This window comes from Athene cunicularia (assembly GCF_003259725.1).
Source record: "Athene cunicularia isolate RWA chromosome 13 unlocalized genomic scaffold, athCun1 chr13_part1, whole genome shotgun sequence".
Classification (NCBI taxonomy): domain Eukaryota; kingdom Metazoa; phylum Chordata; class Aves; order Strigiformes; family Strigidae; genus Athene; species Athene cunicularia.
This window is the reverse complement of record NW_020799117.1, coordinates 8,613,549-8,675,024: the sequence shown is the minus strand read 5'-3', so window position 1 is coordinate 8,675,024 and position 61,476 is coordinate 8,613,549. Positions and strand designations below refer to the sequence as shown.

Sequence of the window (61,476 nt, the reverse complement as noted above, 5' to 3'; positions counted from 1 at the left end):
GGTGGGTTCACCGGCCTGGGCGCGGAGCCGGGACGAGGCTCCCCCGCCTGAGCCCGGACAGGGGCTTCTCCTCCGCGGGGGTCGGGGAAGGTGCTGCGGGAGCGGGAGCCCGCGCCCCTGGTCGGGGGTGGGTGAGCCGGGTTGCAGCGGCGGAGCTGCGGACCCCCGCGTGTACGCTGAGGGGTTGTGCGCGCTGCAAAGTATGGAAGAAATTAAAAGTAAACAAGAGAAATTAAAGCCGGTGGTCCTGAAGATATCTCCTCTTACTGAAAGAGACCGTAAGTGCAGTTAATAGAGCAAGGAGAAAGGAGGGTGCAGAGAGCTGGGGATGAGTCTCTTTAAGGAAGTAATAAGCGTTAGGACAAGAGGGAATGGCCTCAAGTTGCACCAGGGAAGGTTTAGACTGGATATTAGAAATAATTTCTTTACAGAACGGGTTGTTGGGCGTTGGAATGGGCTGCCCAGGGAGGTGGTGGAGTCCCCATCCCTGGAGGGGTTTAAGAGTCGGGTCGACAGCGCTGAGGGATCTGGTGTAGCTGGGAACTGTCAGTGTTAGGTTAACGGTTGGACAGGATCATCTTCAAGGTCTTTTCCAACCTAGATGATTCTGGGATTCTGTGATTCTGAGACATTTCCCAAAGCGGCCTGTTGCTTGAAGCATTGGTGTTTATTACTCTCCACATAGTACGATGGCTGTGTGCAGTAGGCTGTAGGAGTGAAGGATGAGGTTGGGGGGCTGAGACATGTAGAGGTCTAGGGAAGATGGATATAACCTAATGGAAGTTTTGTGGTGGGTGCAGGGCTCCCTGCATCATGAATTCACAGAGGCATATTTCTCTGCTGAAGGTCAAGGCCAAGTTTCCCCAATTGACCTTCCTGACTTCTGAGTTGTAGCAGCAAGGTCAGGCTCCAGGCAAAGGTGCATTTGAAAAAGAAGTATCAACAAAAGATGACTGTGTAATGGCAAGGGCACTCTTGTGCTATAAAGTGTTGTGCAAAAGGAGATGGAGATCCAGGACACAGTTTCACCAGCAGAAGCTGTGGTTTAACTCAGGGCTGAATTCCAGCCCTGAGAAAGTCAGAGCCTATAGGCTCCTCCATCACTTAAATTAATTTTATACCCTTTTCTTTTGCTGCTATGTAGTTGGGAGGTCTCACTCATCATCGTGGTGCAGCCCATACTGTAGATCGGGGGCTGTAACTCCCCCATCAACTCCCTACCCCTCTGCAGCCGAAGCCTCTCTTGCTAATATTACTGTGTGAATGTTTTGAAGCCTGTTGCATACCCATGTGTTTTGCCTTCATCCTCACCCTCCTCTGCCGACATCCTCCCTTCCTGCGTTTGTGTGTGGTGGCCGTGTGTACACAGAAACTACTGCCAATACAAAAGCCTTTTCATTGCAGCCAGAGCCATTAGCCAGATTTCACTGCAGGTCAACAGAGATAAGTAAAACCAATAGTTTTTCTTCCAGCAAGCCCACATTTATAGGTAGAAACAGTATCTGGCGTAAGGCAATATAAAGATGCAAGATCTGCAGGATCTGAATGTCTGAGAATTTGCTTTTACCCCCCATAAAATATAGCTCCTATTACTACAGAAATTGCCCTTAGACCATCAAGCTGCAGCACTGCTAGCAGCACTGCACAGCTCCTTCACTCAGCACCTGATCCTATCCCTGTACAACCGTTTTCCCCAGCAAATGTAATGTTCAAGAGTTTTGTGAGTCATTTGATTTTAATCGGGTCTGTTCATCGGTCACAGACCTGCAGGTCACTGGCTGGAAGAGACTGTGCCAGCTAAATCCCACGTCCTCCGTTTTATCACAGGAGCACTTGATAATCAATCAAAATTGTGTGGCACCAGGTTTTGATGTAGGAAATGAAACATAGTGATGTATTAGTGATCTGGGAACAGCTTCTGCTGCTGTTATATATTAAGCAGGCAAAAGGCAACCTGGGAAAGACAATGATGATAGGATTTGGCCTTTATTTAGTAAATTTACTCCCTGATGCTGGTTAAGCTATTCATGCAATGTGTGAACACAAGGCTGACTGCAGAAACCAAGGTGATGGTGGAGTGGGCCAAGCGTTTGCTGTGTTTGCAGTGCTGACTGCCTGCAGCTGGCTGGGGGAATTCATGCTCCATGTCCCCTCGCAGGTGGCTCCGCCAGCGCGCTGTGGTGCACGGGACCACTGTGGGGCTCTCCCCTTTGCTGGGCCTCCTCCAAGACCCCGAGAGCTTGTTCTTAGATAGGGAGTCCTAATGGTGATGAGATTATTGTCAGTTAAACTGCATCCAAAATAATTTCCAAGCTTTTGTGGGTGAGCGCTGTTGACATCTGTGCAGAGTGTAGTTGCCCACTGCGAACACAGAGGTATTATTGAGAAAATTTTTATGGAAGGGATCTGGGGTTAACACAATCCTTTTGGTCATGGTGCAACCTCATAAATCACTGCCACAGCAGAGGGTGTGGTGCAGTCAAAACCAAAAGGCACTTTGGGCCACAACTTTACCTTCAACTGTCAGATTGATTACCCAAAGGAAAAGGCTTATGTGACCAATTCCATGTGTGTTTATGTACACCCTTTCATCCTCAAAGGTATTTGACCCCATGGGACACTTTTGCCAGATTTGACCAAGGAGTAAGATCTCCAAGAGAAGCTGTTCTCTGTTCTGGGAAGAGAGGAACGTGACAGGGAAGAGGTCTCTAAGGCAGGGGACACCGCAGTGTAAGCTGCCTCTGTCAGACATCAGGGAAGGAGCGTGCCTTGTCAGCACTGTGGGAGAAGCTTCAGTCAGATCTTGCAATCAACCACGGGACATAAGTGTGTCACGTATTTTTTTCTCTCTGGTGCAGGGGCTGCGGGGGTGTGATATATAAAATCCCTAAGTCACAGGACTTATTTCATGGATTTAGCGAAGCTGTGTATGGCAATATGGGAGTTAAAAGCCAGGTAAGATTGGCGTGGAATTGCCTACTACACTTAGTCAAGGGCAAGTTGAGACTGATAACAATGAAGCATGGATGCAACCAATGCTTCTTTTATTGCTTCATATCCTCATTTTAATGGGAAGGCTGTAATTAAGAGTATTCAGCTCCAAGCTATGACCTCACTGGTTGATACTCACATCAGATGTTTCCTTAAAAATAACTCAACAGAAATCAGGGAGTCTTGCTTAGCAGCTCATCTTCCAACAATGCAGTTCCTCCTGAAATACTGGTTTCCAGGCCAAAAAACTTGTCTGGAATCCAGGGGGTTAGAACAAGACAGCTTTGCATGCAAATAACCTCTTTAGCAAGATCAAAAGGCTTTTCTTTCCCCTGTTCTTCTCTGCTCATCTGTCTGGAAAAAACAATAAAAAAAAGTATTTGGTATCAATTGTCCTGTGTTACAAATAATGGTGGAAGTATCCTGCTAACAGGTGATGGAAACTTTTGCCCTTGGTTGTCTGCTAGGCACGGTTCCTGTGGAAACTTTCAGAACAGGGTTGCAATATTCTGCTATGGCTTTGTATAGTTTGAAGGCTCCAAGAAGCCGTTTGCTGCTTCAAAGAGAGGGTAAATCCTTCTCTTTCTGACAATGATGTGATTGTGTAGGGGTTAAGGGAATTGCCTGGTGTTCAGATGATTGCACCACTACACCAAAGGATGCTCAAAGCTTGAAAGACTAGACTTTGTTGAGCAGACAGCTTTTAATTCAGCTTATCTCAAGGTAACAGAGTCTGCAGTGTCTGAGGCTGTCATTTTTGCTACAAGAGTTTAGACACCTCCACCAACATGGAGAGTTCCCAAGCTCGTCACACCCGTGGTGGGTTCCCACCCTTGCTGTAGCACCCTCCTTGTGCCAGCGCACATACCTGTGGGTCTGTGCTGTGGAGCAGCTGAGTGATCCGGGGTCATTAGGCCATAAAACACACCCCAATTCATTTCTCCCAGGGTTGTTCAGGTTTTTATCCAGATCAGTTCAGTGATCCAAGTCACTGTGGCCCCATCGACCATGTATGTTGGCAGAACAGGAGTGGTGGGTTGGTGATGGATTGGAGGTGGATGTTCAGTGGCATCGGAGACCTTAGGGCATCAGAGCAGCAGTGGGTGCCACAAGGTGAAGAGACATGTAATCAGCAGATCATTTGTTTGCAGCCCTCTTATCTGCCAGCTGTTTGCATCAGAACTCTAAATCAAGCAAAACTAGATATGAAAGGCACTCCTGGCTTGCAGAAGGGTCACAGAAAGGGTCATTTCGTTATTCTTTTGAAAGAATAAAACAATTATTAATGAACTGTTCTTCACATTGGTGAAGTGCCTTTGATCTGAAGATATAAACATATTTAGAAACATTAGGAAGAATAAAGATGTGGGCCTGTATCTTTGATGCTGGTTCCTTAGGGTTGGTTGTCCAAAATTCAGAGCCTTGGACCCTGATACTCAAAGCAAGTATTGCTTCTGGCTCCAGGTGAGATGATGCAGCCTGTGAGCTCTTGGTACTTCTTAGGGTTGGGGTTTGTACTGGGGGGTCCATGAGAGAGCAGCTAGTTTAAAATTAAGTTTTAAAAAACGAAGAAAAAAAAAAAGTCTTGATGGAGGAAGGGCTGAAAACCAAACAACCTGTCTAGTATCAGTGGCTGAGTCAGGAAGAAAGAACTGCTCTCTTCTCTGCCATTCCCCATTGCAGAACCATGTTGAAATCAGTAAACATTGGGCAACTTTCAACCACCGGGCAAACAGTCCTCCACAGCAGTACGTTACACACAAAGCTGCAGGCACATCGTGTGTTCTGGGACTTAAAGCACATCAGGAAGATCAACAGAGCTGCCTGGTCATGGTGTAAAGTTCACTTCCAATTCTATGTGAAGAATCATTCCATTTTTATTGCTCTTAAGCTAGGAAGCTGTTTCCATGAGGAAACCTTGTGTAGATGCTGTGAAAGGGAACGTCAGCTGCCGTATTTTGTCTAGAGCAGATGAAGCATAGGTACTCCCATTCCCACAGATCCATGTCAGTTGTTTCACCCTAATTCCTCAATGCTCAGAAGAGTCTTTTCCCCTTGGTTCTCACTGCTCCTTCTGCAGTCAACAACCATGGCTGCTCCTTGGATGCTTTTAAATCAAACCTAAAAATGGTTTCAAATGGAAATTTGAAAAAAAAAAAAAAAAAAAAGAGTCTCCTGGTATAAAAAAGCCCCCTTTGAGATGACAAGGCTGTGGTAATGAGAGGAATTAGCTCAGTTTAGCTTTGTTTTGAGTAGATCTTGTCAAATTCTATTAAAAATAATTATGTAATTTTCCCTCCCCCAGCCCTCTTACACTAAAACAAGTTTTCAAATGAAAATTTGTTGTAGAAGGATGTTTTTCTCAAAAATCATTAACTTTTTGATAGGAAAATTTGTTTGTTTTGGTATTGGCCACAAAGCTTCATTTTTTTTTCTTTGGTTTTATCAATAAAATGCTGCCATTATTCCTCTTAGATTTTTCTTTGTGCCAGGTGCAATCAGGTAATAGTTATCACAATGATGATGACACCACAAGGTAAAGTCTGCCCATTTCATGAATGAGCCCAATTTTTATTTCTCTTCATCACAAAAGTCATCCCACATTTGTTGTACACACTGTTGGTTGCTGTGTTACGGGACATATCACCATGTACCAGATGCTTTACTCTTGCAGAAGCATTTCTAATGGAGATGGAAGCTTCTGTTAGCTAAATTTTAGAACAACAGCAAAAAATAATAATACAAAACCAAAATATCATCTTCAGCTGCATAGCAAATATGGATCAAAAATTTAACACTGTATCAGATCACGAGCGTAAATATACCTCACCATAAATAAAATTCATTGTACAAAATAACTCAAGCAGTTTTTCATACAAATATGGTACATTTGACAAGAGTTTTTGAGAATATTTTCTTGGGTTTTTTTACACCTTCAATTCTTTTTTCTTTTGTTCTCAAACACACATGAACCTACTGAACTGGAGTAATGCAGGAGAAAAAGGACTAACATGTTGTTCAATGCTAATAAGTGCTGTAAGAGTTTAAAAGGAAAACCACTGAAGTGCTGAGCTTGAACTAGTTTGCTTCCCCTTTCTATTGTATCATTGGAAGTCAAGTGTAGCATCATCCAAGAAAGGCATGTGCACTGCCAACAGTCACATTTTATAATGTCAAAGCTGAAGGGAACATTAAAATAAACAAGTCTGACTTCATTCATGACACAGGCCACCCTATTTTCCCCCCTGTAATTCCTGTATCGAGCCAACAACTTGTCTCTGAAGTAAATGTTCCAAGTGGTGGCTGGTAAATCCTGGGGAGTTTGCAGACTACTTCAGAGTAAGCAGGGAAACGTAGGTAAGAAAGCAAGCCCATAGTCAGTGTCCTGATAAGGGCTCCACGCTTCCCTAGGAAAAGAATTAGGGGTCTGCAGACTGTAAAAGGCTGAAAACTATAGGGTTAGAGCATATCTGCAAGGAAGACACACAAACTCGGCAGAAAGTCTGCAAGTGTGGAGAATATGCCTGACCCCATGGCAATCTGTTACTTCTAGCCATACTGTTACAAATTTGCTCCCTATTTCCATTAATAACGATGACATTAAAAAAAGGATAGTAGGAAAAAAAAATCCATTTTCATGGACTTCTTTTAAGACATAAACCTGGACCTCTTTCTCATACACAGACAAGGAGGGTTAGAGAACTGAAGCTAAAGACTATTTGCATCCTTTAGATAATAAAAGGACAATAACACCAAATCTCAGAAATGAAGACCATAAGATTATTTCTAGCTGGTATCTCATACTACTTGAGCAACAAGGCAAATCATCTGCATATACTCTACAGCAAAAACACTTTACATTTTGTTCATGCACTTTGGACATTTCGCTCAAAACATTTAATCCCTTTAAATCTGAAGGGATTGTATGTTTTTGCCAGCAAATCTGAGGGCAACGAATAGATTGATCCACTTGTTCTTTCAAGTACATGCAACTGTGTTTTGCAGGGTTTCAGAGAATTATTATGGCAAAACTACAGCAAAAGAATGCAAAGTGATATTCATGTTTAGGTATAAAATATCTTGTGACTCACTCCAGACCTAAACAGATGAAAACAGGTGTTTAAATTCACTTTACTATATCCTGTTTTGTCTAGGTAGCTGAGACTGGGCCGTGTGGTACAGTTCATCCTTTTGTATTAACTTCTTGCTCATGCTGGTTTCTGAGAAGACTCCAACATCCCATAAGAAGACTCTAACATCCCATAACATGTCAGACACAGTAGGACATTTAATTTGTGCTGTGCCCAGAGGTGGCTCTGACAGCTGACAGGGACTTGTGCCACCTTTTCAGCAACACTCATACCAAAATAACAAGCACTTACTATTTAAGTCAGGAAAAATAGGATCTGGGTTGGATCTATCTTCCTTGTATCTTGTTTTCCACAAAAAATAAAGTGCTTGATTCTCCTCTTCCTTTTAAAAATATATATCTGTAGATACCCTCACTCCAGTAGTGTAGAAGTGTTGGAACATGATGGAAAACCAGAACTGATATCCTTAGTGGGAGAGTAAATAGAGAGCAAGAGCCCTGCAGTGTCATTGAGTCCCAGATGCTCTTCTGCTGCTCTTCCTCCCAACATGGAGGAAACAACTCGCCTTGCTGGGCTGGGTCCTTCCTTGCCACTCAAAGATTTCAGCCAGACTTCCTGAGATTTCATTTTACCTTCGATTACTGTGCTGCACAATTCCTCCCTGCAGTTTAAATGTCTGTCTCGTTAATTAAAGGAAACTCAAGGTGTGAAAATGTCCAGCATTTTTCACATGTGGGGGATTTATTGATTATCAGGGGAGTAAGTAGTGACTCTCTGGGAGAACAAATTCACCCCACCCAGCAAGATCTCCTCTTGCTAATAGTAGCTTGCTGGCTGTTGACAAAATACTCCAGCTGGGACATTTATACTAATTAATTATATGTTCCCTCTGAGAGAATAAATGCCCAGGCTCTGCCTTTTTAGCATCTGTAATAGCATGCAGTTTACAAGGCATGATGAAATGCATGACAGAAATATATATTATCACATCTGTATACTGTAACAGCAATTATCTGCTGTGACCTGGCTAAAGCTTAGAAATTAAAATATTGCCAGTGGTGAGGCTAGCATCATTTTCTCTTGGAGCATGTGGTTTGATCTCCTTTAACTTCAAACACAAGCTTTTGTATCACTTCAATGACACTACTGAGGGGAAGCAGGGACGACCATGAGTTATGAAATCCTCCTTGAAGCTCCTGCTGAATTTGTTCTCATTATCCAGAGATCTTGGATAAGCTGAGTGGGAAAAGGAAACAGACTCCAGTGTTCCCTCTTGAATGCCTTTAAACCTGGAAAATTCTGGGTATTTTTTAACGCTTATCCTGTATTTTACCTCTTCTAAACAATCAGTGATGGGAAGTTTCCTAAATCCTGCTGATAGTCACCCTTCTCTGAAGAAAGATTTTTGGTCACTGTGCCACTAGGAATTAATCTAAAACAAGGGAAAACAGCATCCCAGAACACACACAAATTACACACCCCAGCTCTCATCCTTGGCCGAGGATCACGTATGTTCAAGGTAACTACACCTGCCTCCTGTCAGGACCAGTGATTATTTCCATCCAAATTAATATGTTCAAGAGCACATTCACGTGAGTGCAGCCTGTTCCATAGTCCATAAGAATCTTGTTTAGTCCATGGAAGATGTGTCTTCAGGGGAGAACCCTTTGCATTAAAGTAAGCGGATGTCCCATAGCAGGGAAAAAGCCAGGCCATTTTCTCTTTCCCCAGTTCTCTGAAGTGCTGAGGAGTTATTTGGCGACTACATCATTGCTATTCTGAAACCCACGCGCCAAAGTTCCCTTTAAAAGATGCTAGAAAGGCCAACGACATGGCAGAGAGCACGAAGCTCGCCCCAGCCTGGGGCATGCAGCCATCCAAAACCAGCCTGGCACAGCTCCTCTGTGCCCATCACTTGATTCTCGGGGTGCTGCAGATCCTGTCTTCAACCCTTCTTTCCCCCAAAGAGTGAATCAGGGGCTTGTCTTCAGACTGGCTGGTGGCACGTGTCATTGGGGGTGTTGATTTGCCCCACTGCTGCTGTGGTGGGAGTGGGCTCCTGGCACTGTGGAAGCATGGAGCTCTTCTACCAAGACCCCCACGTTTGGGGCTGCAATATGGCTTCGGAGTGATGTGTTTGATTGGATGAATCACAGGGAAAAACTGGACCACTTAATGGAAGAAAAGCACATTTTGCCCGCACGCCCCCACCCACCCCCAAGTCTGAAATCTACAAGTAAAACCGATCACAGGGATGGTACAGAAGAACATGCACTCAAACAGGGCTGGATGGGAAGATGCGTCCCCGTGTGTAGTAGGCACACCCAGTCTTACTTTGTTGCCAGGTCTCACGCCATAGAGTTTACCCCTCCCAGCTGTTCTGGGTTCAGTCCCTTCTCCCTTCCCAACCCGCGTGGGGTCAGTGTCCGCACTAGCAGGTGGTGGCCAGCGACTGGTGGATTGGGGGCTGGAAGCAGCGCACGTGCTCCACCGTGGAACTGTCTGTTTCCACCGACTTCATGTACTTGTTCAGGATGGCAAAAATCTCGTTGTTCAGGATCTGATACTTCCTGATCCTGTCGGCCATCTTCTTCAAGGGCTGGAGGGGATGGTGAGGGAGAGAAACAGTAGATGAAGACAGTCTTACGTCACCTGACCAGGTAGAAAGTACCAGTACCTCTGCCCTGCTGCTGGAAACCTCTGCTGAGGCCAAGCAGCTCTAACGCCTGTTACAGTTCCACTTAGCACCTCCCAGGGACCAGTGACTCACTCATTACAGGGTTTGATGACTCAAGACAAAGCATTAACAAAGTCAGTGAGTGGTCCTAACTTAACCATTCAAGACTCCCAGCTGCTTATTGATAAAGCCACTGAGATCATAGGATGGCTGCTGGGAATTACAAACATGCTTTTTGGCTCCAACTTCCCAACCCCAGGAAGAAGGGAAAAGCTTTGGGAGAAAAAAAGATTTGATTGTTAAGTCAATTAAAACCTTGGCCTCTCTGCTGAGACTGCAGATGGAAATCTCACAGCGAGTGTGTCCAGTCTGAATAAGGTTAACACCAGGCATGGTTGTAATTTCTGAGTTTAGACAAAGCAAGACAGAAAACATAGAGAAGTGTGCTGGTTCAGGTCCTTTGGGAGTTCACCCTTCAACTTACCACATTTTTTATGATTTCATCCTTCCCGTCCTGCCTCTGCACCTTCAGCAGATGGTAGCAAAAGTCAAACAGGTCAAAGCGCCGTTGCTGCCCAAGGAGAACAATGATAGAGCAACCTGCCCAGTTCAGACCATCTCCAAAGCACTGCCTGGAAGGAGGACAGAGTGATGGGGTGGGGAGAGATGACAGGATAGTTAGGTAAGAGAAGTCCTACCACAGCACCAGGAACTTTCCTTGGTGAATTTCTAAGGAAATCAGATTCAGTCCTACTCCTAGGAAGTAGGTATACACCGAGAGAACGTGAACTCAGAAAGAGATATGCAGAATTACACCAGGGCCAGGCTGTGCAGGGTGCATCACAGGGTAAGATGGATGAAGACCTAGCCTCTGATTTGGGTTGTTGGTCCATCTCCTTCTGCCCGTCACCTTAGGCATGTTCCTTTACATTGCTCTTTGCCCCAGCTGCTCAGATAGAAAGCTCTCTGGGCATCTCTTTGTGTCCACGCCCAACAAAGTCCTTTCATCAAGGACCAACGTTCCCCCTCCACCTCTACACTGGCTGAGGCTGCCGCTGTGGCTGAGGACATGCTGGGGGCACTAATGGCAGAGCCAGCCGATTGACACTCACTCTGCAGTGAACTCGTTGGTGCCCACGGGGATGCAGTACACAAACTGCATGGCACTCCAGAGCCGGTGAAACTCCACGCACTCGTCCACGTGCATGACCCCGTTCGTCGGGGGCGGCCCGCGCCAGATCGGGTCCTGCAGGTAGCTCCTAATTCGCGTCAGGATCACCTCAAACATGGACAGCCCGCAGCATAACCGCTCCTTGGTCAGCAAGTCACCCTCCCGGGCGATGGCTATTTGCTGAGGAGGAGGACAACCAAAGAAACAGAAGTGACAATATAATACAGATGGACCCTCTCGCTGGACTTAACACTTCCCGGTCTCCCTGGCTCTTTTCAAAGTTAACACACAGCCCATGCCTAGTCCAACCTTACCTCTGATGGCTGCTCCCATGGCACTCCCCACCAGAGAATACTCATTCCTCAAACGGAAGATGACTTAATGTTGTGCTCATTTGTATTTCACCAACCTAACTGTCTTTTGAAATAACTATGTACGTCAGAAAACAAAAGTTCAAGGCAAAGCTCTGATCAGAAATACTGATCCTTAATTCTGCTAGCATGCGGTTCTGTTAGTGCTACTCAGTGTTCATGGGTTTAATTCATGATTTCTGCAGATTATGAAACTAAAACAGAAGAGAACAGGGACATTTTGCTTCCCAGGACATTGCCATCATTTCTTTAATACAGGTAGCTTATGGCTTTCTTGATTTCTTTTGTAGTTAGGGTTAAAAATCTCTGAGGAGGATGAGAAGCCACTGGAACCTTAATACTGGAAAACCTGTGTTTTATAAGAAAGACAAATAATACTTTTTTCCAGACGTGGAAGCTTTATATGTGTGGAGAAGTTCTGTGATATCCCCACTCAGATTTACATGTACAAATCTGGAATGGCTCCACTGGATGGAGTTCATTTAGCTTTTACACTAGAGGAAAATTAAAAGAGAATTTACTTCATTTCAGCCTCATTGCTCCCCTGGAGAAAAAAAAACAAAGGGAATTTTAAAAAAGCAAGCAGGGCCTCCCCCTGGCACAGGAGCACTGACCCCACTGAGCTCACTGGGTGGGACTGGGGTGCAACTGTGGAGTTTGCTCGCTGCCCTGATTTCCTCTTGGCTGCCCCATTTCCTGACATTTCCAGCAGCGTTACTGACTTCTCTTTGCAGCGCTGCCAAAAATAACACGGGAAATGGGAGCCGAGTGCTGTCAAAGTCGTGCCCGTGGGTGTGGGAGGCTGCAGCTCTGCCGTGCCCACCTTGATAGTTGGGTGGCTGCCACAGTGCCCTGGCCCCACAGGCAGAGCCTTCTACCCCTCTCAGCACACTGGCAGAGGCATGCAGAGCAGGTGTGACATTTACCAACCCCCTGCCTATACCAGAGGACTTCCTGGAGCTTTAAGTAGATTTTAAGCGTTTGCTCCATTTCCAGCTGTCCCTGTAATGCCTATAAAAACATCATCGTGATTAGAATCACAATGGGGGCTTAGAGCATCTGGCACAACGGGCAGGCATGTGTCCTGGCCAGACATTAAGAACATAAATTATGCTCAGTTTACTTGGATCGTCTTCATTCCACTCTAAAAAGCCATGAATGTGCCTGCACATCCCCTTTCCTGACTATTAGTTTATGCTGGCAGTAACCTAAAGCATTTTCAGTTTGGTGGCTATTGAAATTAGAAGCGTTACAATTCCTGCTTGTGCCACAATTTCAAGGACGTTCTGGGAACCTCAGATCAATTAATGTTCAACTAATAGCAAATATCAAGGGAAAGTTGCATTGCTGCGCAGAGATCAGATTGGGTCTGGGATCCCCAGATCTGTTAAACACAGGAATTATATCACTGGTTTCATGGCACGCACTTGCATATGTTTGCTTAGCAAGTAAAGATTTACTTTATCCAGCTTGCTTTTATAACTAAAGGCTGTACACATTTTCTCTCCAAACCTGCTCCAAGCTATTATGGGCACAGATTAGCATCTGCACACACTAGACTACGATGGCAAAATGGGGACACAGTAGAAGTAAAGCCATTTCAAATACAAATTAGGTGTTAGCATTACTGCTTGCTAAGATACAGTGACAGAACAAGTACTTTTGAGAACAAACTAGTCCAATGATCTTAGTATACTGTTTCTTAGTATACTGTTTCTGAAGAAATCTTAATCTAGCAAGGGATGTATCTGGCTTTCAAAGGATGTAGTGCCACTCAGTTATGCACATTCACAGACAGAATTTGGTTCTAAAATTCACCACCATAAGACCAGGCTTTGATACAGGACTACTACCGTTGGGTAGGTGTCTAATGAGGTGAAGGCAGCTGGAGAGCTGTTAGTCCTGTGGCCAGATCTGCCTCACAGTCTGGGATAGCACCGATTTCTAAGATCAGGAGAGGAAGGGTGCTCTCGAGATAAATTGTCGAAGGATACCACTGGAATGGCTCAATTATTCCTTCTGTCTTCAAATGGAAAGGCTCCCATTACTTCCAAGCACTTCTGAAAATCTGCTATGATCAGCACTGAAAGGGAGAGGATTCCTTTAACAAACCACTCTGACCCCCCTGGTTTGTTATGAATCACCTATCAAACAGCTGCTTCTGCCTTCCCAATGCAAAACAATTATTTACAACAGTCACTGATAGTTTTCCTGCCGTTGCACAAATCCAGTTGTGCCATACCTCTGTTACACCTTGTTAACTGGCAAGCTTGCAAGAACTGTACCAAAGCCTGCAAAGACTGATAGATCCCCACTAACTACAGCAGCCTCTGGCTCAGCCCCTTCACAGCATGTAATTATAAGAAATGCATAGGGCCACCTTGTGGGAGAGGCATCTAGCAGGCAACTTCTGCTCAGATTCTGGACAGCTGCTAAAAGGCACTTATGCGTTCTGCAGGAAAAAATCCCATATGGCCTGTGTCCAAAACTGCATTTCCAAAATGCATGTCCAAAACTGCATAAGGAGCAAGCTTAGAAGTTATGGAGGCACCTACAGAAAGTGACTCTTGTGTTCATTTACATCTGAGCTCAAAAAAGGTTTGGTACTCAACTGTACCTGTGTGATGAATATGGGAACAGTTTACGGAAAAATTAATTTTTAGCAGGACATGAAATACCTTTGTTTTCATCACCATCATAACTATGGCAGGGATAAGCAACGAGTGGACTCTAATAGCAGATTTCAATGATGGTTTTGCATGGAAAGAAGGAGAGAGAGAAAGACCAACACAAAGACACAAAAACACAGAGGTGAATTCTTTTTCTCGAGTGTCTCCTTTAAAAGGAAGTCAATGGGAAGTGAGAGAAATGTCTGCAAAGTAGGACAAAGCCCTCAGTTATCCAGCCAATTTCTTTGTTTCATATGATTTCCAATGAAGCAAAGTTCAAAATGTCCTTGATCCATCAGAAAAACAAGAAAAAAAAAATCAACAACTTTCTGCCTGCCATAGATCTGTCACCTCATACAACTGAGTAGTTCGTTCCATTTCCTTGGCAGTACATTACAGAAAAAGGGTGTTGATTCCTTTAATACTTTGAATGATTTTTATCCCGTCAGTAGTGGGATAAGTAGACAGTGGAAGTTTTGCTATTGATATCAATGGAGCTCAAATTTTGCCCATTATATTGATCAATCTATGGAGATATTTTTAACAGTACTCAATTTCTGCACAAGAGATCTTTTCCAAGCTGAGACCCACCTCAAGAAGACACTTAAATGGAGCTGTAATTTTAAGCATGTGCTGAAGCTCTAAGCATGTGCTAGGAGGAAACCATTCTCAGATGTATTCCTTGACAGGGATGAGCTTAAAAATGGACCATACTGCAGTCCTAAAATGGAATCTCCAAAAGTGATGGCAATTGATTTAAGTCAGGGAGAGCCCTGCAAAGTTTCCCCTCAAACCACCCCAGCAATTCTCCATCTTCCTAAAATGGAGAAGAAGAATTTGATTTCAGAGTTATTCTTATTCAGAGCTGGCTTCTAGCACGCTTGCCTTACAGTTCCCTGCCAGTTCTCCAGACTGGAGACAGCAACACACCATCTCTGGACCCACTCACAAATTTCCCTTCAAGGTGTCTGCTAGGGCAAGGATTCCGATTTTCTTGTCCGACTGATGTTTTTTTTGGGAGAAAAAAAAAAAAAAAAAAAAATGGCCATCTGGGGACTGCTATGAATTTTCAACAGCCATCCCTTTCAATGAAATCCTTACCTGCGGAGTGCCCAGCCTCTCTATTAAGGGAACCAGGTGGAGTGGGGCATACTTGGCTTCGAGACGCTTCATGCGCACCTCCAAGCGTTCTCCTTCTGTCAAGCGAGCAGCAAACAGTGAAATGAGAGGAGGAAGTGGAGACCCGCAATTTCCGCCGAGTTTGCTCAGAGCTGCCCCCCAGCAACCATCCAACGAGACTTTGGATCAATGAGCCAAACCGACAGCAAATGAGGGAACCAGTGATGCAGAGAAGGGAGGGATGTGCGATTGCAGTCTCAGCAGCAGCTTAATCACACATGTTCAAAAGCATGTCCCTGTTACTGATCACTCCTGGACATTTCATGCTGTCATTCTCCAAAGAGGCTGTGAAATGGCTTTAAAACCTTAAGAGAACCCCCAAACTGACTAAGGTTTCAGTCTGTAACTAGGCTACAGAAAATGCACCCTAGGCTTTTGTTCCACCTGACTTTTGGCTGTATCCACTTATTTATTTGGAGGGAGAAGCAGGGCCAGAACTAACCCTCAGCAGAAATGGGAGAGAAACAGCTTCTGGGCAGAGACCTATGAGTCTGTCCACTGCTTCCCTCTCAGCTTCTTACCTTTGATGTAGACCCTGGGCAAAATATTTTGGAAGGGAGCAGCATGCAGCAAATCACAAACTTCTTCCTGGGACTGAGGCAGGAAGAAAGAAAGATAAAGTAAGTTACAAAATACCTATTAGGGGTTGACTGTAGGGCTCAGGGGCCTGGGCAACACTACAACAATTCATATCTATGGCACCTATTCAAATCCAACCCAGCTCAGTAGTAATGCCAATGGTTTGAACCGAAATGAACTAAAACTGGGAGAAAACTCAATTTAAGCCAGGAAGTTTCCTTAACTCAAGTTACTTCCTGCCTGTACAAAGCCAGAACTTTATATTTAATTTCTGTCCCACTTACTAGCACTCCAATAGGGGATAAAGAACATGGAGGTTTCGGTTTCATCATACCCTGATGGCTTCCTGCTGTTTATTTTTACAGAGTGCCCAGGTGGAAATTGCCCTTTGGTTTAGTTATTTTAGGATGTGTACATGTAAAATACACTGATGCATGGCTCTACTTCAAATAGGGACATAATAGGTTGGTCTGAAATTATTTGGTTGTTCATATGGTGTTCTCAGCCAGGGCTACCAGACCAGAATTCCAGTGGTGTAGGCACCAGGGAGAATAATACAGAAGTCCAGAGAGGAATAACATCATGAGATGCCACCTGAGAGAATGCATGCCGATGCACTTGAGAAAAAATAATCCCAAACACAGATGCACAAGGAGGAGAAACCTAGAAATAGGCAGGTGGAGACTGAGGAGCGATGGCTGACAATACATTGTATACGAGTCTGCAATGGGAAACAGCAGCAAGGAAACCAAAGCTGTTCAACACAGAGGCATTGCGTCACAACAAGGCATTAGTTTGCTCCTACAAAAGTCTAGTTCTAGGACATGCTTTCAGTTCTGAGCTTACTGTAGAGATTTGGACACATTTGAAAGCAGGTCATGACAGCACAGCAAAAGATATCTGGGGGCCAGATGGAATGACTTGGCTGGGTCTGTTTGAGATGCACGGGTGGACAGCCCACCTTCCAGCCAAGAGGGAGAGGACAGTGTGGGATGGAGCTGCAGGGGGCTGTACTGGCGCATGGATGCTGGGATGGGAGTGAGTTTGTGGGAGTGCAGTTTGTGACACAGTGCTGGAGGGACAGGAACAGTCTGGGATCCCTCCATGGGCAGAGAGATGCTGATGCTAACAGAGTGTCACCTGTCACCTCAGTTATTTTGTTTGCCTGTCACCTCAGTTATTTTGTTTGCCTGTCACCTCAGTTATTTTGTTTGAAAACCACTATTCATTCCTGGATGAATGTTCTTTTCACTGCTGTTTCCCTCTGATAAAGAGCATAGTTTCCCCATTCGAAGCCTGCATTCACCTGATACGTGTCCCAGAATTAGTCATGTTACTAACAGATCTCCTCTCCAAGGCCCATTACCTGAGAGTAAGTAATTCTGCTTAGAAATTTAGTCCCAAGCAATCCCTCATTCCTCAAATTTAAACAATAAAAAGAGGGTAGAATGGAGCAGGCTGCGCATCTTCACTAGAGCAGTCTCTACCAGCAAATGCCACCAGCCTTAGATCATTCTGACAGCTATGAAGATAACTGCACTGTAAAAGCAATTGCTCCTGCTCGTAAGAGCTCCATTAGAGGGACAGTCTTGTTACTTGATGGCTCTATGCATCTGACATCTCCCAGCGAGCAAGAACCAGCGCCTGCTGCATGCAAAATGGCTTTATCTTCTGAATCTATTTCTGTGTGGAAAAACAAGGGATCAGAGAGGAAGAGACTTTGGCTGGCACGGAAAGTGGGCAGGCGTGGACTTTGATAGGCAACCTTCCTTAAAGAGACCCCCAAATTCTCAGTGTTGTCTTCTCTTTATTTTCTGCTATTCTAAAATGCCAGTATACTGCTGATGTACAGCTCCTGGGACTGGAGGAACATTTTTGCATCGAAATGAAGGATTTGTTAAAGAAACCACCATGTGTCCCTTCAGTGCCCATTTAAAGATGGTTTGGAAAAGGCAAATGAAGTACATCCAGCATCAAATCCAACACTGAGAACAGCAGAAAGCGGTGACGAAGCCACAAAAGGAACAGAAACTGCCAGGATATAGTTGGCTACTCTTGTCGTTCTATAAAATAAAGTCAAGCTGCTAGGTGATATACATCTCTCTAGTTTCCTTAATCTTATGCAACTTCTGCTCACTGAATGTGTTTGATACACCGTATCAGGAACTAGAAGTCTCTATATCTGGGGTTAAAATGCAAAGGCAAGGGCAGAAATAGCCATTTTGAGGACATGTAGAGATTTTCAGTTTTCCCTGAACTCTGTGGTTAGATAAAACTTGGAATCTTTGAACCTTCTTCTGGTTTTGCTCTAACAAAACTTTCTGGCTTTGCTGGAAAATCCCACTTTATGCTAGGGAAGTCTTTCTGAGATATTTCTGGAAAAACTGAAACAATCCTGCCAAAACCATTATGACACGAAACATGCATTTTTACTGTAAAATTGTGTTGTTGACCCTCCTCAGTTGGCTCTAGGCCAAACTGTGAGACAATTAATTATGAAGTAAATTTGTTGCGTGAAAAACTAAAAGCTAAGAAGATGTGTGGCACTCAGCCGTAGCCTTTGGCCCATACCAGAAAGGGCATCACATGAGCTGAGAGGCTGAGACCTGTGCACATGTAAAACACTTGTTCAGGGGGCAATACTGAGTTGTCACTCCAGCTAAGCTTTCAGTGAAGATAAGTCATAGGAAGTGCATCATCAGCTCTTCTGAGATCTCCCTTCTGTTGGATTTCTTTATCCTTATCACCACTAGAATCAAATGGGTTTTCTTCATTGCACTGGCACCCCAAAAGAGCAGAGGGCTCAAATCTACTTCTCACTGTACAAATATGTATAAAAAAAGTATCGATCCCTGCCCCAGAGAGCTTACAATCTAGAAATAAGCTCCAGTTGTTTTTATTTCTGAGAAGGATGACGAAGGGGTAGCTTTGGGTCCAAGAATTAAATCTAGATCTTCCAGTATTCAGATTCTCCTTCAGCAATCCCAGATGTCAGTGACCAGGTGCCAGTGCAGACCATCCCCATGGACATGCCCCCAGACCCCAATAACACAGTCCCAGAGAGAGCCTGAGCACATGAGAAGCTGGAAGGTAACATTTCCCAAACTCTTCTGCTGGAGAACCCACTTCCACTTATATTCTTGAGCTGGCAATTTCGAGTACGGTCTGTTGGTGCAGGGGGTTTTGCCTTACCAAAGCCTGCTCGATAAGGAGGCAGAAGAGAATGGCATTGCCCACTTCTCTGAGGCTCTGGAACACATCGGTCTTCAGCTCTGCATACTCAATGATGTCCTTCAACTGATGGTGGAAAAACTCCAGGATGCCTTAAAAGATAAGGAAGGACAGTCAGAAAAGCAAGAGCAGAATCACCCCCCAACAACTTGGATAAAAAAGACAGTTAGTGCCTGTTATTTCCTTAATCACAAATTGCAAGCTGTAACTGTTAAACAGACAGACAGAGACTGGTATTGAGAAGAACAAGCATGCAGTGTCTTATCCTGCTTTCAGTAACCCTGGGGCAACAGGGAGCAATTCATACAAAGTCCTTGGATTTTACCATCAGAGATAAAAAGAGATTCAGGACTGTAATGGATGTCTTGGTGCTGGCTCACGTATACCAGCCAGAGTTTCCCCATCCAGCTCAACACCAGACTGCAGTCTGGCTGCAAAACTCTGCATCATCTAAGTAGAGCTTTTGAAAAACATCAGTGAACCCACAGCAGCAAAAGCTTACAAAATCCTGAAAATAAAACAGAGGCTACCAGAAGACATTCCATTATCTGTGTGTTCAAAGGGAAATTTCCAACAGATTTCCTAGAAAAGTTTCCTATGTATGTTCCAGTATCAACAGCAAAGCAGCTGAAAGTCTGTCTCAGGAAGCCTGGCTGCATGTTTGCACTGGCACGTTGGGTGCCAAACCTTGTTTAATTACTGGTGTGTGCCTGGCTAAATGCTGTACATGTGGGAGAGCTGTTGCTCAAGCATTTATCTGTAGCACCCACCTGGAGAGCCATATTCGTGTCTTGGCAAGCGGCATATCTTGGGCATTACTTCGATCAGAGTCTTCACATACTGCAGGATGGTGCCTTGTAGCTGTTGGAGACAAGGGGAGGTTAAACTGGAGTAATGGCTTCTTCTGGAATTGGTTTTGAAAGAGGCTGGTGGTGGACAGGTCCATATCTGACAGCACAGGACGAGACTTCAGCTGGAGTCCAAGAAGAACTTGCTTAATTTGGATTTCATTCAAATACAAAAAACAGCTCAAGTGTCTGGAGTTAGAGTGCTTTTAGAGCTTCCTCCCAAATAATAAATCACAGCTGCATGGATTTTTTACTTCAAAATACAGCTTGCTGTGTTTGCATTGTTTGCAGCTGAAATCCAAACAAAGTTCATTCTTAGACCCAGCTGGACTTGTGCTCCTAATCCAAAAAGCATTTCATCAGAGCTGCTAAAGGATTAATTTCTCAGCACAGGAAATGCTCCTTCCATCTCAGGAATGATCACTAGATACTCAAGAGTTTAAAAAAGAAGTTACATACATGTAGAACAAGTTTCTACAGATCTGACGTTTTGAACTAATACGGACAAAAGCAAAGTATATTTCTGAGTTAAAAGCACTTGCTGTCATTTGGAGTTACACACCTGCCTCCTCTAGATACATTATATAGGATAATGCACTAAAGACTATTTAGCCAGACATCAAATCCTTGTGCTGAATGCTGTCTGATCGTACACATCAGCTACAGCATTTTCAACTAAGAGAGAAATGCTTCAGTAACTACGGTGCTTTACAGTAGGGAAACTGGATATATGCTTCAGGTTTTCAGTTTTACATTGCTTTGTTAGACAAGTTCAAAATCACATTATTGCAGTCAAACCAGAATTTAAATATTTATAATGAATGACAATCCTTCCAGTAAAGCAAGGGTTTTAGTAGAAAAGGATGATGTGAAAAATTACATATTTTTGCACACTCCCTCCTCCCTTCTTAATGCTTGGTATTGTCAGTGTCCTTAGGGAGCACATGGGATCATTTCCCTGTGGATATCACATTTATCTTCTGAAAAAGGAGAGAACTAGAAAGCAGACAGGGCTATTGGCAGCCTGGCTTCAGAATACCTGGTGGAAATGGACAGTATGGCTTGAATAATATAGCAGGAATTTTCTTATAAAAACTCAAAAAGTTGTTTCCCTCAGTTTAGCTGCCTGCTCTCTACCTTCCTGCAGCTCTCCAGGGTATCACAAGGCAGTGAGACAGCGCTCTCGCCCTATTGCTGAGCACTAGCACGTGTCTTGAAGGTCTCCCAGACTGCAGCAGAGGCAGTGCCGAGGGACAGCAAGTGCCATGTCCCACCCCATCACTTCTCAGTGGCTTTTAGCAAAGCAGCATGCCAGCTCCACCACCCCCAGATGTAGGTGGCTGATCACAGTTAACACTTCAAGATGGTGGAAATGCTCCGTCATCCCACAGGAATCGGTGGGATTCCTCAGCAACAGTGAAAATCAGCCCGTTAATACAAGTGTTTCGGTGTGGATCAAGGGACATGAAGGTGCTGAGATGTGAACACCCTGAACCCAAAGCCCAAGCTGTCAACCTGCACCTCTCAAGGCATCAGGGTTTCTCCATCACCAGGGTTAGGCTCAGAATTACCAGGCTTTTGACGATCTTTAACAGCTCTTCCATGACCACTGCGATGCCTTGATAGCCAAGAAGCCTGCAGATCGTCTTGAAATGAGGTGGCCCCACAAAATTGCGGTAGGAGCTATAGATGTGACTGTAGGCAATGTTGAGAGGCTGAGAAATTAGAAGCACAGTGACAGTTAGACAGGAGTGTTTACCAGACCTGTAAAGTAATTCTCTTATCACAGTATTATGTTCCATCACTTCAAATAATTTTCAAGGAAGAGAAGAAATAATAATACCCATGACAATTCCCATTTCTTCTACTTCTTGTGGCAAAGAGATTGCTTTTCTTCCTACGTAGTCAGATATAGTCTAATCTCAACACACTATCACATCACAAGGATATGTAGCAACACCACTTTCATTTCCAAGGTAATTCACTCTCCCATACATTCCTAATCAAGGATTTCAGTTCACTGTCCCTTTGCCTCTTCAAACCCAAATCCTTCTCTACTAAAATGAAACGCTTTAAATACAGCTAACCAGACAGATTTATTTTCTATAGGCACATGCTTTATAAATGAGGTTTATTAAGAAAAGTAGGAACTGCAGCATCTGAGCTTAAGAGCAGTTGGAAGAGACACAGAAAAGATCCTTTTTGCACTCTGCAAAGCTCTACATCAGCCTCTGTATTTAACAGACATCCCCATGGGACTGTGAAAAGGGCAAGAATCTAACCCTGGTCTAGGGAGAATAGTACCCAGGGCTCTGGCCCCCCAGAATTTTTAGGAGCAGAAAACGAAGTAATTTCCAGGAATGTACTCTACCAGTGTCATCTTGGAAATGTGGAAATTGCTGCAATGTTTTATCACCGGAACATTTATAGGATCCATTTGGTGTGAGGGAAACAGAAGTAGGGGGAATTAATTCACTTGTGTGATCTGCAGAAAAATACTGAAAATCAGATTTAGCTGAGACACCGCCTGCTTGGCTTGGACTCTGCAATAGGATTGTTGGCATCATGATTCAGCCCAGGAGAGAAAGGCTGTTGTCTCCCCCCACGACATCTACAACTGCAGTCTGAGTAATCAGCAAAAAAGCACATTCTTGAAAAGATTCTGGCATGCAGTGCCCCTTCCAGCAAAACACAGTCAAATCCCTGGCTCATGCTTACCAAAAGATCTTTCTTAGACAAGGACAAGAAAACAAATTAAACTGTATCCCAAATACACCGTGCAAGGCTGACTTTGCTTCTCGTGTGAATGCTGTGTACCAGAGGCACACGGCACCCTCAGGCAGTGGGGAGCCTGCTGGCCTGCATGTATCACAGACCTCGCTCTACAGGGATTCCCTTCCCTGCCAGGAATGGAGCCAAGGGAGCAGAGGGACCCATACACCGAGGAGCTCAGGGTGAAAGGGAGCGAGTGCTGAAGCAGTTGAACAGGATAAAATGTTGTCTATGGTCCAACACTGCTGCTCCCAGCCACTGCAGTACAGCCACCTGAAGGCTTTGGTTGTCCTCCGATTCTGACTCACTGCCTCGGGATTTACTTTAACACTTCACTTGAGTTACTAATGAGTTACAAAGTCATTTGCTAAGAATGGGAAAAATACTTTCATTTGCTCTCAGGTACAGAATTTCAGTGGACTGATGTACCGATCGTGCTTTCCTAAACATGTCAGTTGCTTTAATCAATTAATTAATTGTCGCTCATTTTGTTACAGCCTCACTGCTCTAGTCAAGCAGCTTATCGCCTACTATAATTCCTAGGTGCTCTAGCAGAAAGAAGACACAGCTATAAAGTCCTCTACTTTCTGTGAAATATTTCACCTCCTGGCCCTGGTAGGTGAAAAAAAAAAACCCTTTAATACTATTAGGTACAGAAAGGCTACTTTGGAGGCTCTTTAGTGCATTCATTCACAATGAGCATTATCTTTCTCTCCCATCAAAACTAAACAAAAGGGCCCTGATTGAGTATGGGCCAGAGTTTAAAAATTATTCAGGCAGACAGAAGTCTACTTTCAAAGCTGCCTGGATGCCAACTCCTGTTAGAAGAATGGCATTTGAGCATCCTGCTTAGGCTTCTATCTGTATCCTTAGATAATCAATTCTTTAAAAATCTATTTTGTAGAGACTGATCCAAAGCCACTAGATATGCACACTGATATATGTGAAAAACAGCAGTAGTTTATATTTTGAAGTGTGTCTGTTTAAACATCAGGTAGCACCCAGCCTGGAATATTTGCCAAATGGCCAACACGACCACCCCAGGGGGAAGCCAGTAACCTGCCAGGGCCCCAGCCCAGCCATGTGTTTTGTTGCCATGGCTTTTGCAATGCCTTGTTAACAGCCCCGGGCATCCCCCAAAAGTGCCATGCTGCAGGGGTGACCCAAGTGGCCCCGAGATGGCTCCTTGCACCTTGTTTCCATGCCTCCCTGGAGGGTCCTTTACCCTGTTATTTCCCCACGGTTAGCACACGGGTGGCTCATCCAGACTAGGAGGGGGAAGGAAATATCCCCATTTCAGTGGGCTTATGAATCCACCTTCATTTCTGGAAGCCTCTGCTACTCCACAGCTAGGAGACAGGTCTTGTGTCTGCACACATGTCATGGTGCCCTGAGATAGGCTACCACCAGTACCCAGTTGTGGAGGAACTGGTCAGGTTTTCCCCATAATGGGCCTGATATTTCGCTGTAGAGGCAGCGAGTGGCCGGTGCTGCCACACAGCCACCCACCTCGCAGCATTCCCTCGCCTCTCAGAGGGATAATGGGACTGAAGAGCAGCTTTCAGGCGGGCTTTTCCCTCAAGTGGGGGTCTCGGCAAGAAGCCTGATTGGGAGAAGACACATTTTAGGACGTGCATTGGCTGCAGATGGGTAGGATGATTCATCCCCGCCTGTCTGTGAGATGAGGTAGGTTCATCGAGCTCTCCACAGAGACACGCAGCGCATTAGCAGCAGGCTTGTGTCTAATAATAATACTCTGCCAGCAATTAAAAATATAACTCCATTTAAGGGTGAGATACACAGCTTGGGGTAAAGACTGTAGGATGTAAAAAATGACACCAGTGAGTATTTTAAGACAAAACAGCTGAAGGTACAAGCTGGCTGCATGGCACAGCTCAGTCCCCCATGCTGGGCAGCCACTTTCATCCCCTCAGAGAGCCAGAGCAAAGCCCCTAATCTCTCTGCCTCTTGGAAGCAGCAGCTGCCAAAGAAACTGTGGAGGTTTGCCCCACCTTTGGTTTGGGGCCAAACATGCAGGTTTTGGGGCTGGAAGGCTGGGAGTGCAGGCAAGCTGGGATTTGCAGCACGGGGCAGAGTTCCCGGTGTCTCACAGAGCCCAGGTGTCCCACCCTGTGCCCACCTCAGGGAGAGCCATCCGTACTTGGGAGCATGTGGGGAAGGCTCCCACATTACTTTGGGAGCTCAAGAAGGTACTCCAGAGCACATTTAGCTGCAAATGAAGCAAAACAAAACCCAGTTGTCATTTCCATGTCTCGGAACTTGTTGGCCATCATCCACACCTGTCTGAGCTCACCGGAGGGAAAGCAGGGAGAGTTTTATCTGATAAAATACATCAGAGAGAGAGATAATAGACACATAATACTGCCTGTCCAGAACCCCTTTGGAAAAATAAAGAGCTAACAAAAGAGGAGTGAGACAAAAAAGGACTTGCACCCAGCCCAAGACTAGTCCAGGCTCCTAGCCAACCTAACTTAAGTGTGACAGCTGAGATGGTGGCTTAGAAAGTGATAAACAGTTCTGACCAGAATTGTCAGAGGAGGGTCTCTAAATCAAACAGCCTGAATATGGTCTGATTCCTTCCCCTGCCACAAACAATCTTCACGCTCCCTATAAAGCTCTCCCTGTAAGACTTTCATGCAAAAAACATTACATATTCCCTAGCTGGGATGGACAGGACATGTACAATGCAGCAGACATGTTTATATACTGTATTGAAACTGTGTCTGTGTTTATTCTGTGTCTCAACATAATATCTCACTATACCAGCTACTGATTTTACAGGACTGTATACACTGCTATTATTTACAACAAGCCGATGGCCCCGTCAAGCCAGGTAGCACAGCCCACGCGGTCGGTTGGAAGGGATGAGCAGCCCCCGCTGCCAACACCTCCTGCAGCAACCACAGCTCCTTAACGCCTTTGTGTTGTTGCTGCAGACACGACAGCAGAAAATAGAGCGGCTCCATCCCATTCACACGCCATCACTATTTTTACAAGTGCCAGCAGCATGCACTGTCCTTCAGGTTACATCTGCCTGTATGCTCATTAAAAAAGAGGGGGGCAAATTCAACCAGGGAAAGGGAAACAGGGATTTCCAGTGAGTGGCGTGACCTTGGGTCCGGCAGTGCCAAGAAAAACAGAAGCGCTCATGAGAATACATAAATGGAGCCCAATCTAAAGCATTTACAGAGCTAAGAGTGGTTAACAAGCAGTAAGTAGTGGATTGCTGGTAATTTTGCAGCTTCTTTGTCAGAGACCTGGCAACCTGCTGTGTTTTATAAGCGACTGAAAGACAGAAAATGGCTCAGTGTTTGCTAGCCACTGGAGCTGCCCTGGGTTTCAATCCTATGGTGAGGAGCAAGGAGGTCCCAGGCAGGGCCACAGCAGAGTCCACCTGCAGATACACCAGTGCTGGATCAGTCCTGGCATTGGCATGATTTTGGCTTCTTCTTATCCTGGGAAATGAGAATTTCAAGCTCATCACTAGTGTGAACTGGTGCAAGCTTGATTTTGGAAGCAGGCAATACCAACACTACTGAAAGCTTTGCTGCGGTTTCTCTGGGGCTAGTGGTATTGATCGTGGCATGCAGAGCAGCCAGCAGGACCCTTTGCTGGCCTAATCCTGCTACTTCAATTCTTCTCAGCTTCCTCTCTTCTTGCTAACACATCTTATTTGTGAACAACTGAAATTTAATTTCGAAGCAACCGTGAACACTGAGAAACTCAACAACTCAAACGCAGTAAGAAAGCAGTTCTCTCATGAAAACATTACTGCCCTGTGTAATCCACCTTTCTGAAGCACAGCTACTCTCCCTGCAGGCAAGGATGTACTTTACTCACAGCATGGGACCAGCTAAGAGCTCTCTATCCCCCTGCTCCTGCAAGCAGGATTGAGCCATGTAAAAGGCAGGAAGCCACCTGGAAGTACTTTCATCTCCATCCCTGCCCATAATTATTTTCATTTCTGCTCCCAGTTTTCAGCTCGCTGGCAGCCGCAGTTTACTAAGAGACAGAAGGGAATACATATCTTGGAAGACAAAACCAAAACATCCAGAACTGCAAAATGTAAATCAAAATCAAGGGTCACACATACTCCCCAGGGCTGCAATAGTCCCTCCTGATGCAGTTTGCATCATTTCATCACTGTTGATATTTCAAAGATCTTCAAAATGTTGCAAGCACTTTTCCAGGAACAACGTGGAATGAGTAGCTTCAGGCCCCAAACCAACATTTCTTTTGGGAAAGTTCCTGTCTCAAATACATTTTGGCTTCAGAGAGAAGTGAATCACTTCTTCAGAGCCTCTCCTAACCAGACCCAGTGCCACGTCTGTCCCCTCCTGGCCCCAGACTCGAGCTGCTCCCCTGAACACCACTGGCACTGGCTTTGCCTCTCCCTCCTGCCCTCTGACAGGGGACATCCCCAAGTTGTCTGTAAGGCAAGAGCATTCAAAGAAGAGCCTTTCTTAATCCCATGGGAGTTCAGCAGAAGGTCAAGGTCTCTCCTACTCCCATCACACAGGTTAAATATTAAAAAGCTAATGGACATTGCTGCATCATCAGTGATTAAAATCTACTGCTCACTGGCTTTGGCTTAAATCAGTAGTTTAGATGTGCAAAAAATCATAGAATTAAAGACAAGGCCCCTGAGTGCTAAGCTATCAGTGTGTACTGCAGGCCAGGATCCAAATTCCACACCATGTGCCAATGTGCCTCTAACCCCAGACCGTGCTGGGGGGCAGTGATGGGTCTTGCTGGGGTGGGGGACTGTGGATAGGAGAAAAAAAAGAAAACCAACCCGAACAAGCCAGCAAGCAAAACTACCTGGCTTGTTTATTCCACCTCGGGGACACATACTTCTCCCAGGCAGAAGCTTTTAGGGACAACATTCCCAAATCACTCCAAAGATGCCTGCCCATTCTTTCTTATTGGTTGCTATGGTGAGAGATGACGGAGCCCCAGACGGGTATAATATGAGGCAGCACACGGGGAAGGGATTTAGCAGAGGCAGGAGGGAGGCGAGCGGAGGGAAGAGGGGAAGGCACTGCCCACCCGTGGCTACACTGCTCACCAGCACCGACGGGCCACCGTGGACCTGCCCGGGGAGGTAAGCGGCTGCCCGCGGCGCTGGGAGGGCTCAGTGATGGGCGCGTGTGCTGTTCTGCTCTTCACCTCAGAATGGTTGAAACAGTCCTTAAGATGAGCTGATTCTTGAGCGAATTAAAGGAAAGTTAGTTACAATAAAAGAGGAAGAAGGAAAAAAAGAAACCGGTTCTATTGCATGCAGCTCTTGCTCAGAGCACTTGACTGGTTGGGAGAGAGAACCTTGCAACAAGGCTCAGGGAGCACTTTGGGGATCTAAAGCAGTGATGTACTGAAGTGATTTGGGCTGTAATTTGTTAGTGGTCAGTGTGTTTTATTTAGGGGAGAGCTTTGTACTTATTATTCATATCTTTGTATTTCCCTAAAGGCATTGATTTTATATTTCACCAACCTTCAGATTTCACATTTAAGATCCTGATATTATAGTGTGAGATGCTGAAGGAACAAAAAGAGTTTATACTCTATTAATCAACAAGTAAGGTACAGAAAATGCAGCATCAACTTAAACCAGCGAATTAATCATTATGCAGCTTTTTAGATGACATTTAGGTGTAAAAATCAAATTATCTATTGGCAGCTTCACAAGGCAAGCTGGAGCTAGATTAATGATCAATTTATGTTAATCACACCTGCAGTATCCTTTCTATTCCATGGGAAACAAAAAAGCTAAAAAAGCTTCCTATACAGACAACTAGTCAGAAAGAAGAGTTTTTAAAAAAAATCTAACTAGAGCATAAAGTATGGGTTTTTTTAATTATGAAGCACAGTGATACAGTAGTCTGGGCACCAGCAGGATTAATCATTTCTAATTTTAGCCATCTAAGACCTAGCATCTAATCTAAGCTAGCCAGGCATAGTCCTGAGTACAGTTTAAGGGCCAGTAAAGCTGATGGAAAGACTTCACTGCTATCAGTGGCCTTTGAGCCTGTACATGAATCAGGAAACTCAAGCCTCTCTCTGTATCTGGTTTCAGGGGCACAATGAACATCGAAGTGCACAACATCACTTACACCAGTGCCACTGTCTCTTGGGCCATGAACAACCCCTGTCCAGAGAACTACTACCACGTCATGTATCGCCCTAACTGGAACAGCGTCTTCGCTGGCTATTTACGCCAAAACTTCCACCGTGAGGAGCGAGTTCCTCACCCCCTCAGTTCCCTCGTCCTCCACCGACTCACACCATCCACCATCTATGTCCTCTGCATCACGTGCAAGAACTCTTACCCCTCCAGCAACCACTGCACCACCTTCCACACTCTGGACAAAACCCCTCTGGTTTTCGGTGACTCTAAGCATGAACCTACCACCTCCATGTGGATGGTGAGCAGCCTGCTGCTCCTCTGCTTCACTGCTCTCCTGGCCTACGGCTGCCTGCAGTTCTGGTCTGCACGGTGCCACCGGGCTGCGGGGCTGAAGCACCCTGATGCCAGCCCCGAAGAAGTGGGCGAAGGCAGCAGCTCGCCAGAGGGGCCACTGAACGACGGACTGAGAGAGGAGCTTCTGGAGGTCCCCATGACCACAGTGCTAGTGAGGAGCTCCAGTTTCATAAGGGAGAGTCCATATAGCTCCCCCCACTGCTTTTTTTCCTATAAAAACAGCGATGATAAAAGGGCCATCTTGCCACAGCATGGCCTGCAATGAGAGCGAAATAAAGGGAGACGCTGCTTGGAGGTTTGGTTCGTGCTGCTCCTTCCCAATTCTTGCCAACAGGACTGTTTGTGTGTCCACGAGGGCTGTTTGCCCCAGCGTGGAACATGAGGCAGGGACAGTGGTTGCAGGGAGAAAGAATTTTGTCAAATGACAAAAATATTCTCATTTTCTGAGGGTTTTTAAAAAAAGAAACCAAGTAAACTCTATGGGAACGGACAGGCTTGGCTGACTGTAGTGTCATTAGCTAATGTGCATCAGTGCTGTAGGTTTACTTCAGAGTCATCAATCAACATGTGCAAGAAAAAAACTCCAGTCAAGTAGTTTCATGCTTGAGTGATCCTTCACAAGCATCACACCCCAAGCCCTCATAACGCTTGTATAAACAGTTATCGCAGCCTGACAAAAGAGCTTTTTGTCAGTATTAAGGAGTCTATATTTGCACACACAGGTATTTTAGTAATTCCCATTTTGAACTACAAATAGGATTCCTGGAGCAGTACCCTCCTTGGGGAGGGGCACTGCTTTGGAGCACCAGCTTGGTCTCTTCTGAGCCCTTATATGGATGTGACTTGTCTCAGTGCCAACACCAAGCACAGAGCAGTGTCGGCATCCTCTAACACCGGCACGTTATGGAGAAGAATATGGTAAAGCAATAGCAAAAGCACACAAAATCTGCTTCTTGCATGGCTTTTTGGTTTCACATGGCAATGTGACCCTGCACATTTGCACCTGACATTCTGTTAATGAATTGGTTCTTGTATTTTTTTCTTTCTAAATAAATACTTCCAACATCCACCACTTCTGTCTGTTGCAACTCATTTACTGACCTTGGATCCGTAGAGGTAATACGGCTGAACGTTGGCTGGCTTGTCCCGCTGGGGTTCCTGTGTGAACGGAATTGCTGTCCTCACAAACCTGTGGTGAGCATGGGAGATGGGGAGGAAAGTGGTCAGAGCCTGGGTAACTGTGCTGAGTGCACATATGGCCCGGTCTGGGATGAACTGCAGTTGCAGAATAATTAGCAATTCATCACCTAAGCTACATGAACTGGAATGCAAACTCATGCCCCAATCTATCAGTGGTGTAAACCATGTCAGTTTAACCTACCAAATGTGGGGTTTCTTGTCATTGGCAGCAGGCAAGAAACACATATGGGTCGCTACCACAGCTCTGCTGCTCAGTAAATCAACCCTCTAACCAATCTAGCTCAGTTGCTTGCAATCCCTGTCCAAATTTGTTGCTTGAATTTGTTACTAACATTTCCAGGGCCAAGGGGAGCTGACGGGCCTTAACTACATTTCAACTGTAACTGTTGCATCCCATAGGGAATGAAAACCCCACTGCAATGCATATGAATTGCGTGTGGCAGGTTTGTCACTTTGGAAAGAAAAGCAGGGTCTCCAGGTGCCCCCTGCCTTGCTTTTTCTCCTCACCTGTTGGTGGAACCATTGTAGCAGTAGTTGGGTAGAAAGTCAAAATTGAGTTCCCAGAAGACGTGGAGGGTGATGCGCCCATAGGGTGCGGAGACGTTGTGGTTGGCCTCCCGGAACATGGCATCAAAGCTGTCCAAAGTCATGTGCTTGCACAGCAACCTGTGAGTCAGGCGATTTATTTCCAAGAGCCACTCCAGCTCCTGCAGCACATAAAGCAGCAGCAATGCAACGTGTTACCAAGATGACAATAGAAACAGCTGATTTAACTGCCAGGGGAATGATTTTGTATCCACATCCACACAGAACTTTCCAGGTGAAGATGTAGCAAATGCTAAAAACATCAATTTAACTCAGTGGCAGAGGCCAATTGCACTTCCACTGGAGGAGTCCTGGTCCAGTATCTCCTACACCTGCAGGAAGCAAAATTAATTTGTTCCCCACTGAGCACTCACTGGCTTTCACATCAGAATCCTTCAAAGGTGGAAACTGGTAATTTTACACTACTTGACTCTGATGCTCCTGTAATGTTATCAAAGGCAGCAAATTCTGTACACACACAAACGATGTCTCATCCACCTTCATCCAACAGGGGAAATTTAAGTCAAGATTTCCTTCTCCCAGATCACAGGACTCTCTTATGCGAGCTCTGCAAAATCTAACTGCTGACTGTCACCTTATGATTTATGCAGATACTTAATGGTCCAATAATACTAATGCAATTAAAGCTGCATAATTAGAAATAGTAGAGACTCGGCAGCATAAAGGAAGATATACAGCTGGCTGAAACCAACTGTAGGTGGGACATGAAGAAGACAATTGACTGGGTATCCATAGCAATGTATTATTCTCACTATTCATACTCGCAGTCAATAACAGTTCTTACCACTATGGATGTCAGGTCCTCGCTCTCAAAGCGGCTAATGGCCTGGTCTAATGATTTGTACATTGCTGCAGAGATACGCTGGGTAATGAGCCTGTTCAGGTCAATTGATCTACCGAGCAACTGGGAAGAGAAGATATTTGCATGTTATATACAGATGGAGACAAGGCACTTTTTTTTTTTTTTTTTTTTCACACAAATTAAAACCAAATATCCAAATCTGCCTGAATGTAAAAGTGGTGTCTCAAATGCCTCTTTGGGGTTTATCATTACTTAAGAGGTAACGAGGGAAATGTGGAGCATAACTCTTTTTGCCCTCAGGCCCAATGCCCTGGGTGTGGTGTATGAGAAATGGGTTCAACCCTTCTTACTCCTGTACTGACCTCGACTGAGCCCAGCATGAGGATGCCAGCCACCAACAAAAGGATAACAGACCAAGAGCTATGAGTACAGGAGTTTACTGCTGGCACTGTACCTGGACATGCCTCTGCTTGAGCAGCGTTTCGTAGCGGTTGGATGGTGGGTATGGAATAATCACCCCATAATTCTTACATTCAGCCCGGAAACGTTTGTCCAATAAAACACTGAAAAAAGGAAGGTGCGTCAGGAAAAAAGAAACATACACTAATCAGCTTCTCTCTGGATCTTTTCCAGAGTTGCTTTCATCCTTCTTTTCATCTTGCTCTGAATGCCAAAAAATTTCCACACACCAATAACTCTGCTTACACTACTGAATCACAGAGCAGCAGTTGTTATCTGAGGACTGCCATGCTGTTGTCCCTGATTCTAGGCTTTTATGGCTAAAACATTCAAAAAGCTAAAAGACTGTGCTGAAAGATATCACTGGTTCCAGGTACTAGGGTGGTCCCACAGGTGTGCTCCCTCCTTGAAGATCTGCTGGGGGAACATTTGGTTGGTGATAGACCAAATGTGATCTACAGACAAAACTCCTTGCAGAGGTACACCAAAGACTTGCTTCACCTCTGGGGACATGAGAGGAGGACTCTCACTAGAGTTCATCCATGCGCTTTAAATTGGTATGGAGAAAATGTCACAAAGGGCCTACCTCCCCACAAAGGGAGAAAGCAATTCTGCAGAAGACATCTGGTCTGATGTGTGATTTAAGACACTGAGTACCCTTCTAGCTTTTACAAGTTCTGCTGCTTTACTAGGGTGAGGAGAAGTGCATATCCCTGTTTCATAAAGATGGGCGATTTCCACTCATCTGCCTCGTACACAAACAGAAGTCAAGCAAGGACATGTCTTCAATAGGCTCAGTTTGCTTTTCTGTTGCTCTCACAAACTCCACTCAGGCAGCTACTTACAATGCCAATTATTATTTTTTCACTTTTAACCATGACTCCTTGCCACCATTAATTCATTTTTCCCATCTACACCGGTCTGACATGGACAGCCAGCTCTGTGGGACAAGGACAATCTATTCTGTTACATCTACTTGCAGCAGCTACTCCTCGAGGGAACCTTTTGGTTAACAGCAATTTGGATGCAGCAGTATCATCAGTCATCATCAGCAGTCAGGTTCTCTTACCTGCCAGCCATTGCTTTATAATAGGCAAAGATCTGATCTGCCAGCTTGTACACAAATTGATCAAAGCACAAATTCACCTGGGGGAGATAAAACAAGACTTGGTGAGGGTGTCACCAGCACAGAGCAGCTCCTTCCTACGCATGCAAGATCAATACAACTCAGAGAGCTCTAATTTAATACATACATGTATGTCTCACTCTCTAAAAACTGCACTGCAGTTCTCACATGCTAAAGGTAAGCAGAAAACTGCAGTTACATTTCTCTCTTACAGTTTCTGCATGTTCTTACGTGTCCCAGTCCCCCATGCCTAGTCATCCTTCTCTCTCAGGCATCTCCAGTTTCTCATTTTCCTCTGATGTTCATAACCCTCTGCCCATCAGACAGACTCTTCCATCCCCCCAGTGTTTGAGAGCCTTTGGCTTCCACGATTCCCCATGGGTAACGCTGAGCTGAAGCCCTTCATCAGCAGAGTCTGTAAAGCTATCTGGAAATTTTGATCTTTTAAAGACTTCTCAGTTTGATGGGGTATATTTTTCCTATAATGAATTCACTGAACTGCTGGGTGGGGCTGTCAAACAGGGCAGTGTGACCCCAGTGAGCTCCTTCCATACAATAAAGATGAAGAGAACTTACTTCAGCCTCAATTTCATCGTATAGGAACTGTTTTTTGAACTTTGTCAAGGCATAGTATGCGCTGTCATTATAAAGGTCCAAAGGGTACAGTACATACCTGAGGGCAAGAAGACAGATCATGTCATAAATTAAGCATAGTATCAGCATAAACAGCAGCCAGTGCATGTACCTTGCTTGGAGCAAAAAATGGCTTTTCTCTGACTTCACTCCTATCACTTCACTTCCTCCAGCCCTTCAAATGCTCCCTCTTGCTCCTTGTGTCCTGCTGGAAGCAGCTAGAACAGATCTGGATTTGAGCTAACTGTGACTTGTTCAATCGAGACTTGCTCCTTTTCTGCCCTTGAAAAAGCCCTCACTCCACAGAGTGCTCTGAGCATGGCTGTAAAATGAAAAACAAAGTTTTCCTAATGATGGTATTATGAATGTAATTACACTTGCATCACAGCAATTCCTCTCATAATTTACCATATATATATATATATATATATATATAAAAATAAAAAAAAAAAGTGTTTAGGTGCCTTAGCCATGGCCCCCATCCCTGTGGTTGCACACGCTGTCTGACTGCTGAATGCAGATGAGTACCACCAAGCTGTGCCCACATCTGAATAGAGCAGTTGCCAACTGCTCATTTATGATGCATAAGTGTCAGTGCCAGGAAGCTGCCCGTGTGTGCCTGCTAACGAGATATTCATACAGTACCCATTCATGTGACAGCAAGTCAAGAAACATCTATTTTCCCTCCCACATCAAAAAGACTGTTCAGCACCAGCCTACCCTTCTCCAAAACAAAATCCCAAGCCCCAGAACATGCACAGTCCCAATGCAGCCCATCAACCCTTACTCCATCATGGAGGGTTCTTTGGTTTCCAAAATATGGTCCGTGAGGATCCAGGGCATGGACATTTCGATGGGGAACTGGATGCGTCGGCCCATGGTCAGCTCCAGGAAGAATTCCCGGAACCAGAGCTGGGACAGGTCGCAGCACTGCTGCAGCGCTTCTAAAACACAGAGAAGATCCCCCCAAATGGGAGGGCACTCATGTCACCCCCATGGAGATGGCAGAGAGGGAAGTGCACAAGAGACAGCTGCTGCAGCCTCTTATTGGACTGGTTTTGGGTATGGAACTTTGTTCTAGGATGTCTCTGTTTTCAAACCCAGCCCATGTCCATGATGTCTGAGCATGTAATGGAAGAAGAAAGAAAAGATCATGCCTTTTGCACTAAGAGCTCCAGGGAGAACATTTCAATGGCTTAGAGTTACTCTGGAAGATTTCTTCTGTGCCCAGTGGCTCAGAAGGTTGTCTGGTACAGAAAGAAAACTCCAGTCCTAGAAAATAAACTACCACCTGTGGCTATTTGCTATTGCTGACTCATTCCTGTTCACATAATGATTACTACCTAGAAATATGCCTGAATCAGGCATAAGTAGGACATTTTGGAAAAGTCAAGGAAAATCTTCCACATAGGTCAATGAGGAGCAAAGCTGATCTACCTCTACCTTTCTGAGCATGCAAGCCTCCCCCTGCCATAACCTCACCACTGATGTTGAGAAGGTGGGTGAAGAAGAAGGACTGCTTGTGGAACTCCTCTATGGCCAAGACTATTGGCCCATCCAAGCTGCTCCTCAGAGTCTTCTTTGAGCCACTCTTGTCTGCTATGAGGGACTCCAGCATGGTCCGCACCATGTAAAGCTTTGGAAGGAAGTTGACACGCAGTTACCACTCTCCAGTGAGACATGACCACACAGAGCCATGGTGCTCTGCAACAAAAAATAACACTTCTCCTAGGCGGCTACTACTCTCTGCACCCATGAGCCACTACCTTTCTGAGCTAGAAATAATTAGACCCCTAAAAATGGAGGCTTTGGGAACTATACAACAAATTAGGCACCAAAGCGACATTTAACACACAATGGTGTGAAAACTGTGGATCAGACCATGGAAACAGCTGCTAATCCACAGTGCAGGAGACTCCTACATGGCTGTAAGACCATTAATTCCCTACACAGGAGATGGACATTTACATACCTGCGTACTTGATGGTCCTACTGCTCGTCGTGGGACTTTAATATCAAATCCACCTTTAGGATCCTTCTCACCTCGCAGGCAAGGATCATTTGGAGGTTCTCTACCTCCCTCCCAGTCACAGATTGTCTTCCGAATTGCCTGAAGGACACTGGAGTGGGTGGGAAAGTAGTGCTTAAGCTTGATTCTGCTTCAAGATGAAAATATATTCTGCTGTGCACATATGGGAGGAAAAGCATCTGAGGTGGGGACATACACTGTCATTATTGAGGGACTCATGCCCAAAAGCTACCTCGGAAAGTGCTGCTGGCCAAGATACACTGGCTGGTTGTATACCCTGAGGTGGATGCAGGGCCACATGCTTATATAGGACAGATGTGTTACACAAATACAGGGGCTTTGCATTACATTAAAGGACAGACTGACCTGATCAGAACATTCTTCTTCTTCCTGACCGCCTGCCTGAGCGGCTCTCGCAGGGTCACCTGGGCAAAGTCCTGCAGGGCTGCATAGATCGTGTTGCGGATGGCTTGGTTAAAGACACTCTCCATCCGGCCCATCAGCACTTGCAGACCTTTGATCATGGCAATTACCTGACGCAAAAATTAAAACCAGATGTATTTGCTATTTTTCCACTGTATGAAGAGCTCCATAAATCCAAAATTAATAGAATTTGGGACTAAATGAATTCTACTCATGTAGCTTAGGTCCAGTAATTAGGTGGCTAATTTTTTTGATGTTAGATGCTTTACAGATCACAAGCTGAGGGAGAGCATCTACACCATCAGTTTCTTGCAAATGGCCCCCATCCCTTGGCAAGCTCTGTTTCCACTCCTGATCTCCTGATATCTTTAATTACACACAGTCCCAGGAAACGGCACGTGCTCCACACGTGGGTGCAGCTGCATGGCTTGCACTGACCTGCATCCGCACCGGGGCAGAGTCTTCCTCATACAAGAGTGCAGTGACAACTCCCAGGAGGGAGTGAGCCACAAAAATTAAGGCAATATTCAAACTGCCTTGGACTGTGTAAGGCAAGATGGAGGTGGGAGGGTCTCCCACAACCAGGCTCAGAAGACTATTCCCACTGTTCACAGACAGCCAGACTAAGAGTTGATGGGTCCTGGGGCCTGGCTGAGGATCTCTTGTGTTTGCACAGCACCTGAACGTAGCTCCTGATGTTGATCCAGATTGTGCTGTTCTGCAAGCCCACACCCTTTTTTTTTTTTTGCCAGGAGTCCTGAACTCCTTTTTCAGGTCAGGAGAGGCTTAATACAGCAATATTAAGAAAACATAGGGATTCACATCTGGTTTTCTCCAGCACACAAACACAGCATATGAAGAGGAGGATCAGGAAGAGAGGAGAGTTGCTCTCAACATGCACTGGTGCAGTGTTTCTATCCCAGTAGGAGCTCCTAAGAACTTAATTTGCCCCTTAGTTCTGGGCAAATTAAGGGCCACAGGAATGTGAGAAACCTTAATCCTTTAATGTGGGCCACAGGGATGAGGAACCAGCTGAGCGTGTTGAGATGCTCTTCCCTCCTCTTCCTCTGTCCTGAAGAATATGGACAGAAAACCAGTCCTGGCTGATTCTTACTTTTGTGCAGTTGGTACCTACCTCCACAAAGGCAAACTTCTCTTCACTAGTGTAGTTGTACCGGGTGGCTCTCTCATACTCTTCTGCTGTTCCTGGGCAATCCTTGTTACAGAATTTATCTGTGGGATGAACCAGCTTCCAAGAGTACTAGAAGATGGAAAGAGACACTGTCAACACTGCAATGAGTAAGAAGCCAGGCTGGAAAGACTGAAGAGGGCCCTGTGCCAGGAAAACACTCCCTAGATGTTACTACAGTTGTTTGACATTCCTTTGAGAGCAGAATTTGTGCTTCTTCCCGGCTTTATTATCACTGTACTGAATATTGGTTTTGTTTATTTGGGTGGTTGCCAGTCATATTGGGTTTTTGCCATCCACGGACTTCTGTTGAGATGTAGTTGAAATTTTCCAAATTAAGAATTTTCATCATCATTTGAATTACAGTTTTAGTTGCTCAAGATCCAGACTCATCCCAAACAGCTTTCAGCACTTAAGCAAGGTGTTCAGGTTAGGGGAACAGTCGATGTGGACAACCCAGCACCCGCAAAGGGTGGTTCAGATCCACAATGAGCTGAACAAGCTTTCTTTCTCCGTTTTGTACAGAGGTTGTTCAGGCTCATTAGCTGCCTGATCTTAGTGTGTCTGTTAATGGCTTAAAGTTCTGTAGCATGATTGCAAGCTCACCTTTCCAGTCTTTGTTACGTGCCATGTTAAAACGTTCACGCTCACCTGGGAAGAGGAGGACATTACACACTCAGCACTTCCAGGGATGCACTCACCACTTCCATGACGTGGGCACTCCACTTGGACAGCAGCTGCAGTCCTCGTAAAGCAAGATCAAAGAGCTCCCTGTACTCTTCATCTGATTTCTGGCTGTCCAGTCCTGAGCCAGTGACCACCTGGAGAACATCGCATGACATTAGGGCTAGATTCAGAAACGCTGCAAAGGCTTCACCGAGCCAAACAGCAACCAGAGATCTCTCTCTCAAATCCCAGCTGAAATGAATTCCCCATGACCTTATGATCAAGCTAAAATTGAGCAGTGTCCCTCAGTAAAAGGGGTATAACTTGTCAAGGCTCTTTTTACCCAGGCAGTCAATTTATTTCCTACAGAAAATATGGGTCTGACCTGTCGCCTCGGAGCAAATAACTGTTTTCATTCCACTTTTCCATTACTTTCTGATGGTCTAATACTACTGAAATCTTTGAGAGTTCTTTACTGATTTAAAGTTCAAATAATCATTTATAAATGCCAAAAAGGTCTGAGAATGCTAACAATTCAATACACTAACACTGGTGAATGAGGATCACAAATTTGCAAAAACCAGTCACAGTGGCATCAGAGGGAGCGCTGACATTCAGTAATGAAAAGAACAGAAATGCCTCGTGAACTTTCCTCCAAGCCCTGACCAATAGCTCTATGTTAATAGGAATTGCCATTCAGGAGTGTTCTGCCACCTGGCTGACAATAACCATTTAGTTGCAAAATTGTTCCTGCTTCCTATTTTAACAAGTCTGTGACCGAAGAGCAGAAGCTGTGGCAGTAGATATTCTGTGCACATAATTTTGCACCTGCAGGTGACTTTTGTAACGTGGTTTTTTGTTGCTGGATCAAGAAGTGGTTTGTTCCACCTGTGACTTTCTTCCCTCCTCACCGTACGTCCTTGGCAAACCCTACTCCTGCCACACGTCGTCTCCCAGCCTCGTCCACCTAACAAGGCTGATTATGGTGACTACCCACCTCGCTGTTGCTGTAGCGAGCGAGCTCTGAGATGAAGCGGATGTGGTCATCTCGGATCTGGACCATCTGCTCACAGATGTTGTACTGAGGACTTATGCTGCTCTGAGTGCACGTCCACCTGGGCAAAAAAGCAAGGGTTTCAAGGACAGGACACGGGGCTCCATGCAGACACCCCCAGGGACAAAGCCTTGCGCTCAACTGCTCTCTTCAACATGCTCAAGACATGCCACCTTCAGGGCGAATGTCAGCCTGTGTCGTATCTCTCCTGTCCCCTGGTCTGTGGGGTGTTCCAGAGGTGGTCTCTCAGAGCATGATGGAGACACTTGCCTCACCTTTCAGCCTGAACATCTCCGCTCCGTCCACCCTGCAGGCTGCTCTCCATGTTGGGCTCACCTACCCGCATTGGCAGACATGGCTATTTTCCAGGCTACTGTTGGACAAGCTTTCAGGGAAGGATGAACTGCAAAGACCCTTTATTGTTTGCATCTTTTCTGCTAAACCCAAGGATAATCATCCCTTTAGACGTCATCCCCCTCGGTCTGAAACGGCTGGGTCATGCTACCTTCTCCTGCAAGCAAAAACTCTGGAAGGGGCCAGCAAGGGAATATCCCTCCTACTGTGTTTTTGGTTCTGGCTCATACTGCCAGGTCAGGGAACAATCCTGAGTATAATGATGAGCAGAATATGATTAAGTGAACTAGATTTTAATTTGCATTGAGCCATATGTACTGTGTAACAGAGAAATGACATCCTAAAAGGCGGCAGCATTCCCCTTGCAAAGGCACAGTTGTATGAAGAAATGGTACAAATCAGGTCTATTTAACATCTCCTTTTTCCCCATTCTGTATAAGCCACTGATGTAGAACCAGAACAGCTCCACCAAAATGCTTTGTGCAAGCAATATCTGTCAGTGAGACTTTCATGTCTTACTCTGTCATCACAATGTAAAAGTTCAGATCTTGCTGTTTTCCCCCCTAAATAATTGTCCATCTTACGACACAGTCATCTTCTCCAGTCTAGATTGGCTGTACAAAAGGAAGGTGTGAAACCTGCCTCTGATTACGGATACAGACATGAAGACATATTCCTACAGTTAACTGCAAGGCCTTTGTTGCCAATATTTGTGGTGGTAGAAGATCCTGGAAGTGCTGGGCCATGATGTCATCCCTTGTGAAATCCATCCTCCCACGGTCCCATCGCTCGACTCTTACCCGTTTCAATGTCCTGTGCTCCCCACCGGACAATCGGCAGGTTAGCAGGAATGGCCAGGGCTGCACCAACCCTCCCTGCCACACACAACCTAGTCCACAGTGCAGAAACAAAGCGCCATGCAGGAAAAACACCAATTAATTCCACTTTCATGGAGACGGGGAGGGAAAGAAAGTGACAAAAACAATGTTAGTAGGGAATGGGGATTATATGGAACCACCTTGGCAGAGTTAGTGTTGAGAGTCCCAGGCAATTTGCTGGGAAAGCAAGTGAGTGAGGAAAAAACACTGGTTAGTAAGGTACAGCACACAAAGCTGGTAAGACAGATTTCAAGACAGACATTAAAATTGTGCACAGGTAAACAGCCCACAAGCTACCTTGGTTTTGAGATGAGAAAATGAATACAGCTGACATGTTTTGTTGAAATGTGCTTTCTGAACGATTTAGGATAAAAAGGTGCAAATTTTTAGACCTTTTTTTTCCCTTTTAAATTGAGTTTTCAAAAATATTATTTAAATTTATATTTTATTTTTTTTTTTTCATTTTTTTCCCAATTTTAACTGCAAACCTTTTGCTCAGGAACTTTTGCCATGTTGTGTTCAGATTTCTCATTAACAACTAATTGGCACTTTTCAACCAGCCTTGGGACAGGCAGGGGAGGGCCATTCCTGGGTGAGCCACATGGCTGGAAGAAAAGCTGGACCCTCCGGGGTGGAAGGGGATGAGCAAACAGAAGCGGAGAGATGAGGCTGCAGGTTAGTTCCTATCCCACTGAAGAGACAGCTCAGCTAGGCTGCTTCTCACAGATGCTGGAGAAATCTGACTTCCACGTGGTACGGTCCCACGAGTGAAAGGCCACTCACCGTTGAAAGCCGGGCTACCATCAGCCATTACAGCCAGACACAGCTCAGGTGGGCTTTACTTATGTGTGGTTGCAAACGCAGGGATACCCAAACCTAACAACGATTTTTCTAGCAATAACAGCGTGATGCAAAGCTACAAAGACAAGTGGGGCCTCACACACGCCTGGTGTGATCTGAAACGACGTCTGCAGATTCATCTGACGGGAGCAGCAAACTGCCTGTGAACCCAGGCTGCGAAGTGGTGCTCTACGCTCCTGAGCACGGCCGTAAAGACTCCATTTCTGCCCTCCTCCCACAGTGTTCATTCATTTCCAGCGCATCTAACCCCCGCTTCAATCCTTATTCCTGCTGCCCTTCTTGACGAAACCTGCCTGAGCTAGAGGAGACTCCCTGACTACTGCAAAGAGATCCACTGCTGTGTTCATGCTCTGGAGGATTTTGTCCCTGGGATGAAAACTGTGGATTAAAATCTCTCCAGAGCAGGGACACGCCGCTCGCACTCACACACCTCCGGGCGCACACCTCGCAAGCACTCAGCGGCTGTCCCGCACCGTGCGCCAGCCGCCTTCCCCTCCTCCTGCCTCGCTGCCAGCCACCGAGCACCCTCCCAGCCCCTGCCAGTGGGTGCAGACGTGGAGGCATGCCCGCTGCCCTGCCTGCACGCAGGGGTACGGGTACACGTAGGTTTAGAGCTGGCTGCACAAGCACGCACTCGGGGGCCGGCGAGGACATCTTCCCATGCAGGGACAGGGAGGTACACACGTGCACACAGAGCTGGCACCCCGCGACTCACACCTCACAGGGACACACACGGATACCCGTGCACAGACCTCACACACGCCGGAGAGTTGCGGCTCCCACGGCTTATCGGGACACACACAGAAGCCAAGAGACATTATGGCAGGCACTCACTTGGATTTGTTCTCCTCATAGTGAGCACTGGTCTTAATGTATCTGGCCAGTTCTATCTGCATATCGCCGAATAAAGGAACCACCTGCAGCTGCTGGAAAAGAAAACAAAAGATGGTTGAAACATCGGCGGAGAGAGAGCCCGTGGCCTCAGCGCAACACGAGGGACTACAAAATGGCATCCTGCGTCTCTGTAGCTACAGAAAGTGTCAGGCTGTTTAAAGCAAGGGGCAAACCTGGACCCAGGGTCATTTCACAACTAGGAAGCCACCGAAAATGTTCACAAGGCTCTTTGTGCCAAGAAAACCACCCACTACGAGTGCCATGGAACCCTGGAATTGCTGGTACCCAGGCAGGCTATGGCCAGAACGGTTCAGTGCTGTAACTGGCCAGAGGAAAGGCTCTTTTCACAACAAAAACAGAGGGGTTTATTCCTGAGCAGGGCTTATTGCCTCCCACCATAATCCTCCAAGAGAACTGAGGGATGAAAGCCAGCATGTTAGTATTTTGGCAGCAAGTTGCTGCAGCTCCCTTTGGAGGGGAGCTCTAGGCTGCTTTGCTGCCTGGATATCCAGGGATGTGGCATCTTTCTCCAGGGAATCAGACCGTACTTTGGCACTGCAGCTGCTTGTGATGTGTCCTAAGAACTTCTCCAGAAAGAGAAAAACACTGGCAATATAACATGGCTCTGCTCACCCTCTACATCTCAGGAGGATTTGGATGGGAAATAAATTCAAAGTGCACTGAATGTACCTCAAGCTCAGACAGGTCCCTGCTTCTCTAAGCTTTCATCTGCAAACAAAATTCAGCCACGAGCTACCAACATTTCTTCGATAAAATATTAAGCTTCAGCTTCACCCAGCTACAAAAGCCTTGCCCCAAAATTCAGAGAAGATGGTGGCAAATTGCCTGTCCTATTATCACGCTTCTCTTCCCAGGCTGTCTTGTGTGGAGAATGTGCAATGCTGTCATCAGGGATTCCCAGTGGCACTTTCATAAAAGGTTTAAATGAAGGGGTAGTTCATTTTCACTATTCAAATTCCTGGTCAATCCACTAGAAATTTAATCAGAAGGCAAAAAGCAGATGTAGTAAGAGGAGTAGTTGGCCTTTTCTTATTGAGATCTGATAGTCTGTAGTGGTACTTAACTGACTAGGTGAGACCACAGCAGATGTTGGAGAAGTGCAAATGGAAAAAAAGCTAGAAAGAAGAAAGTTATTCCATGCAATGGAAGACATTTTACCTGATCCTCTGATGGCCCACAGCACTTTGCAATGAACAGCAAATCTGTTTGAACGCACCAAGATGACCAAACTCTACAGATTACACTGCAAGTTTGATTTAAACTGAGATTCAGTTGAGTCAGCAAAGCTGAACCATGGAAAACTTGGATGACTCCAAGGGATGGCATGATAAATCATCTTTGCAGAGCTGCAGTCCTCAGCAGTCTCTCCAGTGACTGGAGGGTATTCCACCACCTCATTATTGCCATCGCCCCATCCATGAGGTCATGGTATCTGCCCGTAGTCCCCTATGGCGGCATTTCAGCCCTGTCTCCAGGAGATGATGCAGACTGGGTTTAATAGGTCCCCACTCTCTCAGAGTGCAGATGCAGCGGCTGGAACACCAACCTTTCATGAAACCAGCTATCTGGGCTTGTCTGTTCCCTCCCCTTGCACAGACCCAGCACGTCATCTATAAACTGAAAGTCACGGCAATAGGCAAGGAAGCATCCTCTACCCTGTCACTACAACCAAACTCTTCTTTCAGGCTACTCAGCAGCTCTCTGGGTAAAGCGGCAGGGAGAATCCACTCTGCCAAAAGAGTGATGGGGAAGAAGTGCTCCGTGCCCCCCGCCCCCCCTGCAAGTCATCCTCTCATTTTCTCTGTGAAGCAACTGTTGGTAACAAAACCTAATCCTTCCATCTCAGGAGAAAGACTAGTACAGTGGAGGAAAAAGGACTCTGGACGGACTACTCAATCTCTGTAGCTCTAAAAGAAAACTAGTTGCTCCATCGGGAAAGTTATTCTGCTATCCTCCTGCTATGCTGTTATTCTTTGCTGCCAGTACCTTTGTCCCTTGCCAGAGCCCACCATGCCTCCTAGAGCTGACCTGCCCCAAACCTGAAATGCCTCCGAGACCCAGCCTGGGCACAGCAGCAATGGAAAGAAGGTGGCATTTCCCCCGGGAATGCCGCAGGCGCTGCTGTGGGGGGTCTCAGCCCCCCTCTCCATCTGCCACTGGTGGCCAGTGGCTCACACACACCAGATTTTGTGGGGAATCAACAGAGTTATCTCAAACTTTTCTCCTGCTGAGTGGCCCCGGGGCAATGCAGCCAGGTCTCCAGTGTGGACCAGCCCACGGCTGGACTCAGCTGCACATGTGCATGGGCAGAGGGAGGCTGCACGGCTGCTTCCCACCCTGTCACTGGGAGCATCCAGTTCTCGTGGGCCTTTCCCGAAAACCCAGATCTCAGATAAGATAAAAATGGTTCATCAAAGCATCTGGTGAGCCCTTTGAGGAACTCACTGAGCACCTCCAAGTCCCAGCTGACACAAGCTTCGCAAGAAGCTTTTTCTGTCCTACAGGGAGCACAGTTTACACAAAAAGTAAGACTGCCAGACCACGTGCTGAGCTATGTCCCCTCTTCCTCAGCTCAGCAGATTGCTGAGGGAAAGGGGAGTGCAACCATCACCTGCACAGGCCTCAGCAAACCAGCCAGGTTTGCCAGTGGCCTGACATCATGGTGCCCTTGGGAGACTGAAAACCTGCCTCAGAAACATGCAAAGAGATAGGAACGATGTCAGCTTGGCACACCCTTCCCTCATCCACAACACAGATAGCCCACGTGCTGTCCCCCTCCTTTGCCTCTCGGCAGGACACAGGAGCCACCGTGGCAGCCGGCTGCCCACCAAGGGTGTACACGGTCCTCAGCTCCCAGCGGCTGCCCAGCTCCAGCACCACAGGAGCAGAGCCAGCCCCAGGCACTGCTCACCCATCCACAGCCTCGATGGCACCGAGGGCCGGCATCGCTCGTCTCACCCATGCTGCAGCTCTGTGCCCAACTCATGTTCACAGTAATCCCATTCCTCATCCTTGGGCCTAGATAATTTCTTGACCCTTTGGGTTTGCTGGACTTGTAAATGACTCCTGTGGTTTGGGTTTATTTTTGGCAGCATGTGCAATGGTACAGGTCGCTAATTCATTGGTCCGCAATAAATCCCAGTCTTGCCCAGACAGGTCACTGACCTTGAAGAATTTGTCTATTTTGCTAAGGTTGATTCTCTTCTTGGCATCCAACTTGTAAATGTTGCTGACATTCCCATCCATGAGATACAGGCCAAACCCCATCACCTGGAGAAGATGGAAAGGTTAGGTTTCATTAGTGTGAAGTCAGCAACACAAGTCAAAGACAGTTTGAAATGCTGGGGTTTCAACCCCAAGCCCCAAATTAAGGTTGACATATGGGTGATTCCCACAGTCCTTCACAAAGTGGGGGTGAGTTTGCTTTTAGGCTTCCCTCCAGGGTGCGGTGGCCTTGCAGGGAGAGCCATTAGGTAAATGAGCCCCAGGTGTCCCACTCAGGGATAAAAGCTGGGACCCCTTACAGGCAGGGGCAGTGTCTGTCTGTGAGGTGGATGCCTTGTGCAGAGTTCCCTGTTGGGGAAGGACCTCCCGCCTCCCTGGGACTGGGCTCCAGTCAGGTCTGGCTTTTGTAAACACGGGCTGTGTAGAGATTCAGTATGTGGCTTCCTTGGTCTTATGTGTTTGGCTTGTTAACTCGGTTGTCTCCTGTCCCTTCTGTGGGAGACTGCATTTCACCATTTATTCCACCCATTGTTGGTTGTGTGGTGTCACTGTTGGGGTCAGTGGGAATGATGTTGATTATGTATAATCTGACCGACTTGTTTGTACCCCCAGCGCTCACCCATGGACTGACCCTTTTGTATCAAGTACAATTTGGTTATTGGTTCATCTTTATGCTGGCTGCGTCCTTTATGCTAGGCCTGATAATTGGCAAAACACAGTTCTCCATCACTTAGCATGAGGAAAGGCCATTTGAGGCTCCTGTACCACCTGACACACAAGACGACTGTATGAAATGTGCATGTATCTGCAAGGATGTACATGGTAGACAGAGGACACATGATGGATTGCTTCTGTTTTCTGTGCAAAAACACATGGTGCTCACAATTTGTTCCTCCTCTCTCCCACATGACAATAACCTAAAAGCAAACATTTACTCCTGGAGAAGAACTGAAAACATTTAAAATATTCTCCTGAATTGATTTTTTTTTCCCTTAAATTCAGTACAAATCATTATAGATATTTGAACTACCCACATTATCCTTCAAAGAAGGACAGTTGACTCATACTGTGGTAATGAAGTTCTTATGGTGATAGTGACTGCAATCATTGTAATAACTGACTAAGAACAAATATACAAAACAAGCAGATACTTTGGCATGTTCATCTTGAGGGCTCTTTAGAGTCAGGAAATCAAGCCTGGAAGGATCTGCCTTCTGCGGAAATTATTGCTGGGAATGAGCATCAGAAAATTCAGAGTTGCAAAGTTGGTGGTGATTTTGGCATGTCCTATCTAGTTACCCAGGTCAAGCCCATGATCATCCATGCAAAATAGAAAAACCCCTTCCAGCTCTGGAGAGCACAGGGCACCCACCAGTGCTCTCGTTCACCAGTTGCAGACCATCACCACCTATGTCCCAGGCAGGCAGAGCTGCTGTCAACCTTGGGAAGGACTGGGGAAAAAGATAGAGATGGGGAAAAACAGAGGAAAGGGAGATAGGAAGGAAAATTTTTATATGGGAGAAGGCCAGAAAGGACATCAGAGAAATGATGGGAGAAGGTCCAAGTTACAGCAGGAATAGAGGCAACTCATGGCACTGCCCGACAGAGGTGCCACTTCAGAGCACTGGGGTGGGACATCTCAAACCCACAGCCACATCCAGTCTGTTCAGCTAAAAAGAAGATTTGAAAGGGAAGAAAATGGGGGAATTGAGGTATCGCAGCAGAAGACACAAAGTAACAGAGATCAGAAGGGAAACAGGGAGAGGAGGAAGGCAACTCTGCTGCTGCGTGCAGAGAGCCTTCCCACCTCATAGCAACTCGTGTGTCCAGAGGATGGTGGCTCTGCAGAGGATGGATGCATGTAAACCCAAAGGAGTAAAAAGTAAAGAAAATTAGGAGAAACATTGTCTTGGAAGGGAATTTCATCTTACTAAAACAAAGGTGAAGCTATGCAAGCAACCCGCCCCATAAGCATAACCGAATCTCACCTTTAAGAGCATGTGTTTCTCACTGGGAGTGAGATACATCTTGTTTTCATAGTAATCCACACAGATGTTGACAATATCAGCCAGCAATTCCTCATAGCCAGGGATAACCTCTAGTTGTTGGTGCAGACACTGAAACATCAACAGGGGCCACATTATCCACATGCACAGAGGAACAGCAGAAATCATGGGAGAAACACATTTGAAGGATTAAGAGTAGAATGATAAGATGTTTCTTCAAACCTCATCTGTGTGCTTTTCTTAGGTTACTAGCGGAAGATTGACCTCATAGTACCACCAGTAATGAACAACCTTACTTCTGAAGGACAGCTCTCCTCTTCAGACTGATCACAACAGCAAAACATCAGAGAGCGAGATGTAAAGACAGATGTGTCAGAAGCAGACTTTCTGACTCTCTCCTGGCTCTGTGCAGTATTTTACCTAATTAGCAGAAGCTATAAAGCCTGTGGAGCGTGGAGGGCCATGGGGTCTGATCTGCAGTCCCCATGCAGTCACAGAGATGAACTGGATGGATGTCCTGGGGAAAACAGGGGAAGAGGTTCTGGCAGAACCTCCCCCTCCAAGAGGTCTTCTGTATCTTTTAAACCTTCATCTTTGTTTTGGCATAGAGACTTTCAAAGCCACCCAGAATGACCCATAAGAAGGAGATATTGCTAGAATTATATAGCCTGACCTAAAGACCATTAGAGTCAGTGTCAGTGATCCAATTGGCACAATCTGGTCTGAAGTGGTGTCAACCTTGGTGAGATCACTGCCTCTCTCTCCTCATGGAAAAGTGAAGTGGTTCAGAGAAAAGGGACCTGCCTGCGTGATGCGGTTGTGGTTTGCCAGGAACATGGAGAGGTTCTGGGACTCCTGGATGGACTGGGGGTCTGCCATCTTCCGCAGAAACTGGGCAGCTCTGGAAGGGAGAAATCCAGTGTCACCAAGGCTCACTGACCCAACGTGAGACTCTTCACCACCCATCTGCCCTGTTTGACCTGCAGCTGCATTACAGCTCTGCTCTTTCCTTGTTTTACCAAGAGGGAACCAAAACACAACAGGGCTCAGAGATTTGCCTAAAATCACAAAGAGATCTTACGACAGCACAGAAACCCAACCTCCAGCCTCCTGATGTCCACCTGACCTCACTGCTGGGCAGACCAGGTCCTCCCTTGCAGACCAGGCACAGTCCTGTCCCCACTCCCACTGCTTTGCTCCCTCTCACCTTTTGTAGGCAGAATGGTCATTTTTGACGCTGCACTTCATGTTCTTCAGCTCATCCAAGACAGCGAACATGTTAATGAACTTGCCCAGAGTGAGGAGATAGGCCTCGGAGACAAAGTCCTTCCTCCGTTCAGCATGGCACAGGCGCTTCACCTCACTGCAGAACCGCTCGATAGCCTTGCGCTGGAAGGCAGCGGGACAGGGTCATCACACCACTGCTAAGACCCCTCTTCACCCACCCACTCTTTCCTTCCTTTAACAAAAGCATTTTTCTGTTGGAGATGGAGGCTCCAGGGTCCCTCTCCAGTGTCACCATGAAACAAAGCAGCGGTACAAACCACTGCAGACAAACATCGTCCGTGCTGGAGGGGAGAAGGAGGCTCAAACCCTCTATGTGCGCCTGCCCCAAGTGTGGCATGTTCTGCAAAATCAGGTTTCAGATTTTTAGGTGGGGCATAAAGACCTCACAGGAGATGAAACCTAAAAATGATGGTGAAACCCAGCTGCAGCCAGTTATGAATGCAGGCAGCGATGGGGAGAGGTCCCTGGAGCCCACAGCAGCTGTCGCCACATGCTCATTGCTCTCTTGGGAATCTATGCGTATTATTTTGTCAACTGCCTCAAGTGTAGCAACTGCTAAATTTAAGCTTTGGTGCTCTTTGCCAGTTGACCTCTGAGTTCAGGGGGCTGTGAGCACATCCTGTTCCCGCTGGCAGAGGAGGAGGGTGTCCAGCTGCATGGCTGCATCCCACCCCAAGCACCAGCTGCACCACCAGCCCTCAGGTCTTCCTGGCTTTGCTTCAGAGGGAAGAGCAGAAGAGCAAGCTGTGCTGGTGCTAGTGGAGAAACAGGTCTTCACATCCACCAGCCCACAGCCCAGAAAACAGGAGCCTGTGTCACCCATTAGCTCCACACAGTGGGGCTCTGGTCCTCTGTGAACCTCAAGGGCTGAGGTGTGCTCATTCCCAACTGTGTACAAGATTTTGGGGCTGAGCAAGGGACACACAGGTTTCTTTCAGAAAGGTCTCAGGTATCTGGGGGTGGCTGCAAAGAAGAGACCTATCGGGGGTTCAGGGGCTCTGCAAGCTGGCCTAGCAGGCAAGGATAGCACAGCCCTGCTTAGGATAAGTTAACACCAAAGTAATAAATTATTTTTGCTTCGCTCCTTGACTACTTACTTGAAAATACATGAACTTCATAAGCTTGGTGACTTCTGGCTCCAAGACTTCCACTGTCTTCTCATAAATCTCCACTCGGTTTGGCTGTTCGTTACATTTCACCTGCGTTGCAAAGACAAATCATCCTTGTCAGCATCAGATTTTCTAACACAGCTGTGGACTGCAATGGTCACCATCTTCTGCTTGTCTCACAGTGAATCCTGTCCCCATCTGAGGACAACAGAGGGACTCAAGGGAGCTTGTTCTTAAGGCAGTAGGTGACAGGAGAAGGGGCTATTTCTCAGATGCGAAATTCTCTCCATGAATTATAATTAGATATCACCTTGATTTGAGAAATAAAAACATTCTAATGCATTTGTCTGGGGTAGAACACATACAATACAGAGTTTGGACTTGCTACACAACGTGGGAATGTTATGTCATAAAATTATCTGAGACTTTGTGTTGCAAAGTCCCAGGGACACACAAGGCACCAGGTTATGGCTCTGCTATACACTCCCTGGGATAATTTTGGTTCTGTTGCTGACCTGTTAAAAATCACTGGGCTTGTATGTGGCTAGCAGAAATGAAGTGTCACCATCACTGGAATCCAAGGAAGCTAAATTTAAGGACTTGCTGAGTTGTCATCCATCTCATGTCCAAAGAGCTACATGGGAGTCATTACTAAACTTTTAGGGAAAACCCCAACTGCCTGAGGCAATGCATCCTTGCTGTCACCCTCTGGTTTTGTTTCCAGTTGCTGCTGACACAAGGCTGTGATGGGGCTGACAGCTCTGGTGCAAGTTTAGTAGTGCAACAGCTGATGCACAGGGCACAAGGCGGGCAAATCCGCCAGCTGTACATGTGGGAAGATGCAAAAGTAGCTTTGTCTTCTCTGTAGTGGAGAATCTCATGTCCCTGCCCTGGTGTTTCATACTGCAGTCAGGCAATATTGATAGCCATGAGGATGCTGCTCATGGCAGGGAGGTGTGGTGGACATTTATGTGTAGACTCTGTTCTTCACCTGTAAAACCACGGTCTCTGATGTAGTACATGACTGAGCAGCCAAGCTGGGGACTGAGAACAGGACCCCCCGGTTGCAGCCACGTGCCCCATGGCAACGCACAGGGGTCACTGCAAGATCAGATCTGGTTAATCTGTACATGAACCCTGTGGTGGTGTCTGCTCCTCCATTACACGTGGCACTGCCTGCAGCCCTGGCAGGGAGGACGGGGCAGAGAGTGGGGATCCCCCAAGCTGTGCTCAGAGAGGCACAAATGTCACGTAGGTGACCTGGATGGAAGGACACTAAAACGCCAAAACAGATTATCCATAGCAGTGTCTTGCCATCAGCTCAGCCACAGCCTGCCTTCTGTTAGCATAGGCAGGAGGGGCAACTGCAGCACAGCATCAAATATAAATGGGAGACAAGCAAATATCCAATCAGCAGCAGAAAGCTCCCCATGGCTGGGTCTCATGAGACCATCAGCAGAGTATAACCTGAGGGGAACTGAGGTTTGACCTTTCCCAGGGAATCACAAACATGGGCATTGCCAGCCATGTGGAAATATTTTTTCCTGGCTCCACAGAAGAGCTACAAACCCTTTTATCTGTAGGGTTAATGGAAGTGCACTGCACCCACCCCAACGCATTGTCAGTCAGCAATTTTGCAGAGATCTAGCACGTGCCCACATTGCGGAAGAAAAGCTTTGAGCTGGAGTCTGAATCATGATCAGTGGGCCACATGGGCAACCTTACTCATGTCTGTAGGTGTTTGAAGGATGAAGCCACCAAAATTCAGGTTGGAGAGAGAAGGACTAGAAAACAGTTGAAGCAGAACTAGCAGTAGAGGAGGAGAATGATTAAATGTGGGGGGAGATGAGGATCTTCAGGTATATCAGCAGCAAAAAAGAGCATTTGGGAAGATGTTTCTGGCATATCAAAGTGCTCCTTCATGCATCCTTGCACAACACTTACAATTCTGGGGCTTCCGTGGGAGCAGAAAGAGACCCCAGAGTCTGGGCAGCAGTCTGGGATGCTGAAACTTGCCCCAGCAGCTCTGTGCAGGTCAGGGAGAGCCTGAGTCTGTCACATCTCAAGAGGACCTTCTGTTTTCATCCCAGGCTGCCTGGGCTCCCTTCTTCACACGAGTCCCACTCAGCACTCGGGCAATTTTTAACTGAACCTGAAGTTCCTGATACCATGTAATGGTATGATACCATACAAAGGTATCAGGATAGCGTGATATAAACCAGATCTGATGGTTTTACTCGCAACTTCCAAGAACCAACTACCTTTGCCTGAAGCAAACTCTGTCTCCCCACAAGATGAGAGAGAAAAATATTCAAGCAGCACACCAGGAAGGAAATAACCACAGTGCTTTAATTAAAGCAAAAGCTATCCATTCTCCAGACAGAGAAGTGGATAAAGACTCAAGTGACAAAACACAGTACCATCCCAGGTACCATGCTGGACCAGAGCTGTGCTCAGCTGAGTCCTGTTAGCAGCTGTAGGACAAACAAGCTGGTCCTGTGGGGATGAAACAACTTCAGGTGTGACTGCTCTGGGGAGCAGGGGAGGGGCTCATGAAACCAGGAAATGTATATAAAGCAGTTGGCTTGTGGTGAGTGTGACTGGGGTGGGTGTACTGCTAAGAGTTGTTTAGGATCAAGCTTTCATATGCATAAAAGTGCAGAGCAGGTGCCCTTTGCTGGAGCAGCAGTAAGCAGGACTGCTTCTGAAATGGTTGCCAGCTGCTGAAATTAGTACTTGAGACTTTGGTGGGCATAAGACAGTTTGAAGAGTCAGTAGTCTCTCTTTTCAACCCTTCTATCTGCTTCAGTCTTCTCTGCTTTTTTATTCTTCTGTCTCCAGTTCAAACTAATTCATGCTAAAGGCAAGACCAGCTATGTGCTCTGGGATCATCCCTGCCTGGGCTTGAGTACCTGGGGGATGGCTCGTGAGCAGCTCCTCCATGTGTAAAGCATCACAGCATACTCATGGCCTTCTTCCAGCATTTCATTCTGAAAGAAAAGACAGAGAGGCATTGCTGGGGGTCGGGTGCGCACCGCGGGCTGAGCTTTGCTGGGGCAGTGCCTGGGAACTCACCATGCTGGAGTGCACCGTCGCCTGCTCGATGTACCTGGCAATGCCAGTCACAAAGGCATTTCTGTCTTCAAAGTTTGTGTCAAAATTAGCCTATGGGCAAAATGGGAGACATGGGGATTAAAATACAGCCAGTTGTTTGCTCACCTGATACGGTTCACTGTGGGATGTGTTGGCAAAAAGCAGAATCAGTAGGAATCCTGGGGCATGGGAGCAGCTTATGAACAATTTGAGGTGCTGCGCCTCTAGGTCTGAAATAGATTCACACATGCAGCATGAGATGCTTCTGAATCATACATGTTCATTAGAGGAAATCCTGCAGATTACATGTGTGAAAATACAGTGATCAAGACTGATAAACCCTTGTAAAATCAAGCCAAACTCAGGTGAGGATCAGCTACAGGGAATTGCAGCCACACCGGAGATCAAACCTACAGCAATTATTCTAAGGACTTTAGCTTGGTAACTCAAAGACAGATGCAGCCTCATTAATTTTGATTTGTGCCCTGGCTGCTAGGGGAAGACCACATCCTGCCAGCAGGAATTGCAAAGAATAAACACACAGAAAGGGCAGGGAACGAGATGTCTGTAAAACACAAATACGAAAGTCAGCACGCATCCAGACATTATTATCAGCACTAGTGTTACTCTTGCAAGCAAGCAGATGTTTTGGGATGAACAGTTGTTTTGGAAGTTGAGCTACAACTTTGGGTTGGGACAGAGGAGCAAGAAAGTGCAGAGCAGGGCAGGGAATGAAAAAGCAGCTCCTCAGCCTCTCTCTGCTCGGGTAATTTCCTCCTGTCTGATGGTGTCTGCTGGAGGGCAGAGTGTAGAGAAGTCCCAGGTGCGCAGAGATGCCCCTTGCAATGACATCAGCATTGCAGCAACTGTGTTCACCTCAGTAACTGATTTCCTCAGTAGAAAAGCCAGGAGCACAGACCCGTGGCTACAGGACCACCCTTCTTAGCACCTCCAGGACACTGCATGTGCCTTTCTGGCTAGCAGGGGACAGGACTACATACAAACAAGTATGATAAGGCAACAGGCTTGACCAATATCTCTAGATCTAGTTTAGATGAGGTTTTTTAGACCTAGTGGTGTGCACATGCTCATGGCCCTGCAAGGAGGCTGTGCCATAATGCTGGACCCTGATCCCCTCACAGGACACAAGCCAGCAAAGAATAAAAATGATTTAAAGAAGAGGTAAGCAAAAATGATATGAGGATTTTTCACAGAGAGTTGAAATTTGAACAGCCCAGAACTGCCTTTGGGTCTGATAACCCGTAGAGATAGTAATGCTGCTGAACGAGCCCACAGTCTGACCTGCTGAAAGGGATACTGTAATTTCAGACCCCAGCGTACATGGCATGGCAATCACTGTACGGGTGTATTTATACACGGCCATGGGTAAGCCCTGAATTCAGCAGTGGCAGGATGGAGAAAGCGACCCCACATTATATTTAACTCTGGGTGTGTGCTGTAGGGCAGGGTGTGGTGTGGTGGCCACGCAGCTGAGGCATCCTGCTGCGGATCCAAAAGCAGGAGTTTGGGCCTTGCCTTGGGCTTGTGCCAAGCTCTGCTTGGTCAGTGCAGCTGCAGCTAAATCTGTGGTTGTTCAAGGCAGAGGAGCAATTGTAGTGACTGCCCTCCCCTGCATGCCAGCAGCTCCCCAGACCGGCAGCTCCTGCTGTGCTAGCGGCACAGGCCGGCCAAAGTTGGGCAGAACTCTGATTTTGACCTACTTAGATGTGTGTGCTGCCATGAAAAGGAAGCACAGAAATATGTGTATATCGAAATATCGCTGAGAACTTTCTGCTGTTATCACAAATGTTATCTCCTGCTTCTTACCCATTCATGCACTCTGGTCCTCATTTTTAAACTTCCCTATGTCCTACTCAGCCTTAGAGATGCCTTTCACCGATCTCTAGTGCTTTCCTTTTAAAGCCTTTGGGAACACAGATTTGTGACTAGATCTGTTCTAAACATTTCCTTAAACATAGTGAACCCAGGATGTTTTCAGCTAGTTCTCAGAGCACCATGTGCCCCTGTGCTTTGCATGAGCTACCAGAACAACCCTCCCGGCCCCACCACCTCTGGGAGCTGAAGGTACCTGGTACATGATGGAGGACGGAGGCGGTTCGATGCATGGCTGCTGGTCTGGAAGAGGCAGCTCCTCCAGTAAGTCCACGTTGGACAAGGCATCCTCTAGCGTGACGTGAGTGGTCATGGTTCTGGATGTTCAGTTTCCACGCTAAATCCAAAGGAAAGGAGAGGGTGATAGGCAGACAGAAGCCAGAAGACTGAGTGAGAAAGCACCAAAACCAGAACCACGACTGGCTGGCACTGCAAGAGACACAGTCCCGGTTTATCTTGTTTTGCTTTTCTTGTGTATTTAACCTACATCTCTATGTCATTGCTCCTTCTGTGATTCAACGGCAGAGTAGGAATGCAGAATAAGAGGAACATAACTACCCACCCATGTCCTTCTCTGCTTAACTCTATGCAAAACTGTTTTAAGACAGAGCACAGCTGGGTGCTGAAGCGCAGCTTTAGCAGCCCTGAGTGAAAGCGTGTGCTCTGAAATGCAAAGTGGCGCTATCAGAAATCTCTCTCAAAGCAGCATGATCAGAAAAGTATGACTGAAGCTGACACTCACATGCTCTCCTTCTCACACACATGAAGGGCCCTGGAAACTGTAAACAACAAACTGCATTCTCAAAGGTGAACCGGAAAGGATTGAGTGCTGCGCAGGCAGGCTGTGGCACTGCAAGCAGCCAAAAAAAAAAAAAAAAAAAAAGAAGTAGCTGTTAAAATTTTCCCTGTTTTTACCCCACATGCAGTGTCCCCTGCCCAGTCCTGGCCTGCCGTGAAGCTGCACACAGTGCCAGTTGCATATGAAATAAAAAGCAAAGGGAAACATTTCTGAAAGCTCACTAGCACTTACCCTAGTGGGAATCTCAGGACAAACCTCGATGTCCCTTAGTTCCTTTGTGATTCACCTTTGCTGTAAGACCCCAAGCATAGAGGGACAGCTGCTGTCACCCAGGCTGAGCGGTTGTATAATCACAGCCACAGGGCTTCCCCAGTTAATACCTAATCTGCGTGCAATAGCAGTGGCTGACCTAGAGCATGTGTCTCCTAGAAAAACACTCCGCTGAATTTAAACATTTGCAGAGAGAGAACTTGTTTTAAATACTGACATGTCATTTGATTAGCAAATCGCCTCCCCCTTCTCTAGGTGGTTTTTTCCCCACTCTGAGCCTGTCTCGTTTCAAATGCCAGCCATCGAGTTTTATCACTCTAACCTGCAAGACAGTAGAGCTCTCTATTATAAAAGTTCCCATCAAGATGTGTATTTCAATAAAACACCCAGCAACCTTCACTATGGCTCAGGCAAGCAGACTGAGTTCTTTGGCTGCCTTTTTACAGAGCATATTTTCCAATCCTTTAATCATCTCTTTGGCTTTTCTCTAAGCTTGATCCAATTTTGCAACTTTTTTGCTGAAGTGCAGACACCATAGAAGGACACAAGGCTCCAGCAGTGTCTGCATAAGCATCAGATACAACAGCAATGTACCCTCTCTCCTTGTGTACAATCCCACCAGTTCCTTTGGTCGCAGCAGCAGTCCCATAGGTCCTCATATTCAGCCGATTATCTGATACAAATCCCTTAGGACCTTTTTTTTTTTTTTTTTTTAAATTGAGTCACTGTTTCCAAGAATACGTTTGCTTTTCATTTCCAGCACTGGGAGCATAGAAGGACAATGGCTTTGGGATACCCATAGATAAGACACACATGCACACAGCAAGGACCAAGGGGGATGCATGTTCTGTGCAGTCCTGGGGTGGCTTCATGTTAGGTGACAAGAGGGACGCTGCTGCTGTGCCTCTTGTCACTGTTGCTGCCTGCACACATGGGCTGCAAGAACATGTATGAGCCTGGTAAAACCCATTCCACCTCTACAGATGCCTCCTCAAGGTACCAGGCAGCTGAGAAACAGGCTTGGTTACACCTGCAGCTGAAGCACCATGAAATAAATGCCTGGAGAAAAATAACCTCAAGCAGCCCTTCCCCTACATGCTCAAATTTCTGTTTCCTTCTTAACCCCTCTTTGCTAAAATGGTTTCCTGTTACAAATTGTAGCAGCTGTCAAAACCAGACATTACATCCCGGCAGGCTGAGGCAGAGCAGCTTCCTCCCTGCCTGCGAGCACCCTCTGCGGCTCCGCGCTGGGCTGGCGGCTCCACTTGCCCCATGGACCTCCTTGGCTGCCCACCGCTCTCCACCATCCTCCAGTGCCTCGAGACTCATCTCTGGGCTCCCAAAACAACACCCCTGGTACTCACACGTGCTTCATTACATACTTCAGGCTTAGGAAGACGAAAACCTTCCACTTTATAGCTCTGAGGATGATAACTGTTTATTTGGGCTCATTTTTCATTTTTCCCTAAGTCAAACTCTGTGGCCATTTGTGCAAGGTGCTGGCAGTCTGCTATAATCACAGATGCTTCCACAGTAATCCTGTGACATTCAAAGAGCTCAGCAACTCAAGGGACTCAATTATTGCTGCTGTTTGGGCCATACCAGAAGATACGGTTCCAAATACGGTGTCAGGGTCCTGCTCTGCTGGGCAGCCACAAACCTGCCAGACTAAGCCAGTTCCTGCCCCACAGATCTTGCACTCAAATAGAGGAAGAGAGTCAGTGTGTAGAAATATATGAACAGAAAAGGAAGTGTCAAGCCATAGTGAGCCAGTGGTGCAATCATCTGTTGGCCCACCCCGTGCTTTGACACTGTTGAGCAGAACACAAGAACCCGGATGCAGATGGAAAAACTACACAGACTTTGTGGGTTTAACAGATGAGTCTTCACGGGGACTCCCAATTTCAGTTCTACGCTTTCCTAAGCACAATAGCAAAACCAACAGAGGCGACGGGGAAAAGCGTGGTCTGCCAGGACTTCCCCTGGGTCTCATGCCTGCACCACACTGCGACAGACAGCAACCTTACAGCCGGAGCGTGTGATGTTCCAGGGCTGGCAACCTGGATCCTCACCCCAGATCACCTACAGAAGAGCAGCCCCAAGCGGCCCCTCGCCTGCTCCTTGGGGTGGCTGTAGGGCTGGCGGGGGCCCTGCTTGTGGTTGGGCTCCACTGGCAGTAGGAAGCACCCAGCAGTGAGAGGGGCTGTGCACTGGGGAAGGCTCTGAAGGCAGCACCATGGCTTGGCCCGGTCCATGGGGCGCTGTGTGGTCTCCCCCCACCACACGGGTTGCCCGGGAGAGCCCAAAGGGGAAGTCCCACTGCAACAGACCCACGCCATCCTCCCTCACCTTCCTGCAAAAAGGTTTCTTACACAAACATGCTGGGGCTGTGCCGGCATATCCAGCTTCATCCCCTCAGTCCAGGGCAGCTGTCAGGAAACGGGGCAGCGACCAAGCGGCTCCAGCCCAGGGAAGATGGGGATCCCTGGGGACACACATCAAAAAGTCCTCATTAAGCCTTAACCACCATCCACCACGTGGGCCCGAGGGCAGGGATGGCCATGCTGGGAAGAGAGTCAGCCCATGTTGGTGGTTTGCCGACAGCACTCTGGCACACATGGCCACAGGGATGGGGGCCTCGCTGCCTGGGGAGCAGCACAGCAGCCTGCCCAGGAATGGGGCTTTTTTGCTGCCGTAACACGTGTGTAGCAGGGCGAGGCTCTTCCTCGCACACAGGAAGCATATCCTGCCTGCGTGGACGCAAACACGGCCACGCAGGCTGCTGGGAGCAGTCTGACAAAACTACTTTCTTCTCCATATCCTGCTGCTGCTGGTCAGAGGCCAAAGTCCCTCTGGTCCTACATGTTTTGGCAAAACTGAACATAAGCCTGGCAGGAGCCAACCCCACCCCAGTGAAACCCTGGAGAGGGATGCAGCCATTGGGCTGATTACCTCTTCTGCTAATGAGCACTGGTGCTAACAAGTGCTGCCCACACTTTCTGCCCATCTGCTGCAGAGACTTCCTCTTCCCATCCTGCATCTCAATCGCAACTCCTCTGGCCATCTCTTACACCTTCTAAAGCTAAATGACCACAGAGGCGCTGGGACTTCTGGACATTGCAGGGAGCCAGACATGTGGGGTGCAGGCACAGGGCATGGCCCCACCACCCTGAAATGGAAATTAAGAGTTCCTGAAATGGCAGCTCTGTTGTGGCAGCAGCCTGGGGGCCAGATCTAACAGACAGCATAGGAAGGCTTTGGGAAGGAGCGAAGATGGATATTCCAGATGTCTGAATTTGCAGGTCCTACCTTCCCCACCAAAAGGCTTGCCCAGAAATATCGGGGCAATATCATTGTCTTCGCAGCAAGAGGAACAAAGACGACTTCATTGTTAGAGCAGCTTGGGGGAACAAAGAAAGACTTTAAAAGCAGGGGGTACAAAGAATATGTTGCATGCACGTGTGCTTGGCTTCCAAGCTGCACAGCTGAGAGCTCTGAGAAAGTGGCACAGGCTGTTTTGGGTTTTCAGCTCACCTGTTCCTACAGCAGACATTCACGCTGGAGCTGCAGTTTGTACTAAAATACTAAGAGCAGGAAAGGAAGCAAGAAAAAAATGGGGATTGCCCAGGAGACTGGTAGTAAGACAGGGTCCAAGCCCTGCAAGCCTGGGGTGAGATGAGCAGCAAAACGACTTTTGCTGCGGAGATGGCAATGTAGAGAAGGAGGACAAACTTCTTCTGGCTACCTCCTGAGCATCTGGGATTCTTCTCCAGCTTTGATGCCCAGTCCCTGGGTAACCTGGGAAAGTAATTTATTTTTGCCCCAGTTATAATGCTTCTCCCTTTTACTCCAAAATAGCATCTAACCAGTGGTCAGGAACCACCCTGGCCCAACAAGTACCCCAGCAGACTGACGTCTTGGATGCATAAAAGCAGAGTGTTCCTGATACCCACTGCCTCACAGCACAAGGAGGATAAATGTTCCTGGCCACCAAAGTATTTTTCTCAAGAAGAATAACTTCAGGGTGCAAAACTTTAGTTTGACCCTTGCCTAAAATGCATGGAATTCAAGTGCCCCATGTTTTAGAATGCATGCCATCAACCCCTTCACTCATGCTCTCAGAATTACTTGTAATTGCAACCACCACCACTGTCAGGAGGTTCTTTGCAGGAGCAAATAAACACAGCCAGGATGAGCGAGGCTGGCAGAGCTGGGCTCCTGCCCTACATAGACACAGATGTTAATAACCATGAAATTACCCTTCCCCTTAAAAAAGGAAGCCAAACTGCATGACTCCTGAAGCTGTTTTTCTGCATCTGTACATTTTCTGCCATTCCATTAGGGCTGAGTTCCAGGCATTTATGCTGTTCCTGTATCTCAGCAACACAATTATTTTGGAATTTATTTCTTTTAGAATAACTTTTTTTTTTTTCCCCCCTCATGCCAGAGAAAGAGTGTCAGGGAAGGAGGCAGGTATAGGAAGCTACATTTCTAATATAGATGAGAAATTTAGAGCAAGTTTACAAGCAACCCCACAGCTGATAGTTAAAGTGCTTCTTGGGAAATCAAATCATACAGGACAGCATTATTAACAGTTACTGATCTTCCAAAACCAATCTTTCAATTTTTCATGCAAAGATGATAACTGACTGTTAATAAAATTATTCTCATGAAATCAACATAGTCTGCTTTGCTCAACAGACCCTGGTCAGAAAATGGAAGATTTTTCCATGTTCCTCAGGCTTAATAACAATTAACTGTACAGAGAAAAGGAGAAAATAATTATCCTCTGCAGGGAGTTACCCTAGAATTATATGGCTGTGACAGACACCAAAATACCAGGCTAGTCACCCATCTCAGTGACTAACCCCAGACAACTGTCATCATGCAAAACATGAGGGTGCTTTTTCTTGGTTATCTGTGCAGGGCAGGAAGGGCACAGAGGGTTTAGCGACTCGGCCTAATTCTACGAGATCTTTGTGACCCAACCCCCCCAGTCAGGACACCCCGTGGAAAGCGGCAGATGGCGAAGGGGGACAAGCTCTGCTGCCGGCGTGTCCTCTGACAGCACAAACACAACCGTCACCCTCCTCCAAAACAACCCCGAGCAGGCAGGGAGGTTTTAGTATGTGCCTCTGTTTCTCCTCATTCCTTCCCGGTCCTTCCAACCCACGGAGGTTTCCTGCAGAATCCATCCGTTCCTCCCCAGGCGGGATGCGGCGGCACCACGCATTTCCAGCGTCCTCGGGTGGAAAGTTGGATACAAAGAAACGCTTCCCGGGGCGCACCTTGCTCCTCACCGCCCTCACGCAACGGGAAACGCGGCGGTTTTGGAAGGGAAAGAGGTTTTGCCGACTCCAACCGACGCCAAAGCGCGAACCTGCGGGCGCAGCTCCAGCCCAGCGCTCCCAACCCCGGCTCAGACCCCCTCGCTTCCTCCTTCCCCCTCCGCCCCCAGGGACACCATATTTTCACGCCACGGGTGATCCGGGCGCTGCTCGGGAGCTGTCTCTTATACACA

At 46.6% G+C, this 61,476-nt stretch overlaps 2 protein-coding genes across 4 annotated transcripts; one reads left to right on the top strand and one right to left on the bottom strand.

The window, feature by feature from the left end:
- Positions 1-5,528: 5,528 nt before the first annotated feature.
- Positions 5,529-56,019, bottom strand: CYFIP2 (cytoplasmic FMR1 interacting protein 2). Of its 3 annotated transcripts, none has more exons than XM_026857953.1 (31): positions 55,917-56,019; positions 55,083-55,223; positions 52,976-53,065; positions 52,813-52,890; positions 49,889-49,990; positions 48,712-48,893; positions 48,309-48,405; positions 47,487-47,615; positions 45,439-45,543; positions 42,193-42,284; positions 39,209-39,326; positions 38,247-38,366; positions 37,492-37,617; positions 36,300-36,466; positions 35,877-36,024; positions 35,387-35,540; positions 34,692-34,848; positions 33,848-33,944; positions 33,215-33,291; positions 32,141-32,249; positions 31,669-31,788; positions 30,786-30,985; positions 30,180-30,267; positions 21,379-21,522; positions 19,730-19,820; positions 18,921-19,051; positions 15,671-15,743; positions 15,072-15,166; positions 10,872-11,110; positions 10,244-10,391; positions 5,529-9,681 (listed from the first exon to the last, which is right to left on the bottom strand). In XM_026857953.1, exons 2-31 carry the CDS (start codon positions 55,197-55,199, stop codon positions 9,514-9,516), a joined length of 3,762 nt encoding a protein of 1,253 aa, XP_026713754.1. In that variant the 5' UTR covers positions 55,200-55,223; positions 55,917-56,019; the 3' UTR covers positions 5,529-9,513. The 3 variants fall into 3 exon arrangements, with proteins under 3 accessions (XP_026713754.1, XP_026713756.1, XP_026713755.1); XM_026857955.1 differs by having other exon boundaries at positions 42,193-42,281; XM_026857954.1 differs by lacking the exon at positions 55,917-56,019 and adding an exon at positions 55,802-55,819.
- FNDC9 (fibronectin type III domain containing 9) lies at positions 27,318-30,136 on the top strand. The gene is made up of 2 exons (XM_026857957.1): positions 27,318-27,704; positions 28,674-30,136. Exons 1-2 carry the CDS (start codon positions 27,505-27,507, stop codon positions 29,341-29,343), a joined length of 870 nt encoding a protein of 289 aa, XP_026713758.1. The 5' UTR covers positions 27,318-27,504; the 3' UTR covers positions 29,344-30,136.
- Positions 56,020-61,476: the final 5,457 nt, after the last annotated feature.

What these genes read in the sequence shown, in the direction of transcription:
- FNDC9 (XM_026857957.1), top strand. Translation starts at nt 27,505, where the DNA reads ATGCCTGCCCATTCTTTCTTATTGGTTGCTATGGTGAGAGATGACGGA. An exon ending in CCGTGGACCTGCCCGGGGAG is followed by an intron (nt 27,705 to 28,673) that starts GTAAGCGGCTGC and finishes ATCTGGTTTCAG; the next exon opens with GGGCACAATGAACATCGAAG.
- CYFIP2 (XM_026857953.1), bottom strand. Translation starts at nt 55,199, where the DNA reads ATGACCACTCACGTCACGCTAGAGGATGCCTTGTCCAACGTGGACTTA. An exon ending in AAAGAACCCTCCATGATGGA is followed by an intron (nt 33,945 to 34,691) that starts GTAAGGGTTGAT and finishes TCTTGCCCTCAG; the next exon opens with GTATGTACTGTACCCTTTGG. An exon ending in ATTACCTCTACGGATCCAAG is followed by an intron (nt 21,523 to 30,179) that starts GTCAGTAAATGA and finishes CTAATTTCTCAG; the next exon opens with CCTCTCAACATTGCCTACAG.